The sequence below is a fragment of the Amblyomma maculatum genome, chromosome 7, assembly GCF_055883805.1.
Source record: "Amblyomma maculatum isolate TAMU_Amacu chromosome 7, ASM5588380v1, whole genome shotgun sequence".
In the NCBI taxonomy this organism is placed as follows: Eukaryota; Metazoa; Arthropoda; class Arachnida; order Ixodida; family Ixodidae; genus Amblyomma; species Amblyomma maculatum.
Genome location: NC_139350.1, coordinates 32,657,278 through 32,729,366, shown reverse-complemented (window position 1 = coordinate 32,729,366; position 72,089 = coordinate 32,657,278). Strand labels below are relative to the sequence as shown.

Below are 72,089 nucleotides of genomic sequence, written 5' to 3'. Positions count from 1 at the left end.
GCGTCCCCGCCCGTCCACCACCGCAATTGCAAATGCGTCCTTGTCCCTATACTCGGCGACATCTACATAGACTGCCCCGTTGTACTTCCCGTACTTAACATGTAAAGCTTTGGCTCTTGCCTTCCTGCGGTCCTCGTGATGTATTGGATGCATGTTCTTGGGCAAAGGTTTTATGTACAAGCCCTTGTGCATTTCCCGCCTAATCTGAATTTTAGTGTCACAAGCTGGAGCATCAACTCCAATGCCGATCCTTTCCAATATGTCCCTTCCTGCTTTTGTTTTTGAAAGCCTACCGAGCTGCATCACCAAATGCGCCTCCCGTAGTTCTTCTAGGGTGTTGTGCACCCCTAATCCCAGCAGCCTTTCGGTAGACGCATTGTGAGGCAACCCAAGGGCCGCTTTATATGCCTGCCTAATCATAGCCTCCACCTTGCCTTTTTCCGTCGCGTCCAACTTCAAATAAGGCGTCGCATACACTATTCTACTGAGCACAAACGCCTGCACCAGCTTACACAAGTCCTTTTCCTTAACACCTCTCTTACGATTAGCGATTCTCCTGATTAACCTCACGGTAGCATTGACCGTATTTTTAAGCCTTTTCAAGGACTCGCTATTTTTCCTGTTAGTCTGCAGATACATACCCAGGATCCTGATCGTTTGAACCTCAGCGACCGGTACGCCCCCCACTTTGACCTCTAAAGGCGGTGGCGGCACATAGTGTCTCGCATGTATCCCTCTTGGCTTGTCCCTCAGCACAAAAAGCTCGGACTTGGGCTGAGAGCACGAGAGTCCTGCTTCCCCTGCTAGCTCCTCAACAATATCCACCGCGTGCTGTAGAGTTTCTTGCAAATGTGCGTCACTGCCTCTTGTTACCCAAAGAGTAATGTCATCCGCATAAAATGTATGTTTAAGTCCCGATATCCCTTGCAGCCTGGGTGGTATCTTGATCAATGCGAGATTAAATAGGAACGGCGATAATACCGACCCTTGCGGTGTCCCTCTGCCCCCCAGTGGGAAGGGATCCGATTTCATTTCTCCGACTATAATCTCCGCAGTCCTACCCTCCAGAAACGATCTGATGTACCGGAAGGTTCTACCCCCCGGTCTTATGTCCGATAGGTTCCTCAATATTGCCTCATGGGTAACATTGTCAAAGGCCTTAGTTAGGTCGAGCCCCAAGATAGCCTTGGTGCCCGTGCCGTACCCAGGATCAACAACGTCTTTTTTTAGTTGTATCATGACGTCCTGCGTTGATAAATTAGCCCTGAAACCAATCATTGTTTCAGGTATCAACTCCTTGTCCTCTACATAACCCTGAAGCCTGTTCAGGACCACATGCTCCATCAATTTGGCTAAACACGACGTTAGTGAGATGGGACGCAGATTCTCAATGCAGAGCTTCTTCCCTGCTTTAGGAATAAATGTAATCCTAGCATGCTTCCACTCTGGCGGAATCTCCCCGGCCACCCAAAATTTATTCATCAAATTCGTGAGTGCCCCTACTGACTTAAAATCCAGGTTCCTCAGCATCTTATTAGTAACCCCGTCCGGACCCGCTGCGGACGTGGTACGAAGCTGACCCATTGCAAACTCCACCTCCGCCACCGTAAAGTCTGCATCTAATTCAAGGTTTTCCTCTCCCGAGTAATCCGGCAAGCAACCGCCCGCCTCTGTGTTTATGTAACGTCTTCGGAGTTCATGTATAAACTCCCCAGTCGTGCCTTGATACCGATGCACTAACCTAGCCATTTGCCCCTTCTGCGCAGATTTGGTTGCCGTCGGGTCTAAAAGGTGCCTCAACAACTGCCATGTTTTTTTGCATCCGAATTGCCCATTCATCCGGTCACAAATCTGCCCCCACTGTTTGCACTGCAACTCCAATGTGTACGTTTCGATTTCTCGTTCTAACTTGGCCATCTTTCTACGGAGCACACCATTATGCCTTTGTTTCTTCCACCTCCGAAGGAGACTCGCATGTGCTTCCCACATGTGTAGCAATCTGGAATCAGCCGTAGAGCCCTCCTCCTCCGCTGGAACCTCTTTTGTGGTACTCTTCACGGCCTGCTTGAGTGCCTCAACCCAGGCTCCTAAGTCCTCGATTTCCCCGGTCACTGTATCATTCCTGACTTCCCGAAATCGGTCCCAGTCCGTCACTCGAGTTCCTTTCACCTTGTCTTTGTGCTTAGCAGCACTAAATATCGTTGAAAGGATATAGTGATCACTTCCCAGTGGCTGTCCCGTGTTTACCCACTTTGCATCCCTGATACCATTCACAAATGTGAGGTCTGGAGAGGTGTCTATGCTCACGCTGTTGCCTATCCTTGTATGATCTAGCGGGTTGTTCAAGATCGTCCATCGCAGGTCCTGGGCAACCTGCCAAAGTTTATTTCCCTTCGGGCTGGCTCGGATGTAGCCCCACTCCGGATGAGGCGCATTGAAATCCCCCACCACGATGAGTTGAGACCTAGCCGCTAGCCGTTGCGTCTTTCTCAGGAGGTCTGGCAAGCCCACCCCCTTATCTTTTGGAGAAGAGTATACATTAAGAGCAAAGAGACTCTTATCGCCTTTTCTTTTGGGTAAAATCTCCAGCAGGACGTAGTCCTCCCTGCTGCTATCTATGGTATGCTGAATCACTGTGGTGTTACGATGGACTAGCATGGCCGTAAAGACGCTCGATACGCCCCCTCGATCAATTTCTGGTGGTGTAAATGTCTTAAATCCCGGTAATTTAACCGAGCCGCTAGCCTCCTGCAAAGCTATAATGTCCGGCTTACTATCTAGATTTTGTATGTGCAACTGCAGGTTCCCCCGCTTGCGACGGAAGCCCCTGCAGTTCCACTGCCAAACCTCAATTTGCTGGCGAGGGGCCATGGTGAGGCACTAGGTTCACTAACATCGGCTCCTGGCCGACTACGGGAGGCAATCTAGCCTCTAGCATAGCATTTAGGTGTTTAAACATACCCATTACTTGGGTCTGGAAACCCCTTAAGTCATTGGTGAAGGCGTCAAGACGCTCCTCAATCTTGCCTAGTCTGGCTTCGATCTTGTCGACCCGACCTTCCAACCTATCCTGTCTTTCTTCCAGTTTTCCTACTCTCTCTGCAAGGGTAAGCATGTCCCTCCTAAGACTAGTGACTTTAACTACTGGCTGCGGCGTGTCCGCCGCCGAAGTTTCTGCTATTCTCTTCGCATGAGCTCCCTCATCTGCCGGCGGCGGCCTTTTGACCGTCCCCCGATTCTCCACTTCCATAGCTGTACAGTTATCGTCCACGCTAGAAGCGTTCGCCTGCGCCGCTTTCTGTGGGGCGTCCACGCTAGAAGCGTTCGCCTGCGCCGCTTTTTGTGGGGCCTGGGCCAGCGGCGTCTGTACCCTTTCTACTCTGCCGGTTTTAAGCGCGCGTTCCATCTCTGCCATCCTAGCTTCCATCTTTTTGATAGTTTCGGCTTGCTGCAACACCTGCCTTTGTAGCTCCTTCTCTCGAGCAGTCTCATTTTGGGAGCCCGCGTTTGGCCAGCTCACCTTTTTCCTTGTGGCACTGGGACTTCTTCCATGACCGGAACCTTGCCCTCCTCCTTTGCCAGGCTCGGGTCCGGGCAGTGACGGGAAGGAAGCTGACCGGTCCCTTCTCTTGCTATCGCCTCTCGCACCGCTAGATGACCGCTTCCTGGGCCTCGAACGCCGCTCTTCCTTGCCAGTTTGGCTCTTGTCCTTGTTGCTGTGCTGCGAACGCCGCTCTTCCTTGCCAGTTTGGCTCTTGTCCTCGTTGCTGTGCTGCAGACCCGTCGGCTGCTGACGGGCTAGACGAAACTTGCAGTTGCGGCTTCCCGTGCTGTGCGCCCCATGGCACACGATGCAGTCCGGCGTGCAGGTCAGCGACTCTCCGTCCGGTGGTGCAGGATGTTCCTTCCCGCAACGGCGACACAAATTAGTCTTCGGACGATAGCAAACGTCCGCCCGATGTCCCACTCGTCTGCAGTTATAGCAGGTCTCGACTAACTCTCTATACGGGATCACAGCGTACAGACAGTTCCAATAAATAACTTGCCGGGGAACGCGCTTCCCGCCGAAAGTGATCTGAATCGCCTTTGACTTGCCCAAAGGTCTGGCATCCAAAATGTCCATGTCTTCGTTCTTCTTCAAGAATCCTGCGCGAACTTCTGCCAATGGGCATCCGTTGTACGCATTGTAAATTACTCCGCGCACAGAGTTCTCCGGCGCCGCCACGTACGCCGAAACCTCAAGGTCACGACCGCCCAGCTTGAGCGTCTTTACATTCGCATATGCCCCACTACGATTCATACACGGCGTGCTCACCGTCATCGTGTTGTTTGTCTCATTGACCCGCACCAGGTCTTCTTCCACCGCAGTCGCGTTCGTCAGCTCTGCTGCCGCTCTCAAGGCACATCCGAGCTCCCTCGGCGTCACTATACTCAAGTCCCAATTCTTGGGCCGGCACACAACCTTGAAATCCTTGGCTGGCATCTTCAGAAACGGTCCCCGTTTCTTCCACACCGGAGCTTTCCCCCGCTTGACTTGGGCTGCTCCGTGCGTCTGGCGCCCGTCGCTGCCCGCCTGTTTCTCGGTAGGCCTACTCTCGGAGTGATCCCCGTACACAGACTTCTTGAATCGATCTTGCGCCTTCAAAACCCAGGTCCATTCTCCCGCCTCGAACTCTTCGGGCGATATAGATTCTCCCTCAACGGAGTATTCCATTGTATTCAGCCTCGCAAAGGCCCACAACCACAAGTCACAGCCCCGGAGCCCGGTGCCGCAGGCGTCGGCTCGGCCTAATGATTAGGCCTGATTTGCCGCGCCGTGGTCGAGTACAAATCGTGAAAAAACCCCTAAAAGGGGGGAACACTTGCCAAAATATGGTGTCCACAGGTACAGGGCAACTGCCTGCAGACGAGTCCACAAAAAGCAAGTCCAAGGCACAGCGCGTTCCGCCGAAAATCGGTCTCAAGGCGGGAGCTCATGCGGAACACGTCCGCACAGCGTCCGCTCTACAACCCTCGTTCGGCACGGGAGGCGCATAGTGGGTGGCGGATTTCTCCAGCGCTCTGATTGGCGCGCCCGGCGCGCGCTGCTTCGAACGTCAAAACGCTGCATATGACGGCTGCGGCGCTGGTTTGTGGAAACGTTTCCTCTTCACGATGGCTCTCGATCGTCGGCTATCAAATTAATTTGCACCCTAGCTGTAAAGTTATTGAGCCCCCGCATATACAGCACAAACAGTATGAACTGACCATTAGTAGAGCGATTAAGTCGCCGGCGATGCAATCATCCAGCAACAGCGTAGACGCACGCATGCCCCAGCGGCACCTGCTTTCGCCGTCTACTTGGTGTGTTTATGTTAGTATGAGGAGAAGACGGCACGAATTTTTTAAGTACTCCCGAACGTATACATTGAAAGGTAAAGTGTATATATTCATATCTCCCCTGCCTGTGTTCGCGCGTTCACTTCGGTATAGCACTCGCGGCAAAGATGCAGAAGCTGGTCATTAATGTTTTCATCCGAAATTACAGCCTAAACACATTTTACAACACGCCTGTTTTACTGTGAGAAAATAGGCTGCAAAGCATAAACAAACATCCCAAGCATCCTTGGCCGACCATTTACGTGTGGCCGACGTTCGGAAAATGGTCGGCAGCCTACTTAGTCGGCTAGTAAACCACGGCAAGCGGTCGGCCCGGAGGTAGCCGCCAGCCATTTCGGCAAGTAGTTCGCAGCGGCCTTTGGCCCGACTTTTTTGGCGGACTAAATGCCGGGCACGGCGCCAGGTTAATGGCAAGAGTGCGGCAATGCGCTGGCCCGACTGTTGAGGCGGTACATTGAAAAAAAGTTATGAAGAGCACGACTGCTACTTTTTTTTTAAATTTGCCTGTTACTTGGCTTTGGTTTTTCGCGATGTTATGTAATTTGCGCTTAGTATGGAACAAAATGATACATGTTATTCAGTGTAAATGTTTTGTTACATTAATTAATGCTATTGTTTGTTTAACTTGTCGCTCACATTTTTAGTGAACCTTATAGCTGTTAGTAAAATTATTTACCGAGTTCTGATAAACAGCAAGCCACAAGGTGACCGCGATTTCATGTGTAGATCATGTCATTATACTGTTTACTTATTACGAAGCGCAGCTGTAGGTGCTGTAACATCAGTTATATTTTGGCGCACAAGCTCCGTACACCCCATTTAGCCCGTATCACTCACTGAAATGCGTCCGCTATATGGCAAGGCATTTGAGTAGACGCAACTTCTCGTTGTAAGGGAGGAGAAGGCTATTGTGTAAAATAAAAGAAGCGGGCAGAAGAGAAAAAGCACACGGGGGCAGAAATTATGCCACTGGCAAGCCTTGGCCGCGGCGAACGCTCCGGCAGGCAAGCGAAGAGACAAATTCTAAAAACACTACTTCGCAGCAAGAGAAGAGAAATGCGTACACGGAGGGAGACCCGGACGAAACAAAACCGACCTCGCGCTCGGACGTTTTGAAGGAAGGGCGGAAAAGTGGGGGGAAATGGTGGGAAGGGCGGTGCAACTGTGTCACCCCCGCAGCTCGAAAGTTGGTGGCGAGCGTTCCTGACTGGGCGAGAGAAGAGATGTATACACGCCGACTTTGAAGAGAGCATGCAGTTTTGTGGTATTTGATACTATTTTTGAAGGAGCTCTTTTCGAACAAAGTTGTCTTACGATCAAATACATGAAGAAAAAAAAAAACGAAGGAAAATGATTATTGTCCAGGTTATTAATCGCATACTTTTTTTCTCAAAACAGTCTGGTAAAGCTAAGAGCCGCGAGAAAACGGGCCAGCGTCCTTGTCATTTGGTTTTGTTTCTTTGCGTGTGGCCCATTCATCCTCTTTTACGACCTGCCGGGGTGGGACGGGCAGCTCTTTTCATTTCTTTTTTTTTTCGGAAGTCGGAGGGGCGCATTTTCGCAGCTAGCGGTCCGATTCTACACCGGAAACTACCCCCCTCTCCTCCCCCGCTTCTTGTCAACAGTTCTTGGAAGACTCGGCAGCTTGTGCTCGTGGGTGCGTGCGTGCTTTCAAGTTCATTGCAGAAGTGTAGAGCGCGACCAAGAGACGATCTCGAGCGCGCGAGGACGCTGTACGTGCGAACGAAATGTTGGAAATGTAAACGCGTTTTCCAAAGTTGCGCGTTATTAGTTAAAATTACAAGACAGTCAACTTTGTTACCTTCAATAACTAGGCGCTGGACAACCAGACCTCTTTTTCATTCGCATTTATATACTGTCAGGACAAGTGACTGTAGTAGTTTTCAACCGCTGTAACCTTTCAGTAACTCCGCCAAGCCATCCTGAAGTAACGCGCTCCTCCGGCGCGTTTGGACACAAAAAATCGAAGATGCTCCGCTTTTTCTGTTTTTTTTTTGTTCCTTTTTTCTTTTTGCTCAAAGAATGGGAGTGTGGTTTAATAGGAACGAAACAGTTGATTTTTATTTATTTTATTAGTATTTTGCTTTTGTTTTACAGATTGTTTTGAATTATGGCTTCTATATTTTCTTGCTTGTTACTGTCCACTCCTGGTCCGCGAGAGACATATTTTCTCAACGCATCCTGCATATAAATATGAGTTTGAGACCCCTATGTTAGACAGAGTGATTGAAAATTAAGAATATTTATTGAGAGCTACACGAGGTACGCGCAATAAAAGAAGCTAATTGAAAAGAATTCTTTCCCGAAGCAGCTGCCGCAATTTCGGGTTTTTGTTGTGGCTTGCAGACTAATAATATGGAGAACTTTTAGTTTTAAGGCGTGAACATGTATCGGAAGTGATTAAAGCGAATTATCTGTCGTACGTACTAAGCCGAGAGATCGCTTGTAGAATAGCCCTGCATATGGAAGGAATGCTGCATAGGTCCAGAAACTTAAGACTTCTGCTTGAAAAGTACCGGGATAAGAGAGTAGAAACGATCATGACGTCATAGGCGTGAACTTCAACCATTTACATAGCAGGGAACCAAAGAAATCTTATTGATAAACATGGAAATAGCTAAGCACACTGGGACAATAAATAATGTTTCAGTAAAACAGCAAACAGTACCGAACATATAAGGTAGCGGCAAGAAATATATAATGCAGTGAGTTTCTGGTCACACGTTGTATATCAATAATGCGCAGCTGCAACAGGACTCCATCGGGAGCTCTGACCCCCTAACAAATTTCCAGACAGTCGATTGCTCGATCCTTTGTGCTCACACATATACGCGTGAGCCGCAGGCTTGCGTCTTTCAAGACAAGAACCCAGTTCAAATCACTTCGATGTACAAGTGACCTTCCTGAGGTGGATGTGCCGCGTCAACAACCTCCGGATAAAGCTTTGCTCTCCAAGAACTAACAGCTGGCTATATCTAGGTGAGACGCACTAGCATGGGGAACAGTAGACAACGGGGTCACCGAAAGAATACGATCGACCGCGTTCCTATTCTGCCAAATGATCAATCCCACGGACTTCACTACACGTTGTTCGAACGCTTCGCGCGGCCTTCCACTGTGCGACGAAAAAGCTCACGGCGCTAGGCAGCGGAATGTCCGAGGAGCCTTAGAATGTCCAAGCTGCGACGCAGTCCTTAAGGACACGTGTGTGAGACTCGACCTGACCAAAGTTGATACAGTGCGGATCAATATGCCAACTGTAAAGCCTGTTTAATTTGGTGGGGATCGAATACGCCACACTCAGTGCGCCACCGAAAGTCTCTTACAGCATGCGGGAGATTGGGTGCAACAGGCGTCTCCCACTTCGCATACCTTTGGCACATATGCATAGGGGCGCAGAATAGCAGAGCGCTTTGCAGAGATTAGATACTGCTATGGCTATCCATGCTCCGTCTACGAACATCTCCTCTAACTATGCGAACACGTGCGCCTGTTTCCCCTGACCATGCACTACAAACATCTGCCTTCTACTTCCAAGCCAGTATAAAAGTAAGGCAGCCCAACGTAATCTATGTGATCCACTAACTCGGATACCCGATAGCGCACAACAAAGGGCATAATGAAGACAAGGCGGAACCCAAATAGGCGCCACCACCTAGCTATAGTGAAAATATAATCAAAGTAGATTGACTTTGCAAGAGGAATCCACAAGAAAACACGTGCTAAGTCATGCAGGGTCGTATCATTGGGAGGCTGGATCAATAAACAATCAAGGAACACAGATGTGGGAAAGTTGGCACCTGTGTGCACTAGGCTTTATCGGAAGTTTCGCGCATACGTTAATTAGCTATAACTTTAGGATGAACAAGATGTCCGAGATTATTGAGTTAATAGTCTATCCCGACATCGGCACGAAGCCGTGTGTGACGCATGCACGTACGCACGCACGCACTTACGCACGTCTGCAGTCGCACAGAGTAAATTGTTCCACGACCTTACACAGTGGTACGATGGAATAGTTAATAATATTTGAAAGAAGGAAATAAAAATTTGGGGGACGCTCAAGCTTCCCCTTAACATTCGACGGGATACAACGCCTTCTCATTCTTCTCTCTATCTCTTTATTTCGGTGGACAACCGCAGTTAATTGTAAATTGGTTATAGGAAAGTAAAGGCGCAGCATCTGTCACAGATCCCGGTGGGAACCTGGACCGCATCTCCATATTTACTACCACATTCCGAATATTTCAGACAAAACCCGACGGTACTCAAGCGAAAACCGGGTTAGCGAGGTGGCTTTTGGACCAAATGAGCTGTAACGCTTCGCATATATACATATATGCTGCACTCTCGATAGACGAAACTCGAGTATATTGCCGACATGAGGATAAATGGAACAGCTTGGGACAAATATTTGCCCGCCTCAGTTAAAACACGGGGATTAGGAAAGCTTTATTCCTTATATATCAATATGCCGAGGCCGACTGTCTTTATCTAGAACACAAATGTGGTCCTAATAGTTTTCAAATAAAAATGAAAAGCACGCAAAGAGCCGATCGCCCGGACGATTCGCCTGTCGAACGTATACTTCCTGCGAACACAAGCATTGTGCAAGAAGTAACCTTTGGTTCTTTTGAGAAAATTCAAAGGGATTGCGTTTTGAGAATCCCGCGCAACATGACGAGGATCGATCGGCTCCTGCACCAGTGGCGGTCTACATTGTTAAATTCTTCAACGTCAGCCTCACACGCAGAAATATGGTATGAAATGCCAGAATATATATAAAGTTCCTCGAATCCCCTTTTCCCCAGCCGCGTATTCACTGCTGCTATAATATATCATTAAATAACATTGTGCATATCAAAGTAAAGTCTCCTGCAATACAGCAGGTTTCCCCTCTACGTTCCATGAGGCAGTCGGCTTAGCAGGAGAAAATTGGAAAATTCGTATCATTGAAACAGCTATTTTTATGCAACATTGAGTTATACCGCGTGCATGATATATATTGACACTATATCATTTGAGCCTGCTGATAGAATTATACATTGCGCAACAGAAGGTGAAATTAACTGTTATTTATACATATTTTGAAATAAAGCTTTAACCGCGCGCTAATTGAGCCGCGGCGGGTACGGTACACTCTGTAGTTGATTGCGAGTTGTCATGAACTTATGCTTGAATTTGTGAACTGGTAGGCGCTGATTGTCTGTTTGAAGCATACTTAATACTAAGTGCCTAAGATTTGCGCGGTAACTGCTATGAACCTACGATTGTAATTGTCCATTTTTTTTTATGGTTAAATGGTAACCTCTGAATTTAAACAACCTCATCATAAAGTTAACCTATAACGTAACCTTAAGCAAACCCACGGTAAACCGAAGAGATCACGTGCCTTTAAGGTTTATATGTTAACCGTCAATTACTTTTGCCAGTGCCCTCGAAACCTATAAATCCTAAACGCCCTTAAATTCGTTTCGCAGCCTCCGTGAGTTTACATTTCGTACGGGGTCAAGAAAAGAGGCGGTGAGCTTTTATGAGCTTTCATCCGGATCCGGTGCACTTTGCCCTGCGACCTTCTACTGATTTTCATGCATCCCTAAAACAAATGGACAAAATATATTTTTGTCAGAAACTTGCAGCAGTTACTATGTGGTTCAGTCGGTATTTACCAGCTTGAGCTCGAGGTCACGGGCTTTAGTCGAGCTGCAGAAGCCGCATTATGATGGAAACCAAACGCGAAAACGGAAATGTGGTTTGCGATTAATATGACAGCCCGAGGGGTTCTAAATAACCCACGTACTGCTTTGGGAAGTATAAATCCGCATGGACTATGTAATCTCTGCAAAAGCACTCATAATATACAGTGTTCTGCAACTTAACCGTCTTGGAAAAGTTTCCAAGACGGTTCCGATAAAATTGCTGAACACTATATACGTAGCCAGGTCTTGCTATTTTGGCTAAATGAAGCTGCAGGTGTTCTACTGCCCCACACTTCGTTTATGTGGAAGATATTCGGTTAAAAGAACATTACATACATTCACTCCAAGCCATATTTTTTTCATGCAAAGAACTACAGCCGCTGGTATCAAGACGGGGGCTCTACAGAAGCCGTAGAAAAAGGAAAAGAAAAGAAAAGAAACTACCTCGACGCTTCTTGAACGACGAGGGAGGGGGGGGGGGGGCGTGAAAAAGAAAGAAAACTGCTTCTCGCTGCGCGGGACCCGCTGCCCGCTATCGGTCCATCTCTTCTCCCTGCGGCAAAGCGGAAAGAACCACAGGGAGGCGAAAGGCATCGAGGCGCCCAACCGCGGGGGGCGACAGGAATGCCGAAGCAGAGAGAAATAGCGGCGAAAAAAAAAAAAAAGAATTGCATGCACCGCACACAGGAGACTCTCCCTGCTTTTGTAGCTTCTCTCCCCCCCCCCTCCTCCCTTCTTGAGGTCACGTGGCCAAAAGGCGGGAAAACACATCCCGCGCGAGCTAAGATGCGCGGCACCACTCAGTCGACGGCCAGCCTCCGTGAGTCCGTGTGGGCGCGCGCGATGCCTACTGCCTAATTTTATCGTCCGCTTTTATTTAGCGCAAATTCAATCTGTCTCAACCTCCTGCAGCAGTCAGCGTTTGAAAAGAACAGCCCACATATGCAGCTGATGATTGCAGCCGCTCTGTACAGATTCTTCGTGCCGAAGTTCACCAAAACATGCGTAAGTACATGATCTTTCGGTCTTGATCAGAGGAGCTTTTTGCTAGATTCGATATTATACTGAACATAATAATGTATTGTTTTGGAGCATATGTTCGTCTTGTTATATACTCCTTGCATCTTTCTTCATATATATATATATATATATATATATATATATATAATTGGTGTGGGCGCTGAACGCGCAGGAAGACTTGCTGAGCCGTTTGGAAACAAGGCTGCGGCTGGCTGCGGTGGCAGAATTGGCTCATTTTGCTGCAGTCTGGGTCCTTGGGTATCTCCTGTCCCAAAATGCTCGCCTTTTAATATGGAGGGACACTCACTATACCGATCAGGTAAGTCCAATTAGCACATATTTTGTTCAATACGACAATATACTGCAACTGTTTCTGGATCGCGTATATATGTGCGCATCTTATTACTACGTATTTTTTTTTTATTTTTATAATCGATGTGTGCGCATTTCGCTCTGATTGCGCAGGAAGACGTGCTGAGCCGACTTGGAAACGATGCTGCGGCGGTGGAATTAGCTCTTTTCGCTGCAGTCCGAGGTCCGATCTCCTCTGCCCCAAAACGCCCGTCTTTCACTTCTTCACATCGAAGTGCATGCACTGACATGTATACCGACCAGGTAAGTCAAATTATCACTGATTTTCTTCTATACGATAATGTACTGCAACTAATTATGTATTGTTTTGACATTTATGTGCATCTTGTTACTGTAAATGCATATTTTGTAATTGGTGTGCGCGCCTTGCGCTGATCGTGCAGGGAGGCGATATCAGCTGATCTGGAAACTGGCTTCGACAGTGGAAGCTCGTTTCGCCGAAGCCCGAAGTCCTTGGTCTCCTCTACACTAAAACGCTGGTCTTTCGCTGCTTCATGGCGGTGCACTTGCCGGACAGGTATTAGCGCTGATTTTGTTCTATCCGACTCACATCGATGGGACGCATGCAACCCAGTTAAATGTCAAATGCTATCACTGATATAAATATTGCAGCACCCCTCGCCATAGGAGCGATCAGAAGCTGTACTAGCATCATCGCTACTGCCAAGCAAGCTCGTGCCAGGACTGAGTACAAGATTTATGCCGTGTTTATTATTATTATTATTTTTTCTGCTGTAATGATGTATATACGTGAAAATTGATGATTGAGTGATGCGGTATGCTGGCAAGGTAAGTGAGCCAGTGCGTTCATTTTGTGGATTTTGGAATTATATATGTGATGCACACAGATCTGAGCCGTTTCACATTGATTTTGCTCTGTGCGCTTGCTTTCTGGGCAAGCAGTTGTATTTTCATCGTGCGGATTATTTCCTGGTGCTTACATGCTCATGAGGTGTTCAGCTAACTTGTTTCAAGCTTTAAAAATTTAGAACGGGTTCTATAAGCTTCTAAGAGTTGGGCTGTCTAAATAGCCGTCTTGGCTGATGAGACAATTTTTAAAATAATGCTCGGTTGTTAAATAACGAAAATAAATCAGATGACTTATCGTTAAATATCCGGTCGCTTTTGCTGTAAAAGTTCCATCTAGTTTGAGAAAATTAAGCTATATTCTACGGAATAAACTTATTGTAGGTTTCATGTAAATATCGCGGAAACTGTTTGTTCAGCCGCGTTGGAATCCCTCATACGCGCTCTATGACAAGCGCGGACACTTGGTTTTGCTAGAACTATTAAATTGCAGCATTAGCATGCAAGAACGCGCTTCGGGAGGATAAGGTTTGAGTGCGCTACGGTTGCAAATTGCAACATCATGACTCCAGCAAAACAAAGTGATCGCGCCTTTCTCGCGGATTCACGGATCCTGATTACCTATTGCGGCTTTGCGCTAATGCGTTTTCAGTAGGGTCGCATGAAGTCAAGCGCATAAAATATATTGGTGTGATAGTGCAGTTGGTGGCAGTGAGCAGACATTATTTTTTCTACCTTTTCACCCTATATTTGCCTGCAATGTAAAAGTAGGCGAAAAGGAAATGTTTAATTAAAACACTTTTCTTCATACAGCTGACCAAGATGGAACCTGCCGCAGATCCGACCAGTCGCAGACATCAAGTGATCGACAGGCTGCCAAAAGAAGGAGACCAAGCCTCAAGCCCATCTTCCATATGTGGCACACGCGCAGTCATATATCCACGCTTATTAAAAAGCAAATCGCGAGCTTTTTCTGAACGCTGTTGACAAATACATTTTTCACCAAATATTGCAGCTTTTGTTTCTTCATGGCATCAGAAAAGCTACTGCTTTTCTTGATGCATTTGTATGTGCTACCCCGTTATATATGCATGGGCCACGATATATTAAATGCATGGCATGATACCTGCACGAGGGGCGATGCCGGCCACTAACCGGCGTCGGGAAGCAACCGGCCGACGTACGGTCTTTCGTCAGCAAAATGCTAGGGCAGACGAGCGGCCGACCATTCAGTAACGCTGGCAGACGGCAGGCCCACGTGCGGCAGGTGGTCGATCACGTCGGGCCAAAAGGTCGGGCCGTAGTCGATTGCCGAAAATCGGCCGACGTTAGGTCAGTGTCAATCCCCGACGCCGGCCCTCATTCGGGTGCCGAAGGTCGGCCGGCCACTTTTCGGTCGGCGAGAAAGGTCGGCCCTACCTTTTGCCACACACTTTTTTTTGCTTGGGATGCACATCATTTGTAACATGTACAGAAGCACTGTTTTCCGTGCGGTTCTCCCCGGTGGTAGCAATTTCTTAGTGGCGTACATTTCGCCACGTAATCCTCATTTCTGGCTGCAACATACAGCTGTGGTGTTGCATATGAGATGCATTTGCACGCAGATATAGTGTCGAGGTTCATGACAGTAACAAATGTTTAAAAGAGCATGGAATTATTTGTTATGGTATCCATGTCATAGCAAATGATTCAAACAGTGCATGTTCAAATTATCTCTAAAATTCAATGTGTTTACTTCTTCAAAGACATTTAAAATAGCTGCTCAACTAGTTTATTTGTATTCAGTTTGCTTTTCAGCACTATTCATATTTGATTCAGCAGCAAGACTATGCTATTCATAATCAGTTTGGTTGGCAAAACTACAATTCGCATGCCCCCCAGTACGTAATACTAGTTTCTCCATCTCTGTGCTCAGTGCTGCCTATATTAATAAGTGCCTTCATGTCAAGTGCAGCATACACTTCCTTTTCTTGACCTATGCCATTTGGTCTTCCTAGGTTTCATGTGTGTGCACTGCTTTTGTCATTTCAGACACAGAAAGTAGCAAATGAAATCTGGCGATTGAGTGTTAACATGCAACACAGCTCAAGCTACTCAGCTGCGGCATGTACTGAAAATAATTGTTACCAATTGAGACAGCCTCTACCAGTCAAATTTCAAGTGAAATATTTGTACAGTTAGTGCTGAGCACAAATAAACAAGAATTATGGTACAATTGTGCTGCTGCTGAGGAAGAGTCCATAAAGTTTTCGAAACATTGCATGATATGAAATGACTATTCTAAGTACAAATATGTATATATTGGATGTTTTGTGTGGAATGAGTGTTTTATTCTTCTGTTGTAGTTTTATTTCACTGTTTCTCATACTTAAAAACAATACAGCTAAGAGTAAGCACTGAAAAGTCGCGTCACTGCACGACAGAGTAATAGGGCATGGCCGGAGCAATCAGTTGGGATCAAGAAATACTTAGCGCCCACTGCCTTGCATCAGCTAAGGGTCCCCACTTGTAGAGAAAAACTGTCTAAGGGCTAAATGTAAAACAGTGACCAAGTGTAATGGCATGTCACTTAGTTGCCAGGACAGCATGCAGACTTGATAGAATTTTGACTTGTCTGTGAACATGAAATACTATACTTCTATGACTAGTGTACTTACCTACCCGAGTCCTTTGCTTTGTTTACATAACTATACTGCAAGCCCATACATCAAGTTCATCGTGGAGTGAATACACAGATCCTCAATACAATTCAAAGAACAGAAACCAATTGTAGTGGCATGTAAACACAGTGCAGTTCTCCAAAAGAGTCACGACAGAACTGTACCTTGTGATATCGAATAAAATATCCCCTCTGAGAATTTCAAGAACTAGATCTAGAAGACAGAGAGCCTGAAGAGATATGGACTGATGTTTGTGATATAATACAAGAAGTTGCTACTAAGGTAGTTCCAAAGCAAATGAAATGCAAGAAAGCAAACTGGTTATCTGAAGAGGCTTTGCAAATAGCTGAGGAAAGGAGGATGGCAAAGTCATGAGGGAAAGAGAAAGATACAAGGTTCTCAGTGCGGATTTTCCGAAAATAGCAAGGAGAGATAAGAATGCCTTCCTGAACATACAGTGCCAGGCTGTTGAGGACAACCACCAATTAAGGAACACAAGAGCTCTGTATAAGACAATCAAAGATATCAAAGGAAGCTTTTGTGCTAAGCTGGGCGTGATAAAGGACAAACGAGGCAAGGACCTCACTGAAGCCTCAGAGATAAAGAAGAGGTGGCAGGAATACACAGAAGAACTGTACAAGAAGGACCCGAATGTGCAAACCCAACATAAGACGGTTGTGATTACTGATCTCGAGCCAGGCATCCTGAAGAGTGAAGTAGCCTTGCTAAGAACAAAGCTAGCGGAATTGATGGCATTCCAGCTGAGTTGCTTCAGAACTTCAACCATGACGCTGTTAACATTCTGCACACATTATGTCAGAAGATTTGGACAACCCTGCAGTGGCCACAGGATTGGAGGAGGTCAGTTTACATCCCCATTCCAAAGAAAGGCAGTGCCAAAGATTGTTCCAACTACCGCACGATCGCGCTTATTTCGCATGCTAGCAAGGTGATGTTGAAAATTCTCCAAGGAAGGCTGCAGCAGTATGTGGATCGGGAGCTTCCGGACGTGCAAGCTGGGTTTCACAAGGGCAGAGGAACTAGAGACCAAATTGCCAACCTTCGCTAGATCATGGAAAAAGCAAGAGAGTTCCGGAAACCCATCTACTTCTGCTTTATTGATTATGCGAAAGCGTTTGACTGCGTAGATCACAGCAGATTGTGGCAAGCTCTCCAAGAGATGGGAGTTCCAATTCACCTCATCTGTCTCCTCAGGAACCTGTATGAAGGGCAAGAGGCCACAGTCAGAACTGGGCATGGTCTTACTGATTAGTTTCCGATTGAGAAAGGAGTGAGGCAAGGCTGCATACTGTCGCCCTGCCTATTTACCCTATATGCAGAGTGCATCATGAGGAAGGCCGGTCTGGACGAGTCTTCAGCTGGAGTGAAGATTGCTGGAAAACGTATCAACAACCTTAGATATGCGGATGATACCACTTTATTGGCAGAAAGTGAAGTGGAACTCAAGAGACTTCTGATGCTCGTACAAGAAGAGAGTGAGAAGTTTGGGCTTAAACTGAACATTAAAAAGACAAAGATCATGGCGTCTTGCCCTATCAAGTCCTGGAGCATCAATGGACAAGAAGTGGAAGCTGTGACAGATTTTATCTTTTTGGGCTCCAAGATTACCTCGGAAGGAGACACAGCCATGAAACTAGGAGACGCCTGCTTCTGGGAAAGAGAGCAATGGTTAGCCTTGACCGCCTAGTAAAGAGCAGAGACATTAGTCTGCCAACCAAGATCCGTATAACTCGTGCTATGGTCTTTCCAGTTGTGATGTATGGATGCGAGAGTTTGACTGTGAAAAAGGCTCACCGCCGAAGAATTGACGCGTTTGAATTGTGGTGCTGGCGAAGACTCTTGAGAGTTCCTTGGACTGCCAGAAGATCAAATCAGTCGATATTGTCGACCATAAACCCTGACTGCTCATTGGAGGGTCAAATTCTAAAGTTAAAGCTCAGCTACTTTGGTCATCTGATGAGAAGAGAGGAGTCGCTGGAGAAAGATTGATGTTGGGAAAGGTTGAGGGTCGCCGGAGAAGGGGTAGGCAGCAAACGCGATGGTTAGATGGCATCCTCGAGGCACTGCAGATGAAGTTATGTGATGTTAGGAAGATAGTGAGAGACCGGAAAGCGTGGCGTGACATGGTCCATAGGGTCACGAAGAGTCAGACACGATTGAACGACTAAACTGAACTGAAAAAAATGCTGGCTATGCCCACTATCGAACCATATGAAATTATGGTTGCATTTTGTATACTTACTTATTTCATTAATCAACTGAAACTGGCAGTGTTTTTTTCCTCAATGCTACCTATGCTTAAAAACCCATCTAATGTAGCTATGTGTTTTGGATTGCTCATCTCACTGAATTTTGTGTATTTACAAGCACATATGGAGGCTTCTGGGTCATTTTACAATATCACCAAGCAGCAGGTGTACCGTAAAAAGCACATTTCATGCTTTGGTCAACCGCTGCAGGATCCTTCGTCAGGGAGTCTGTCTCTACAAAAGCATTGAATGTAAATGTATGGACCAGTGAGGCTTTACATACCTACCAGAGGATGCATGCATATGTAATAGTCATTCGCAACTCATCCATATGTGCCATTTAGTAACTCAAACAGCATCTGCCTTGCAATGGAAACATGCCACTAGGATGCTACATGTGCTGACCATTTTATGCTTGTAGTACTTGCTGTAATGCTAGTTGGTTCACACTGACCATTTGAGCGGCGCAAGGACACGATCACAGGAAAAGAAGATGGAAAGAAAGAGCGCCTTTCAATCCCTCTTCTTTTCCTGTGATCGTGTTGTTGTGCCGTTTTATTGATCATGTTATGCTGGGTTACTATTTCTTGAATGAGTAACGGCGCCCTCGCTTCACTGCCACTGGAAGGTTCTAGTCTGTGCCTGGTTCAATAGCCCTTAGTTTAGATCACCCCACCAGATTCTGCTCGCCTGAAGAGCTCATGCTGCACGATACGTCATCCTGTCCCGTGTTAGATGCGTGTAGGTTTCTATATGCATTCCTGAATTTATTTTTTTTTGTCTGTGTTTCATTGTTACTTTTTAGATGTTTCCAGGATCATGCACAAATTCCTGTGAAGTTTGCGGAAGCGTTCCTACCTGCGCTGTAGTGTGTTCATTTCCTTCTCTGCCATTGTCATTTCCCTTCATTCACTCTCCAGGCCTTTGGGCTGCGTCGAATAACATTGGCCACCACTACTGCTTCTTGTGCGCCTTGTTTTTGTGCTTTTCGTTTCCACTTGGTTCCCCTTAAAGCTGGATAGAAACTAGTCCATGCAGTTTCACACTTGGGAGATCCTGTCTGCTTTAATGCGTAGTCCCCAAGAGACGAGAGGGGGGGGGGGGGTACTGTTGTAATGCAGCAGTGATACACAGTGGTATGCACAAAATATAATAGTGATGATCGCACCTTGTAGACTAGCAGACAATGCTGTTTTGCCTTTGAGCAGTGTGGATGACTATATTGCTGGGTTCTTTTCTATCACAAATAGGTTGGTTGGTTTGTGGGGTTTAACGTCTCAAAGCAACTTAGGCTATGAGAGACGCCGTAGTGGAGGACTCTGGAAATTTTGACCACCTGGGGTTCTTTAACGTGCACTGACATCGCACAGCACACGGGCGCCTTGCTTTTCGCCTCCATCGAAAAGCTGCCGCCGAGGCCGGGATTTGATCCCGCGTCTTTGGGAACAGTAGTCGAGCGCCGTAACCACTGCGCCACCCCAACAAATTGAATAAATAGATAAGTTGGCAAAGCACTACTCTTGCTCATTCATTACAATTGTGTTTTCTTCAAGCATGCAGCCTTGTACTGTAATCTCACTTCTTCACACTTGTGCAGCGTTGCATGTGGAGACAGGCTCTGTGGAATTTTCTATACAAAGGGGTCCTTGCAATGGGTGTATACAGTGACAGCTTCATTTAGGGGGACATTATAAAAATAGCCACTGAGCTCAACAGGGAAAGAGAAGTACATTGCCTTGAGAGGACACATAACATGCTGTAAGGTGCTGTGTTCCAGAGCCTTGAAGCGCACTAAGCTTTCGGTCAGTCCGAGATTGCTAATTAGGTACATGCCGACGCAACTGCACGAATTTTCACTTGACAACCATATCTGTGGAGTACTTAGAAGCACTCCAGTGATTTTAGGTGTGTGTAACATGGCTTTTTTGAGATTTCAAGCTGTTCGTGTTGCCGGATAGTAATGCTGCATTACTCTGGTTGAAGCCAGGAAATTCAACAAAGCAAAGGATATTTTATCCAGATTTCGGCATGCTATACCATGAACAAAAAATGAATGTTGCCTGTCTGTAGCAGCAAACTTAAGCTGTTATATGCATATCCCCAGTTGTAGCATCTCGCATCTGTTACAATTATAGTGGTCTTTGAAGCCAGAAAATAAATGTTTATCCTCCCCATTCTGGTTCTCCTCAACATTTGGTTCTTGACAAGTAATTTCCATTTTCTTTCTACACTAAGCAGCAGCATTTAACATTCTCAAGAAGCATCACTTTATGCAGCTCAAGGCAATGCAAGGTAATGTGGTTGTGCGACGGGATTCTATCCGAATTATCATGCTGTAGAGGGTTGACACTATCGAACCTTCACGGTTTAGTCTCAAGGAAACTTGTGTTTGAAAATTCATCTTGCTCAGTTGCAACTCGTTATTTGAATTCGTCTTCCCCTCAGTGTGATCAAGGGCCTTGCCCTGGTAAAAGTGTGCAAGTACCTGTATATTGTTGTATCATTGCAACTGGAAGAATGTTTAGCCAAGTTGAAAAATCCTTTCAGATTGTACATTTTTTTTTTCATTCTGCACCATAATATTGCCCAATTCATTACAGTCTTATATTAGGCCTTACCATTTTTCTTAGCCATTCATTTGGTGGCATCTTGCTCTGTTGAGCTAAGGCTAGAACGACAGAAGTTGATTACACGGCATGTGCTCTATTGGGACATGAATCTCTCCTCTTGTTTTTGGCTCAGCACCAAACCCTCGGTACCCATCATAGATATGTACGCTTTTCAGAGAGACAAGAAAATTAACAGTTTTGTCGGCACACCATCATGATGCCCAGCACCCACAACATAACGATTAATCAGAACAAGACGTGGCACAGACAAGACAGGCTTGCTATAATCTAGCTATAATTGCAAGAATTATACTTCATGAAGAATCAAGCCACCGAGTGGTGCCGATGCTTCTGTAGTCACATCAGAAAGCAGACAGCGGAGATCATTTCATTAATACAAAATAGTTTCCAGAAAGGTCACATCGCACCCAAGGCTGTTTTCAGGCACAATGCACACGAGCCACAATCAATATTTATGATGGACATGTTGCAGGGAAAAAGCCGTGCATGCATGATCGCTACAGGGGGAAGAACAAACGTGACTACCTGCACAGATCGAACTTTATTTCAGCATTCAGAATGCAAGATATGTGTAGTGAGCTTTTCAAACGAATCAAATACTTGTAGGCAATTTCAACCACGAAATAATTAAGAAGTAAAAATTAAAAAAAAAAAGAAATGAATCAATGAGAGCAGGAAATCTGCAGTAAATAATAGGTGCATGTTATTGCCATTATGAAAAGCATTTTTTTTTTGCTGTTCATAAGACAATGAGGGAAATGTATATTGCAGAACAATGCCGCTGGTCAGCTGTTCACAGGATTTCATGTGACGTCTGAAGTGCTTACATGTGCAAACTGCCTGTCTTGAGAGTACAAAAGCTTATGAGATGCTATTTTCTGCATATACCTTTGGTTTTTCATTGTAATGCACTTGAAAGAACTGTGGTAGCAGCCCATTTCTTAGCAAATTCAGTCTGAAATTACCTGCTCCTTCTTATACCTCTGCGACGCGAACACTTGTGATCCTCATTAAGGTTTTCAGGAAGCATTGAAGCATCCGGTGCTGCACGGCCGTTTTGAATGACCACTGAGAAGCTTCCTTCGTGTGCGTTAGGTGACATCGAGGGTGGCGACGCCCGCTCTTTGATGTGCTTCAAAACTCAAGAGCGCTCAGAAACAGCTTCGATCCAAGCAGGCTCGGGCACGATTGCATGAGTTGAATGCAGATCGAGTTCAATGAGGATAGAAAGTGTTTGTGTGACCGTGTTACATACCTTCTACTCATTAATTCCTGCTATAAATATCCCTAAAATCTTTGCTCCTTGAGTCATACTTGAGAGTACCAGCATTCATCGCTCTCATGAAGTGTTACTGCATGCAGCTTAAGGCATGCCAGATGTAAACAAATGCCTTGTGCCATGTATTTGCACCCCAAGGTTCACACTATGCTCTGTGAGCCGCATGATAAAGCTAAAGATAAAGTCCAGGTGGTTTTCTACTGAGATCTCGGTTGCAGGTACTCTTACTCTTTATTATTATGGCTTACTGTGCGTTTTTTTTTTATGAGAATATCATAAGGACTGTCCTGCACAATGTGCAGAAAACTTCCATCCTTCTAACCTTATACTGCTCCAATGGGGAAACTGAATAACACATAAGATTGCATTTCATTTCAGATTGTGTCTGTACTTTTCTTCCTGTACCATATAACACTGCCCAATCTATTACACTTGTCCTAAAAAATCTTACACACATTCTTAGCTTTCTCAGCCATTTCTACGGTAATCGTTCCATTCACAGAACAAGAATGCGTTGTGTTTTTTTTTTCTCGGTACTAAAACTTGGTTACAAGCCCGCCGTGGTTGTGTGCCCACAACTCATACCTATATATAAAGAGGCCAAGAACACTAACAACAATGCCGTCCGCGCACGGTTGTAATGAGAGCATACGGAGTACAACGATTAATCCCAATAAACACATCTGTCAAGACATCACACGAAGCAATGATAACAAGCAACCATCGCAAACATACTTCACGAAGCATCAAGCAGCAGATTGGTGCCAGCTTCCCGACGCTTCTCCGTGCCGCCAAAATCGTTTCGCGCACGTAAAACACAGTTTTCAGAAAGGGCACTTCACACCCACGGCAGTTCTGAAGCACAGCACATACACGAAACACGATTGATATCAGTGATTGATCGCGATCACTGCACGCAGACGAATGAATGCGACTAGCACAGCTCAAAATTCATGTCAACATTCGGAAAACAAAGCGGGCGCAGTGAGCTTTTCACTCGTAACAGATATACTTGCAGGAGATTTCACCAACTTGGCAAAACAGCAGTTGTTCCGAACGCTCTCATTACAACTAATTGTCGCTGCTATGAAACTGTATACGCGCACAGGGAATTAATTCACTGCAGGGAGCTGCTTCTTGATGCTGTCCGTGAAAATCCTGCAGCAATCACAAACGGCTCCAAATAAATACGTCTAGGCACCGCAACCATGGTAGAAGAACAAATGGTAGCGTAACTCCCATAGAAGCCTGCGTGTCGAAGTGAACTAGAATATTGGGTAGTGTGCTCACAAGCGCCGCTCGAGGTGTCCCCGCCGGTGTCGACGGGGAGCGGCGGTGGGCGGTGGCGCTGCGCGCGTCTCCACGGTAGGTGCTTCGAAGCGCGCGCGCTCCACGGGTAAAAGCCAGTGCCGCGCTCGGCCGGCGTCACAGTAGCCGCGCCGACAAATTGAAATATTACCGCGACATTTGCGTGGGTTTTGCTGAAATTGTTAAGCGGACCTTGAATTGAACTTTGTATCTGCGCTGTGCACATGTTCAAACAATGTTAATGCGCTTGGCTCGTTGGGACGTTCACTTAGTGTATGTCACTCGAGCCTGCATTGTTTCACTGGAAAGAAATTATAATGCACTGCATATTCGGGGGTTATACAGTTCTTTCCATTAATGCTTAAAGTCAATAGTTATAGCTTGGGATTCATGCCAGGGATAAATGCGGAGTGAAGGAGTGTCGGCCGCAATAACTGCTTATTCACAAACACCCATGCTGCAGCACACAAAAACAAAAAGGACATGGAGATGACAGGTAGAATGAATGCATGTAATTCTGACAAAGTAAAAGGAAAGATGCATTATTTACAATTCGTGTTTTTCGCAGCACGGGAGCCGCACCACAAGGTTTTTAAACCAGCTACTGCATACATAGACATAAAGTCACTGCTTTATGAAACATGAACAGATTTGTCACCGCTGCGTATATTTATGTTCACGTATTTTGCCGCTTATTTCCTTCACTTGCTCCAGCACTTCGCAACAACGTTAGCAATGGCTTAGTTTGAGGTGTTTCGCCCGTTCTCGTTTTTCTGCCTTTTTTTGAATTAACCCCTTTCACATAGAAGTGCAGTCTGGTGACTAAATAAAACCTTATTACTTCTTCAGATCGGCCTTCTGCGTGAACGGGGCGACCAACTTCTTTATGCAGTCTATTTCTAACCATTTCCAAAACATCAAGAATACGTTCAGAATCTGTTCGTTTGGGGCCGATTCCTACTCTTCTGTTGTTACGGGTATATCGGGCAGACTAGAAAATTTTGTTTTCGAGGGCCCGTATGAGTTACAACACCAGTGGGTTTCCTCTTCCTTTGTTGTCTTTCTTTCGGTATATTTTTTGAAAGATAGGCCGGCAGATTCGGCAATAGCGTCGGTGTGGCATCGGGGGATAATGCTGGCTTCCAACGAGGGATGCGGACTTTTTCCCCCGTTCACAATATGAACATAGCCCCGTAGAACGAAACGAAGCTCGAAATGAAGCTCACAAACAGCACAGCTCCACAGCTCTCATCCAGCCGCTTGTCCGAGTGACGGAGGTTGATCTCCCACTGCTTCCTTAAAAGTCATCTTTGGGAACGCCTAGCAGGGCTATTTTTGGGCCACCTTTAGTATGCACATAGCCAGTCTTGCATTCAGGCGCGTAGCAATGGTTTTGACGACGGGCCGGCATATTTTGGTTTGGGCCTATCTGCAGTGACGCGGTAAGTTTGTTGTGCGGGTATATGTGAATGATATATGTGACCACGTGAAAGCATCCACTATATTCCTTTACGCCGATGACCCTTTACTAGTATCAGGCAAACCTAAGTTTTCATGTGCCTTGGCTAACCTTCAGGAGGCGCTATTAAATTTAATCATTGGTTTGTCTCAAACTTAATACAAATAAATGGGACCAAATCCCGACTTGTCTGTTTTCGTAGCCCGCACAAAGATGTACCAAATGTAGGTTCTATATATTTAAACCCCTCATATTGCTATTTGTGTTCTTGTCAACCTATATCTAGCGTCCCGTCGGTTACGTATCTTGGTGTACCCATATACAGTGATCTGACATGGAGTACTCAGTTGACCCACATTTGTAAGAAACTTAGAAGTGTTTCATCTTTGTTGTTTAATTTGAAAACCATGATGCCTTTTTCTATCAGAAAACTAATCGCCCATGCTCTGGGGTAGTGTTTTTAACTGCTCATTCACATGGAGTTAATAGGAGTTTGAAAAACATCGCTACAAGCGTCCTCTACATGCCACAGGAGAATTTGCCCAGCAGTGTCTTTAGAACAGCCGGTTTGCCTGCTTTTGACAATCTTTTGAACAAATTGTAGTACTAAAATATTTTTGGAGCAGTCCATACAGGCACAAAAACACGAAACCGGTACCGTTGAGACATGTTCCTCGTTATCTTAAACCGAGAGTCCGCATTCATTACGGTAAAGCAACAAGACGCTATTATATTCCAGCCATCCTCAACGATCGCTGGACGACGTATTTTCTTTGACCACCCGCAAAACATTGAGAGTTAATATGTACTGATGTTGTCAATTCATTTTTGATAGTGTGTTGTGCCAAATGTTTTTTTTTGCCTCTGATGGAGCTCTGATGGAGTTCTGATGTGGCGCGAAGATTGCAGCGGCTGCCGGTTGTCGCCGCACAAGCCCGCTTGTGGCTTCGGCGCTTCCGTATGTGTATGTTGTTCTAACTATACTAAATAAATATTGTTATTATTATTATTATTATTAGCAGTCTGCCCCAGTGAATTAACCGGTTAGTACAGGCCACATGTCCGCTTACCCCCTCATGTGCGAAAGAAAAGCACAAAGAGTTCTGATCTCCAGGCAGAACACGCATACACCGACGCACGTGGTGTAGTCAACACTCACTTTCGATGGGAGCTTAAACAAGAGCCTGAACTGGCCTTTACTGAACAAACGCTTGAAGTTACCTCCGATAAGCGCCAAAAGAACATGCGCACAGCAAAGTAACAACGAAGCCACAAATGCGCACAACGCAGTGACAAATTGAACCGGCTGACAGCGACGGGCGGAGCAAAATTCTACCGTGAAGTCTACCGTGGCGCCACCTGGTGCCGGCGCCGCGAAGCAGTCGCCTGTCGACACACGCGGGGCCTCCGCTCCCCGTAGAGCCGCCGCGGAGTGAGCACACTACCCAATATTCTAGTTCACTGTAGTGTCGACTCTGAGCGAGGATGGATGGATGGAATGGATGGATGGAATATAGGAGCGTCCCCTTTGAAACGGGGTGGTAGCAGTAGCTATCATGCTCATTGTGAACGAGGCTTTAGTTTCCCAGCGCCCCCTGCGAACTGTGAGGCACAACAAACATGTGACGTTGCTTGTGACGTCACAGTGACGTACTTTTGGCGGGGAATTTGATTGTATTTTTACTTATGAACGAAAAACAAGGCCAACAACGACGGAGGCAGAACGATGCTCGGTTAAGGCAGAAAAATGGACACCGTAACTGTTCAGCCAACTTTACTTGACATGGATTTCTACTGTCAAGTTTTAGGTTAACTGAAATGTTACGGCATCTTTAACCACCTTATCATAGCATCGTTCTGCCTCCGTCGTCGTTAGCCTAGTCTTTCGTCGCGCGTCATGTAAACGCATTCTGGGGCTTATTTCTTCGGGCACGTTTGTGAACAAGGGCCTTCAAGTGAATTCGGCAAGCACATGGATAGAACCACATGACTTGAGGCATTTCACTAAGGGCATAAATGAGTGAAGCTGTGCTGCATAGAAAGCCAGGCTTTATTAATTCACGATTACTTACATAGACGCTTCACGGCAATGAAATCTTTAAGTGTAGGAGAGCGACCACCGCTCATTCGTCACGGTCTTCATGAAATCCTCGTGATAACAAAATGACCTGAGCGTAGGTCTCCAAACGAGATGCGGTGAGATTATAAAAGGGTAAAAGATCTTGCTAACAAACAAAGTATACATATCGGCGTCAAAGAACAACAAAAACAAACGAACGGAATAACTAACGCTAGCGCTAGAACGCCAACCTGTAAGAGCTTAGGTAAGCAATTCAAATTGGGATTGCTAGTATTTAGAAGTTAATGCGTCTGAGAAGTGAAAATATCTACGATATAGCTTCGCTCCAATAAATCTCGCCCTGTTCATGATTCCGATATTTTACTCGCGTTTCATTTGCCACTGAAAGGAGTCAATGTGAGGTTACAAATTTACAACTTAAGCATTTAACATGTTCATGAGAAAGATCCCATTGACAATAGGAACATCACTGTAAAAAAAAAAATGCACGTTCAGCGAACGTTGGTGCGGTAATACGACGCAGTAAGCAAAACACGCAGCAAGGGGAGCGGAACGGAAGGCTTTGAGCAATGCGACACGCTTCTTGGGGGCAATAAAATCTCACCTTGACCGCTCAATTAAAACATGCAGCGATACGCCGCTCATGCAGACGTGTATCCGTAAAACAAGCCACCACTTTTGCGACGTGCCTGGGAGGCCGAGCCGAGCCGCCGAGCTGTGACGCAGCATTGTCCCATCGTCCGGAAATGCGCACATGCAGCGGCAATCAGTTTCTCATCGAGCACAGACAGTCTTCGCCTTGCAGTAAAGCTCTACCAAAACCAGCAGAATGAAATACTGACTGTTTGTTACAGATAACCCACTCTGTACGCAGCACGCAACGATGAACGTTGAACCGGGGCCGACGACGCACCCATTCCGCGGATGAAAAAAGCTTCGGTCTGTACAGTCTGAACCATATCTGAGCTGTCTGAGCTTTGGGCAACTACGCAGCGGATAATAAGTGGCCGAGAGAGGCCGTTAGAAACAAGTTAAAATATTATTGAAAACGTGACACGTTTTTTCTTACGCAAGAAACAAAAACTGCATTCATTCTTGAGCGCGAATATTATGTTTACTTTCTAGTTCTTTGGAGTTCTGGCAGATCTTATTTTCTGTGCGTTAGTAATTTGCCTCACAGTTCGCAGGAGCCCTCATCATCGAGTTGATGCCGCTGGCAGTAGGCAGCTGCACGCGTTTTCTTCCAAGTTGCGCGACCAGTTGTACATTGACCTTGCCGCAACTGTGTAGCAGTAGTACATCTTCCGTAGGTTTGTCGGCCACTCGTCAACTCGGTGCAGGCCAACTCAGCTGAGGGAACTGTCACTCGATGCTTGTGCACATGGCAAGCCAAACTTCCAAGTCGCTTTGAACAATCGTAATAAACGAGCAATAGCGACATGAAGTCTATCTTTCATCGACAGGCACCGTCCGCCTAGGCCTTGTTTCGCCTACGCTCGGTCGGCGGCCATCTTTGAAAAAGTAGGAGGAGCTTGCGATGCGCCTCCAGAACGCATGCGACAAAAGTTGAAGTTGACGAACTCTGTGCGGCAGCCGGGCGGAGGACGCATGCCTCCGTCCGCCCCATTGTTTCTAGGCACTATAGTTAGGACCTGGCGGATGCGTCCTCGAGCGGACGGGCGCAGCGCCCAAATAGTGACCGTACAGCGGCCTTTACTCAGATAAAGACCCCATTCTTTTGGAAACGCTCTGCCTGCCGACGGGCTTTTTGAGCATTGGCTCTGTGTCTCACTTGCGCGAGTGGCGCGTTTTTCTAAGAATCGTAAACAGTGCCATCACCATAGCAACATCGCCGTATTCATTGTGCCCGGGCAAACTAGACCGAACGCTCCACGCCCCCGGCCACAGCGGCAAAGCGCGGTAGCGGGCGATGCTAGGCAGTTATAGCATTATAGCAAAATGAACGCCGAACCAGCTTCCCTGTCGAATGCATCAACGGTTTGCCGTAGACGCCGTCGGACAATCCGCGGTATAATATCCCCCTTCACGAAGCGGAATTAGCTGGGAAGAGGACGGGACATCATGCACGTGTAAAATAAATAAAATAAGCGCAAATAAAAGAATCAAACGGGAAACCAATTCAGTGTTTTCTCTCATATATATATATATATATATATATATATATATATATATATATATATATATATATATATATATATATATATATATATAGGGCCACTGATCAGGTCAAAGTATTTGAAGAAGATATAATTAGCGAATGCTTTTTGTCTGGTTTCTCCATTGTGAACAGCGAAGCTGTAGGGCTTTCGAAACAATAGTACGTTTTCATGAAACTTTGACTTGGTCAGTGACCCTGTATATTTTTTTATGCCAACACCTGATCAGACTGCATTTCGTCGAACTCTTGATTACAGTGGTTAATCTCATTTTAGCTAAAGCTCGACATTCGGTTCAGCAGCGTTCAGCCTCATCATTTTTTTTTTAATTTTTAGTGAGGGGAGTGACGGAAATGCTGTGGCAAAACCCGATTCAACATCACATTTTTGTATTGGAGAAGCTTCACATGGCTGTTTCCTACTTGCCCATTCATCGAAAACATCCCCGGCAGCTACCGCGGTACGTTACCTTTACTATCATCACCGGAACACAACATTCGGAAAAAAAAAAGAAACGTGACTGAAACGCTGGTGATTGATTATCTTCGTCCGCCCACTATATCATTTTTTCTCCTTTTCTTTGGAGCCTGCCCTGCTTGCCCTATATAGGAACATCAGTGGGAAGGTTGAAGAGGCATGCTTGTGCATGTTCAGGTTTTCAAGTTGTACTTGGCAGACTGTCGAAACATTTCATCTGTACCAGTGGCAGGGTACAAGTATTCGTGCAATTTCTCCTAGGGAGACGCTCTTTGAAATTATATTATATTAATTTATGCAGTGTTATAGTTCCCTGCCCTACTATTCATTTTATCGTAGAAAGGGGAAGATATTTTTTCTTCTTGCCACTGAAAAAAAAAGTCTAAATTCCACACTCTCATAATATATGCTAACACCGCGAACATCTGAAGATAGCTTTGTGGCGGAGCTAAGACGAGGAATAACCAGCTCCGACAGCATTCGGGTTCGAACTGTTTTTTTTTTCGCTGCTTGCACTGAGACGCTTAGTGCCAAATTCTTCTTTGTCCAGCGCCGTGCCGTTGTTTGTGATAAAAGCGCGGCGCGAGGGGCGCTACAAGACTACAAAAAAATTTTTTTTTTCATGTCTCCGGCACGATTATATCTTGCTGAGTAAGTAGAGTAAGTAAGTAGCGCGAGAGCCTTAGCTGGCAACGTTTCGGCACACAAACAGTATGACACACTTAATTCGAGGCGATAAATAAATCTTAAAGCAAGCAAGTGTACATTTGGCAAGGGACCATTTTCAAGTAGCGCTACTGCGCATGCGCGAAGCACCTGCACCTCAGTTCGACCCGACCACTCGACCCGACTCGCCAGTGTTTACCTCTCTCGCTCGATGGAAAGGAAAGGGCAGAGGGAAAACGTTGTAGAAGCACAATACCCTCTCGTAAATACCCCTCGATTCAGGGTGTTTGTGGCGCCATCCTCGTAATTTTTCTGAACTGCGACATTTTAGTGCACATGAAATTTCATAGACGGCGCTTTTTTTATTATTAGCTGGGACACCAATCTGGTGTCCACCCGTTACAAAGGGACTAGCTAACACTATCATCATCATCATCACCATCATCATCTTGTAAAGAACTATAGTGAACTAGAAGTATTCTAGTTCACTATATAAATAACATATCTGGGTTTCAGGAACAATTGCCAGCATAAGGACATGGCTAGGGGTAGTTTATTTAGGAGCAGGACATCAATGCAGGCAAGAAAACAAGGATCTTGTTGAATGTCTCAGTGACGATATAAGCCAGTTTGGAAACGGGGCCAATATTATTCTACTGAGGGACATGAACGGCTACATCGACGGTCTGGATGGATACACGGATTGTAACGGGAAGCTAATGCTAGATTTCTGTGAACGACACGATCTAGTTATAGTAAATAGAGAAACAAAATGGTGAAGGCCAAATCACGGGGGAATTCCGCAACAGGCAGACGACCATTGACTATTGTCTAATGTCGCAGGAAATTTATAGCAAGGTCACAAAAATGGAAATAGACGAAGAAGGGGAGTGTAGTCTGGGAAGTGATCATAAACGTATTAGTCTGGAGATGGGGCCCTTGATGAAAAGAGAAATGGAACTTAGACAAAACGTAAACGCAAAATTAAACGACGATCAAATAGCGCAGATAGCAGCAGACATAGAGGAAGCAATAGAGAATAGCCCCATGGAAGACTGGGATTATGAACAGGTAGAACTACTCATAAGGAGGAAAATTCAGGAGGTTAAAGTAGCAAACCGCTGGAATGAAAAGAGGAAGCCACGGAGCTGGTGGAATAAGGAAATCAGGGTAGCTATTGATCAACGACGGGCTGCTTCAAGGGAACACCGAATGGCAAAGAAAGCACAGGTATCTCAGGAGGAAATCGACCGAAAATGGGAATCATATCGACAAAAGAAACTTCAGGTGCAGGCCCTCGTGTAAAGTAAAATAAGGCAGTTCACCGATCGCTGGATGGCTGACATACAAGATGCCTCTAGAGGCGGAGCAAAAAAATTCTGGAACCATATAAGCTGGCTAGGGAAGAAGAATCAAAGAAAGCAGGATCGGATTCAAGATAACGAGAGAAATTGTTTAAAGGGAGACAGCGCAGTGAACTGCATTACATCAGTTATAGCTGAGTCATTTAAGAGAGACGATAGGGTGATCTCCGCAAATCAGGAAGCAACACAAGGTAGCAGAATACAAAGCAGCTTACAACTGACCAATCTAAACTGGAAAAAGGCAGAAAAAAATATTCCTAAAAACACATCTACAGGAATAGATGGAATTCCGATCAAGCTGATTAATGAACTCGGTCCAAAAAGTAAGGAAACATCGTTAAAAGCTCTGGAAACAGTCATAACAAATAAGCAAATTCCGCACAGCTGGCGGCAGTGTAAAATAAATTTGATTTATAAAGGGAAAGGAGACAGGATGCACATAAGATCCTACAGGCCGATTACCATAACATCTGGTATGTACAGGTTAGCCATGCAGGCGGTGAAATTAAAGGTGCAAGCATGGGTAGAAAGTAACGAAATACTCGGAGAACTTCAGAACGGCTTTAGAAATGGTAGGCGCTTAGATGATAGCCTGTTCGTGCTTACCCAATGCATCGAAATATCTAGAGTGGAAAATAAACCTTTGTATTTGACCTTCCTGGACATAAACGGGGCGTACGACAACGTAAGCAGGGAACTCCTGTGGAACATATAAAAGAAGGTATCGGTTATGAGATAATAGAGTTCCTACAGGAAATATACCGGGATAACAAAGTAGAAATTACGTGGGAAGGGATAAGAAGTACGGAGGATGTCAAAGTATGCAAAGGATTAAGACAAGGCTGTCCTCTATCACCGGTGTTCATGCTTTATATGATAAACCTGGAACGGAGGATACAAGACAGTAGCCTAGGTTTTAACCTGTCATATAGATTAGGTGGAAAGGCGGTAGAGCAGCGCCTCCCCGGTTTGATGTATGCAGACGATATTGTGCTGCTCGCTGAGAGTCTGGAAGAATTGCAAACTCTAGTTAAGTATTGCGGAGACGAAGGGGACGCTCTATGCTTCAGTTTCAGCGCAGTTAAGTCGGGTCTGATGATTTTCAATGGCTCAACTGATCAGGGTCTTAAAATACAAGGCCATGAAATACCTAGAGTAGCAGAATATAAATATCTGGGGGTATGGGTAAACGAAGGATTGGCATACATTGGAAAGCATGAGCAATCACTTAAGGCCAAAGAGCGAAGGAATGCCGGGATAATAAAGCATAAGACATTGTGGGGATACAATAGGTATGAGGTTTTGAGGGGTATTTGGAAAGGAATTATGGTGCCCGGACTTACTTTCGGAAATGCGGTTTCATGCCTAAAATCAGAGGTACAGTCGACATTAGAAATAAATCAGAGATCCGTTGGACGATTAGCACTAGGTGCGCCCACGGCAAAACTACAAATGAGGCGGTACAGGGAGATATGGGCTGGGCATCTTTCGAAGAACGGGAAGCTCACAGTAAAATATTATATGAGGAACGCCTGAAGAAATTGAACAGTAACAGATGGGCAGCTAAAGTGTTTAAATACCTCTACTTAAAACGCGTTGGCTCACAATAGAGGAAAAGAACTAGGAAACTAACTAGTAAGTATGCTAGTCACAAGGACGGAGAAATAAAGAGCATTAAGCAACAGGTGAAAAACGCAGAAGGTAAAAATTGGATAAATTCGATGGAAAAGAAACAGTGTGGAATTATACCGAAAGTGGAAAATGCAGATCAGAAAGGAAGATTTCTTTGATAACTCAAGAGGCAGTGCCCTACTTTTTGAAGCTAGATCAGGGTGCCTTAGAACACGCAGCTACAAAAAGAAATTTAACCATTTAACCAATTGACCATGTTATACTCGAATGTAATGGTATCCATCCGGAAGTTGATACAGGCGCAATCACTGTTCCTGAAGCTCTGGGGTTTAGAGATAACAGTGGCCGGGTGAATAAACCGTTGGTGGAAACTAGCAAAAAACGACTGGAAGATTGGTGGCTTAAAAGCAGAGAAGTGACATGAAGTTAGTAATGTAGGAACCAAAATTTAATAAATAGAACGATGGTTAAGTTAACCTTTCTAAATCACTAATTAAGATATAGGGTGAAAAAATAGCATGATAGCTACTGCTACCACCCCGTTTCAAAGGGGACGCTCCTATATTCCATCCCATCCATCCCATCATACGTGGCTCTGTTATTCCACTATTATTTGCTTTTTGTACACTTTGTAGTTTATAATTGTTACCGGTTGAATAAAGGAACGAAAGCCCGAATCTTTAAGTTATATTCGCCAAAAAAAAAAAAAAAAACAAGCCATGGAGCATTTCAATCATGCTTAAAATTTTTCATGAAGAGCTCGCGCGCTTCAAGTGAACCACGAAAAAATTAGCTGAAATCAACCTGACCGTGCACATTCCACGACAGTCGTAGAACAAAACCGATGCTTATCCTCTGATAGCGAGGTGTAAAGTTTTTCCACGCGAAATTTCAGCACAGATAAAAGCTTATTACTTGAACAGTTTAGCATTTACTTTTAGCCGTTTTACAAAAAACGCTACGTTTGATCACAGATGACTTTTACACGAAATGAAGCAGACAGATGATATTTTCAGGAAAAAGCGAACTATGTACGACCTCCAACTCCGCAAAAAATCTCATCATCAGAATGCATATCTTGAAAGTTATTGTATGTATAATTACCTGTTTTATACACTTTTCACAGGCGCGTGGCTAATAAACTATGCTATACACAGTAATAAAAATGCTTAACTTTGTTCATTAACATGTAATCTCAAAAGATCTCGAACGGTGTTTTTCTAGGTGCAAAAGATTTTGCACAATTTTGCTTTTCCTGAGACAAGTAGAGCTGAAAAGCCGCTTCTTACCTTTGTGTTTTCCTTTACAGCTTAAATATCGTTGCAGCTATTTATAAACCAGATGCACCATTAGAAAGGAGAGGAAATAAACTTTACAAATATATTAAAGTCACATTTATAAACTAAACGAGTGAGGCGCAGTAGGCGTATGAATATCACCAAAAAGGTCGTCTCTTCACCGCTAGAGTGGGACCGCCACCTTAAGCTTTCACTGTGTCAAGAACAGTGAACAAATAACAGCAAAAAACAGTTGACGATCGACTTCCGTCTTGTTTATGTATACACGTTAGGCCATGGCAGGATCGCGCGGCGGCGGTGCTTGTCACTTCCGCCGCTCGAGTTCGGCCTTGGTTAGGTAAGCTATACTTCGTCTCAGAAACTGTTCGCAGCGCTGCGAAAGGCAGAGGCGACATGGTCCAATCAGGATCATACTCATTACAATAGGTAATTGTGCTCCTATGCGCGTCTGGCCCATCGAATTGGTGGGAATACAGTAAAACCACAATTATCTATTATAGTGCCCAGAGGCGGGATGCATGCGAAAAGGGCGCAGCGATGACCGCTATTTGTGAATTAGGTTTCCCTCTATTGCGAAAATAAAGCTCACACAACGGTGACAACAGCCGCTCCGTGAATCCGGAAAGCCGCATGTAGTTCTGCAGCGGGTCTATGGGGCTCTTGCATTACTCTAGACAACGTATCTGCGACCCTTAATTTCGATCTGTTCTGCATATGTGACCAAGAAATAGCGCTTCAGAGTTTACCCTCTGGGTTACCTGCGAACGTTTAGGACGAGGAACATCCCGGCTAAGCGCAGGATGGACATGAATTAAATTTTCCCAAAAGCTGTACGTATAAAATATGTGACTTCGCCCTGTTTCGGACCTTGAAATGATCGATTCCTGGGGATGTGTGCTGCTTTCCCGGGGTGTCGTGGCCAGCCTGGCGCTTACTTTTTTTTTTCTCTTACACATGCTGGGAATGAGAGTGAGTGAGTGAAAAACTTTATTTAGCTCTAGATTGGCTTGTCTTCTGCGGTTTTCAGATGGCTTCGTCCATCTTCTAAGACAAAGGTCGGTTGCCCTTAGTCCAGGGCTCCGCTGGATGCTGCTGCCAGTTGTGCTCGCCGAATCAGACCTTCTTGGTCGACTCGGCGATCGCTGGAGAGCACTCCCTCCCATTGCTCCGCACTCGGGTTTCTTATAACGGGTACCACGCTTATCCTCTGGCATGCCCACGTTATGTGGTACAGCGTGGGTGGTTCTTGGCACCAAGGGCATTTGTCAGTGTACTGTGTGGGATACATTTTGTTGAGTACGTGTAGGTTCGGGTACGAGCCCGTTTGTATCTGCCTCCACGCGACTGAGTCCTCTCTGCTAAGGGAGTTGTGTGGTGGTGGGTACCGCTTTCTGCAACCCTTGTAATGGTTTAGTATCACCGAATAATCTTGGGGTACAGGTTCGTTCCCCTCGAGGTCGCCTACGTTGGATGCTCGGTAATAAGTGTACCCTCGAGTTATCCTGTCCGCCTCTTGGTTCCCTGTTACTCCCGCGTGTGCCGGCGTCCATACTATCGTATGCTTAATTGGTTTTTTGTTTGGTTGTCGTGTTATGTGGCCCCCAGAGCGGAGTATGCGGAGCGTTCTGTGCCCGATTCTGCCGCGAAGATAGTTGCGGCATGCTGTTTGTGAGTCTGTAAGGATTGTAGAGACCGTTTAGATCGATAGCCCTCCGCTGCCGCTAGAGCAACGACCGCTTCCTCAGCCTCGACTATCGTACAGTCTTGTAGTGATGCGCTGGTGATCTCGTGTAGCGTCGATTCAATCACTGTTGTTACCACATTGCTGTTGTGCTGCCCCGCTGTTCTGGTGTATGTGGCTGCGTCCACGTATACCGTCGTTTCTCTGGGTGCTAATGTCTTTTGTAGGCATTCAGCCCTTGTCTCTCTGCGTGCTTTGTGTAGGTTGGGATCCATGTTCCTGGGTATGGGCGTTACTTTTAGTGTGTGGCGATATTCGTCCGGGATTGTTTGTGTCCTCTGTATCTCTTGAATTTGATCGGCGCGGCCCAGTTTCTTAAGCAGCTCCCTGCCAGGTGGGGTCTGCTGTAGTCTGCGCACTTGGGAGACTAGTTGTGTCTCTCTCAATTCATCGAAAGTGTTGTGTAGTCCTAGGGCTAGGAGCTTTTCGGTTGAAGTGCTGTGAGGAAGGTGGAGTGCAGTTTTGTAGGCTTTGCGTAGAATCACGTCCGCCTGTTGTACCTCACTCTTGATGCGGTTGTAGTAGGGGAGGCTGTATGTCACTCGGCTGACTACCAGGCTTCTAACCAGCTTGAGTGTATCCTCCTCTCGCATGCCATGAGGTCTGCGTGAGATGCGCGTGATCATGCGGTTCACTTGTAGAGTGGATGCCTTGAGTAGGGCGAGGGTGTGGGTACAGCGTTGGTTTGAATGTATCCACATCCCCAAAACTCTGATGAGTGTTTTTTCTGGTATCGACTTCCCCTCGAGGTAAACGTTTAGCTTTAAGTCGTCGCTAGTGGGGACTGTGCGGTTGTGTCTTCCTCTCCAAACTCTTAAGAGCTCGGATTTCTCGGTGGAGCATTCTAGCCCTCTTGTTCTGACGTAGTTCTCTACGCAGGTGGCTGCCTTTTGTAATTTCTCTTCTTTCTCTTCGAGCGAGCCTGCGTTGACCCAGATGGTGATGTCGTCGGCATACATGGCATGGTGTTTGCCGTCGATTTCTTTCAACTGTTTTGCCAAGCCAATCATGGCTATGTTGAAGAGCGCAGGAGAGATAACCGATCCTTGAGGTGTTCCTTTGTTTGGCGTAAAGAATTTGTCTGATCTGAGGTCCCCCAGGCCAATTGTTGCCGTTCTGTTTGACAGGACGGCTTTGACGTAGCCGTAGACTCTCCTCCCGCAGTTCAGGTCATGCATGCCCGTAAGGATAGCCTCGTGACTGACATTGTCAAAAAGCCCCCTTGATGTCCAATGCCATTATTATGTTCTCTCCGCTCTTGGGGACGTTCCCTAGTACTTCTTCTTTGATTTGAAGTAGTACATCCTGTGTCGATAGTTTTGCTCTGAAACCGAACATGCTGTGGGGATTCGTTGTCCTCCATGTACTGTTGTAGTCTCAGCGTCACTACTCGTTCGTACAGTTTCCCAAGGCACGATGTGAGCGAGATCGGTCTGAGGTTCTCAATTTGTAGTTTCTTGCCCGGTTTAGGAATCATGACTACTTCCGCATGCTTCCACTCCTCGGGGACGGTCTCCGCTTCCCAGTGTTTTACCCCGGTCAGATGAGCAAGTTTAGTGTCACTTTCAACGAGTGCACAGTGCACTCGCCTTTAGTGTCATTCGCATCGTGTTACACGATGAACTTTAATGACACTCGCTGCCGAACACACTCGGCGGGAAGTGAGTTTGGCGAACTCACTACACTTTAACTACACTTTGTCCGGCAGGCGAGTGTGTAGTCTCTACAACAGGGCACTTCATATTACTCATACATTTTTTGAGAATTACAATGTTTTGAAATTTTTATCGTAATTTTATGAGCGTTTCTATTAATAGGCAATGAATTTAAGCTGTCACCAACTAAAAACAATGCGTATACTTGAATAGCTACCCTCGCTCTCAGTGCTTGCGCTAAGGCGAAGGCGTTCGTCTGCTGCTGCACCTCGATAGTATGCGGTATCTCAAGCTGCATCAACGAAGTTGGAGTTATCTGTAACCCAATCTCTAGAAAGTCGTCACTTGACACGGCAGCATTTCGCTCAAGCGCCGGCCGAAGACAGCACCTTTTTTGTTCCTGCAAGCCGCCAGCTCCAAGCCAGCACCTTTACGGCGCATCCGGTCCCGCTGTCACCGGCGTCAGAAAAGTGTGCGAGAATTCGTTTTTCTCGTAAATAATAATCCCTGGAGTAAAGCAATGTCATAAATTAATCCTTCTTGGGGATCGTTGACCCGTACCGAGTCGCTAGCAGGAGTAATTGCTGCCATACAAGCAAATTTCTGCTCTCTACTTCATAGCCATCGTCGCCGGCGGCGCGGCGCAGCTCACCATTGTAGTACACGTATACGCTAGCTACGCTCCTAAGGAGTCGTCGATTTGAATTGCACATTTCTCTCATTGTTCTCATTTCTCTCAAGACAGTGCCACAAGTGAGCCATATATCCTATTAAGCTGGCCATACGAAAGCGCCGCCCACTGATACTCCGATGCGAAACAAACCATAGGCCTAGTGACGACCACGGAGGAGCGCACGGCCAAGCGCTACTTGCCCCGCGCGCTCTGCTGTTCACGGGCGCTCACGGGCGGCATTACAGCGGAAAGTTAGTAGCACCCGGTGCTGTGAACGCTGCGGACTTCTCGCCTACTTTTGTGATGCTGCGGAAACTGGGCATTTTTCGACGCTGGGTCAAGCAAACGCTGTTAAGACGTGACGATGCTGCCGTGCGTGGGTGCTGCGCAGCTGGACATTTTAGGCTGCATAGAAGCGCCGTCGAACTTGATTTCGTGTGAAAAATGCACGCTGCTCTGAATCATACAACTCGTGCACTTTTCGCGCTCGAACACTGGTGAACTCCGCTCCCTACGTAGGCGCGCTACCGGCATTTTCTCGGTTAACGATGCAAATCGAAGTCGCAAAGCTACGTTCACAATAACCGCAGCTATATATCATAAGCGAGGTTGGGTTTGCATGTAAACAGCAGTAAACATGCATGTTAGCGAAAAGCGCGTGCGACATCGCGATGCTTTTTTAGGGAAAACCGTGTACTCAAATGCACAAATAAACTAAATATTAGCTTGTGGTAATTCTGCTTGCAGTAAAATTGAATTTTAAGGTATTTTCGTTAAAACTAATTACTTTCCACATAGGGCTGCAGCATCCGCATCGGCACTGCCGTCATTTCAAAATGACACTTGATTTTGCCGTGTGACAGCGGGCACCGAAAGTGTCATTCTTCCTATGTAAGTGCACTTCGTGAAAGTGTCACTAAACTTGCCCGTGTGACTGGGGTATTTGTTGAGACAGTCGGTTAATTCAGCGACTCGGTCATCACTGAGGTTGCGGATGAGTGCGTTATTGATCTTGGCCGCACCTGCGGCCGTGTTTCTGGTTGTGTTTCGAATCGCTGCGTAGACCTCTTCTCGCGTGATGGGCCTGTCCAGGGTCTCGTTTTCTCTTCCCCGGTAGTGCTCTGCGTAAGCCGCTGGGTTTGTATCGCCGAAGCACTTAACGCGTACTTTCTCCGGGAGTTCTGAGTCTGGTCCCTCGAACTGGTGGATTAACCGGTAGATGGCCTTGTTGTTTTCTGCCTTGGTCTTGGTTGGATCTATGAGAGATTTGAGGATATGCCATGTCCTCGCTGTGCTCAATGTTCCGTTGAGGGAGTCGCTGAATTGTTGCCAATTTCGCCTTGCCAATTGCGCCGCGTACTCCTCTGCTTTCGCTGTGACTTCTGCGATCTTAAGTTTTAGTTTTCTGTTGTACTTTTGTTTCTTCCATCTCTTAGTGAGCCCGCGTGCGGCTTCCCACAGCATGAGCAGCCTGGCGTCTACCTCGGGTGTCTGCGTCGTTCGCGCGATTTCTTTGGTGTACTTGCGCTGGTTTTCCTTGAGCAGGCTTCCCCACTCTTCTATCGATTGGATCCCGTTCCCGGCGAGATTCCCGTCGCATGCCTCTCGAAAAGCGCTCCAGTCCGTGATTTTTGCCGATTCCAGCTGGCGCTTTAGTCTGTCTGAGGTTACTTGCGTTTTGAGTATGTAGTGGTCACTGCCCAGATTCTCTAACAGGTTCTCCGACACTGCCTGTTCCGCTCCCCGTATGAATGTGAGGTCGGGGCAGGTGTCGGTACTGACGCTGTTTCCGATTCTGGTTGGAGTGTCTGAGTCTGTGAGGAGGTTGTAGTCAGTGTTTTTGCTGCCTCTGCTAGTGCTTTACCTTTTGGGTTAGCTGTTTGGTATCCCCAGCTTTTGTCCATGGCATTGAAGTCTCCTAGTATGATTAGCGTGTTGTTTTTTGCGAGTTTGCGTGCGCCATGGAAAAGTTCGTGGAATTTTGCTTTCCTCTGTTTTGGAGGGCTGTATGCATTCACAATGAAGATGCTGTCCCTCTTTCTTTTCTTCTTTGGTATAATTTCTACAATCACGTGTTCTACGTCGGTGTCGGTTATCCTTGCGTGGTTTATGGCGATGAGCGCCTTACTGACTAGGGTTGCCGTTCTTCCTTTCTCTTGAGTCTCGTAACACGTATATCCTATGAGTGTTGGCGTAGTACCCGTCTCTTGAAGCGCTATGATGTCGGGTGGTGTTTGTTGTGTACGGATGTGTTGTTGGAGTAGGCACTGCTTCTTGCGGTAGCCTCTGCAGTTCCATTGCCATATGTCTAAGGTTTCTTGCTTGCCTAAGGTTTTGTTGGCCATATTTAAGCTTCCGTGTTGTCTGTGGGCGGGTTGCCGAGGGCTGCCAGCGCAGGACGGTGGTAGGCCTTTTCTCTAAAGTTCTCGGTGAACTTCTGCTTGCGGATGCTACTCCGGAGTTCTGTGACTTATAGTTGCAGTTGCTGCGTCATATGCTGCATCATTTGCTGCATTTCTGCCTTAAATTTAGTGAGATCCTCGTTGCCTGTTTTCGACGGGGCTTGGGTTTGTAATGTTTGTGGCTGCGGAGGGCTGTTTGACTTAAGGTCTCATATTGCCTTCGTGAGCTCTGCTATTTGGCGCTCTAGCTCGCTCTGCCTAGCGCGCGATAGTTGTAATCCGCGTATCAGCGCTGTTTTCTCCGCGTCCTCCTGTCTAGGTTGTTCGCGGTTGCTGTTTGTGTTTGTGGACTGTTTGTTAGTTATCCCTCCCGAGTGCGGAGCAAACCAGGGGTTTTCGGCTCCCCAGCTCACCTTGACGCCGCCGCTATTTCGGGATTGCTTCTGCTTCTTCTTGTTCTGCTATTGCTGCTGCTGGCTTCCTCCCTTGATGGCCGGGGGTGGCAGGGGCGGGAAGGACCGTGACCGGCTCCGTGACGCCCGGGATGTCGAGCGGCTCTGCGAGGTCTCCCCCTCCGAGCTGAACCACCTTGGTTTCTCGCTGCGGTCGTTCCGGCTGCGGCGTTTGCTCTCGCGTCCGCCGCCGTTGTTGCCTTGCCTCGCAGCTCCCTGGCTTTCTTCAGTCGGTCTCGACACTCCCTCGATCCGGTACCGTGGTCGCCTCCGCAGATCAGGCATCTCGGGGTACACTAATGGTCTTTTGGCGGGTTTTGCAGCCCGCAATGTTTGCAAGCCTTGGCGTCCGGTGTGGGGCACACGTCGGAGCGGTGACCTGGTTGGCAGCAAATGTAGCAGATTTGTCTTGTGGGCCGATACGGGTAGCACTTGTGCTCGGCTCCGCTGTAGATGACGTGTTTCGGTGTGATGGGTCCGTCAAAAGTGATGACGGCTGTCTTGGTCTTGCCTAGTCCTCGGGCGCTGTGGATGGTAACACCCTGTGTGCGCGTCCACAAGTCGGCTTTCAGTTCCTCCGGTGTTGTTCCTGGGTCCACTCTGTGTATCACGCCCCGCCAGGTGTCTTCCGGAACGGCCACGTAAGCGTTCACGTCGTATGAGCGTCCCTCGATCTTGAGGCTAGTGATGCGTCTCGCGAGCTGGGCGGCTTCTTCATTCGGCGTGCTCACGATTATAATATTGGATCCTGTACGGAGCCTGGTGATCAGGTCTCTTCCCTCGAACTTGTTGTTGCATGCCGTGGCTACGGCCCGGGCCACTTGGAATTGCTGGAGCGACTTGACTACAAGTCCCTTCGGTCGCAAAATAATCTTTAAATCGTTCCTGGGGAGCGGGGGCAGCCTTCGCCTGGGCTGCTGTTGCGTTCCTTTCCCGCCTTTTTTCAGCGTGCCGGCAGCTGGCGCGCCAGCTGTCGACGTAGACGCCGGGGATTCCCCTCCGAGGTCACCTTGAGCGGCGGAGGAAATTCCGGTGTTTGCGGCGGCGGCGTTCCGTCCGTTTCTTCTTTGTCGCTTCTTTTGGCGTTTGGTCAGGGCCAATTCCCAATTTACGTCATCTTTTTGGATGTCTTGCTTCTCCTGCATGGCGGAGTCCTCGATTCCCCCTACTGCCGATATCTCGGAATCGGAGATGTCGAAGTGGGCGTCGTCCATCTCTTGTGCGTCTAGCAGATTCTGGGCTATTCTGCTCGTTGATGGTTCAACATTCGGGTATTCTGCGCTGCGGGAGGCGGTTGCAGGCTGCATTGCTGTCGTTGAGTGGGCCTGGCTGTCTGCGAACGCCCGTAGTCGTGCTAAACCTACGTAGGCTTAGCGACGAACGTTTCCCGCAACAAAGTCGCCCGAACCACGTGGGACTTCAAAGTCCGGTAAAATTGCCAAAAATGGCCCTACCGTCTTGAAACCGGTGTCCGGGTAATCCAGCTTGTGAGTTCTTTCAGATCCAACCAAAAGCTGGTGGCCCACTGGGTCGAGATAGTCCGTGAGGGTTGAAATCTGCGGAGCCCATGCGACGTGTGCTGTCCTCTAGCTAAGCGTTTCACTCCATGCTGGGAATCTACGCTTCCGCCCAGGTTGATAATGCAAGCTCGCCGCCTAGCTCGGCAATCGTCCAGTTTAACTCGATCACTTCATTATAGGTGCACTGTATTTAAGCAAGTGTCAATAAGACAGACACAGCAGGTATGAAGCGTGGACTACCGTGTATCGGCTACACACTCGAGTGTCGACTTTTGTTAACACGCACTGCCCACAGCCCAAAAATGAACCACCACCATGAACTGAGCCCATTTTGGTGCATTAATGAGCAGCGAATAACTGCGACAGTGGACAGCAACATTTTATAAAAAAAAATTCCCCAGTGAATTAACAAATAACGCTTTCAAATTTCGACTCTCCAATTTCACGGAAGCGCCGCTGCCCCTGACTATTACCTGCGTTTCAAGTCAGCCCACGGCGTCGGTGGACATGTTTCTCGACCTCGGCTCGAGCAGTTCAGGTTATCTGCAACGGCATCTGGCTTCCTTGTGTGTGCCGAACCCATTTGCGACCCCAAACTCGGACATATTTGTCGAGTTTTTAAAGCTGGACAACCCTGGCACCTGCACGTTTTTCAGCATTGACGTGGTGGACCTTTATTATTCGTTGTCGCATCCTGAACTGATGAAAGGTGTCAAGTTGTGCATAACAGAGGACAATGATGAACGTTCTTTTATTGACAAATGCGGTGTGTCAGTGGGCAGTTTTCTAGAACTCTTGGCATTTTATTTATCGGCAACAGTGGTTGAATGGGAGGGAAAGTCCTTTGTTCAAGCATCCGGAGTGTCCATAGGTTCCAAGGTGGCATTGGCCAAATTTTTTTTGAGCAGCGTCTATAGAACCATTGCAAATGCAACAAATAGGTTAGGTCGAATTTTCGGTACCTCGACGATTATTTGGTGCTGAGCCGACCTCACTGCTTTCCTAGAAGCCTGGTTAATGTTCTGAAAATTTTTAATGAATGTGGACCTGAACTGAAATTGACAACCGAGGTGCCAAGCAACAATAAACTGTAGTTTTTGGATTTGACCTTGTTTAGTGAGTATAAACACGTGTGCTGGTGCTATCGTCCACGATGTGCAAAACCATTGCAAAACTTCCTGTCTGGTCATACAAAACTCATAAAGGAGGCCATTGTTGTCTCGTGCTTACAATCTGCGCTCAAGAAGTCTTGCCATGAAAGGATAAGGGACAGCATTGTAGCTCAAGCAGGGCGGTTGCGCGCCAACGGCTACCCTGCTATATTCATTGTGGGGCCCTGCACCACGTATCCGTAAGGCCCGTGCGCGCCGCGCATTAAAAGGCCGCGCCACTATCCCAATGCCCCCTGCGCGGTGCCTGTTTCCCTCTCCCCGCTCGTTCGGGGATAACCGGTCCCGCGCGAGGGGGCTATAAAGGAAGCCTCGCGCCGCCGTCGCTCTCTTCTTGGTCCCTGGCTCTTCTTGGTCCCTGGCTCGTCGCTCCTGCTTCGCTCCCGGCTCTATCCACGGAAACGACCCGCAGCCACCCGGACGACGACCCCGGACAGCCTCGACGACGCCCGCGCTTAACGTGAGATAAAAGATGTTTGTTATCCGGCCCACTGTATGTTTGTCGTACGCATCCCTCGGGCAGAGGAATCGCCCACAACTGGCACCCAACTGGGGCTGAATATGCACCCATGTGGACGATTTTTCTGCCAACGTGGCAGCGCACGGCAACACGACGGGCCGGTCCTTTGTATGTTAGGCGCGACGCCATTTTGAGTTTAGGGCTATCGTGTGTGCAGATGACACGGAGTGTAGTATAGTAGTGTTTGTACAGTGTTTTATTTTGTTTTGGGTTATGTGTGTGTTTGTTAGTGTCGGGCGGTTTGTGTTTTAATTTTTTTTGTGCATATGTTAGTTTTATGAAGTGTTTAGCCTTTGTGACTAGCCTCTTGATGCGGGCTAGGTGGTAGTCGTGCGCGTTTAGGCTCCCGGCCGGCCTTAGTTGTTGAGTGCAATGCCTCCGAGAAAAGACGTGCCAGATAGGGCCGCCGCTTCGGACGCCAGTGCGTCCGGTAGTGAGGTAAAGGACGCAGTAGAGTCTGCGCAGGTTACCGATGCGGCCGCCCTGATGAGGCAGATGAACTAAGTGTTGTCGGTGTTCACCCTTCAGCTCGGTTCGGTGGCTAGCGCCAACCAAGCCACAGCTGCAGCGGCAGTCTCGCGTCCGCGGATAAATGTAGAGGTTCCCTCCTTTTCCGGTTACACGGACGTGAAGTCAGTCCACGAGTTCTTCAAGAACTCGAGGATTATCAGACGGCACTGGGTTCCGCAGACGACGTGGTGCTAGCGCAGGTAATCCCCGTGGCACTTGTTGAGAGCGCGGCGCGGTGGAGACGCTGCCAGCCGGCCTTCCAGTCGATGGCAGACTTCACAGATCGCTTCCGCGCCGAGTTCTTGCCGCCCGATTACGAACGCCGGATGCTTGAGGAGCTAGCGTTGCGCACACAGCACCCAGAGGAGAGCCTCCTCGAGTATGTACGCGCAATGCAGGAGCTCTACAAGAGGGCAGATCCCACGGCAACCGATCTAGAACAGGTCACGCGCGTGATGAGGCAATGCCATCCGCGCTTCAAGCCGTATTTGCGGGGACGTGGTTTTGCAAACCTCTAGGCCCTAGCACAGGAAGCGAAGGTAGTACAGGCGGATTTACTCGCTGAATTGCGCTACCAGCCACCCCCCAGGCCAGCCGAATCGCTAGAGCCGCGATGCGCCTGGGCCGGAGGCCAAGACTCCGTGCCGCGCGCCAGAGGTGCAGACGTAATGACGGTAGGGCAGGAAAGGCCAGCGGAAGGCTCCGCGATTCCTCGCGCTCTTGACCCGTACGCGTTCGAGCAGCGGCGTCGAGCTGGGCTCGCCAGCGACGTCCGCACAGGCGCGGAGAGAGGGGAAAGACGTCCCCAGCCGCTTTGTGGAACGCGGCATCCCCCGACCGCGCGGCAGGTGAACGATCGGCTTTGCTGGAATTGCAACCAGCCGGGCCACGTGGCACGAGAGTGTCAAGCAAGGCGTATGCAGGGAAACGCGGACCGCCGGCGGCCATAATTGGTAACACCAGCCTCTCGCCGTCGGCGGGAGAATTTCGTGGTAGCCACGGCGGAAAATGGGAAATGTACTCCCACGCCGCGTCACCGGGCGACCGCCCCGGGGGCACAGAGGCTTTTGTCCCCATCGCCTGTAGAGCGCAAGGAATGTTGTCGCGCTCGAGCCCTTTTATGCTAGTGCGGTTAGTTGGTCAAAGCTACTCGGCACTCGTTGACACGGGCTCAACTCTGTCATTGGTCGGTGATGATGTTTTCGAGGCCTGCCGTAGATGTAACATCCGTGTCAGGCCAGCAGAAACCCCTTTGAGCTTAGCAGCAGGGACGACAAAAGCAGAAGGAGCGGTGCGTCTGGTCCTGCGTTTTGACGGCAGGAAGCGGAGGCATCGCTTCGTCTATCTGCCCGGCTTAGCCATACCAGTTATTCTGGGAAGAGATTTTCTTTCGAGCGAAGGCATTGTGCTTGACATGGGGGAGAACGGCTATCACTACAGCCCCTTCACCCCCCTCATTCCCTTTGTTAGCGCACCCAAACAGGAATGCGTCGCTGAGCGAGCGAGCGTTCACGCTTTTGTGGCAGAGGGCTCCCCCGCGACACTGAATGGTAGCCCATTAGAAGCAATTATCGCATCCTTCTCGGGAACCGGTAGTCAGCGCCGAAGGCTCGTAGAAACTTTACTCCCGTTTTCGGATTGTTTCACAGAGAAACCAGGCAGGACCGACTTGCTTCAGCACGAGATCGAAACGGGTGATGCGCGCCCTTTCAGATGTAACCCGCGGCCGTTAAGCGCACATAAGAGACAGCTTCTCGACAGCGCCCTTGACGAGATGATTGATACCGGCGTGGTGAGACCCTCACAAAGTCCCTGGGCGTCCCCAGTGGTTCTAGCGCCAAAGAAAGATGGTTCGGTCAGGCTGTGTGTTGATTATCGAAAGCTCAACTCACTGACGCCTACGGTTGCGTACCCTTTCCAGTCGATCGAGGCTGTAATGTACGCGTTAGGGAACGCAAGGTTCTTCACAGTCCTGGATGCAAGCAGAGGGTACCTGCAGATTGAGGTGGCGGAAGGTGACATTCAGAAAACCGCATTCACCTGTCACCGTGGGCTCTTCGAATTTACTCGACTCCCGTTTGGTTTGTCTAATGCACCGAGCACGTTCATGCGATTGATGGACATCGTGCTGGGCGATGCAAGGTTCAACTACGCGATGGCGTACCTCGACGACGTCGTGATATTCTCACAGTCGTTCGAAGAGCATCTCATTCACCTGAATTCCGTTCTTGAAAGAATGAGACGTGCGGGTATAACGATCAACCCAAAGAAAGTGCAGTTGGCATCAAAGAGAGTGAACCTCTTGGGATTTGTGGTTGATGATGGCACTTTGAGACCGAACGATGACAAACTGCAGGCAATTCTGAACTACCCCTGCCCGACGGACGTGAAAAGCTTGCAAAGGTTTTTGGGAATGGTTGCCTTCTACAGACAATTCATCCCTAGTTGTTCAGAGCTCGCTAGGCCATTGAACCAGCTGTTGCGGAAAGGCTCGAAGTGGGTCTGGGGCAAGGAACAGAACGACGCTTTTGTTGCCTTGGCTCTCGCGATAGCGAACACCGCTAGTTTGCTCCTCCCCGACCTGAACAAGCCGTTTGTTTTGCAGACAGATGCTAGTGATGCCTGTGTAGGAGCTGTTTTGTTGCAGGAACACGAGGGCAAGCTGCGCCCTGTCGCGTTCGCTAGCCGCACGCTCACATCGGCGGAGCGGAATTACTCCGTGACCGAAAAGGAATGCCTGGCGATAATGTTCGCATTGTCAAAGTTCGACATGTACCTAGACGGAACGGTTTTCACCGTGCAGACAGATCACCAGGCACTTTCGTGGTTAAAGAGGCTGAAAAACCCCGCAGGCAGACTCGCGAGATGGGCGCTGACGTTGCAACGTTACGCGTACGCCATTGAGTACCGCCGGGGCAGCATGAATAAGGTGGCCGATGCGTTATCGCGCGCACCGTTGAAGGCTGGCAGAAGCGCAGAAGAGGCGCAGACCAGCTTTGCTGAAAGCGGCGTCGCCGCTAGTGGAGAGGAGGAGAGGGCGGACGCGAGTGTAGCGCCCTGCGTAGTTAAAGAGAGAAAGGAGGCGGACAGAGGTGCCGCGCGGTGCTGCGACAGAGAGAAGGCGCAGCAGCTGGTGGCGGTGACTACTCGCCTGCCAAAAAGCGAGGCAGAGAGAAATCTGTCATGGGGAGTAGCGGTCAGTAGGGAAGAGCTAATTGAGGACCAGAAAGCAGACGGTCTATGCCAGCGGGTGCTGACAGAGCTTGCGAGTAGTGCAGCTTGCACCGGGAACGCTGAGGGCAAGTACGACGCGTATCTGCTGGGCGATGATGGCCTACTGTTCCGCTACATCCCCCAACTTGACGAGGAAGAGGCGATTGCATCCCCCTTCCGAGTCGTGGTCCCGAGGAAGTTGCGGAAACGATTCCTCCAGTACTTCCATGACTCAGCGCTGGCAGGCCATGGCAGCGGCAGTAAGACTTATGACAAGTTATGCCGTGTCGCGACCTGGCCAGGTATGAGAAAGGATGTGCTGGGCTACGCCCGTACATGTCCTGTTTGCCAGGTAGCCAAGCCTCGGGCGGGGAAACCTGCTGGCATGATGAAGCCGGTAGTTAGCAACTATCCGTGGCAAGTGGTCGCGTGCGATATCATGGGACCCCTCCCTCGCTCCGCGCGCGGACACCAATATATCCTGGTAATAACGGACCACTATTCCAAGTGGGTTGAGGTTTTCCCCCTTAGGAAGCTTGTGTCAGAACGGATTTGGGAGAAACTGTTGGAGACATTCACTCGTTTCGGTTTCCCTTCCGACCTGATTACAGACAATGCCTCGTATTTCACAAGCAAAGTCTTTGTTGATTCCTGTCGGGCGCTTCAAATCCGCCACAGGAAAACGAGTCCCTACCACGCTTAGAGCAACATAACCTAGAGAGTGAATCGGAATGTTAAGAGTATGCTGGTCGCGACGACCGAGCAGCACAGAGATTGGGACGCACGGCTGTCCGAACTGGCTTTCGCCACTAGAACAACCGTGAACAGGTCGGTAGGTATGACACCTGCTTACTTGAATTTTGGGAAAGATATCGCTTTTCCGCTAGAGAACGCCCTACTTGACGCGGCGGGGCCCGCGCCCCCTCCGCTTACACAGTACGGGGCAAAGCTCCGCGAGCGCCTTGAGGCAGCGCAGCGCGCGGCTCGTGAGAACCTCGATATCGCGCGCATGGAGCAAGCGGATCAGTACAACAAAGGTCGTCGTCACGTCGTTTTCAACACGGGCGACTTGGTACTGAAAAGAACGCACCCGCTTAGTAACGCAGCGCGTGGTTTCGCCGCGTCGCTAGCGCACAAGTGGGTTGGACCGTTCGAAGTTACGGCACGGACTACGCCACTCACCTACCAGCTGCGGTTGCTGGCGAGCGGTGAAACCGCTGGTCCGGTGCACGTCGCAGACTTGAAAGCTTACCACCTTCGCAAGGACGATAACTGCGAAGCGGGGGAAGCTCAAAGCGATGCAGCGATCTCCCCCAAAGTAAGGCGTACAGGTAGCAACCCGGTTCGCAACCGACGCTATAACCTAAGGCCAAGGTAGTGCACTACTTTGTCTAACGTCTTTGCTTCTTTCAGAATGCATTCTGATAAGATTTTGCAGCAGCCAGATGAACCACCGTCGCTGGGGCGGGAAACCGCACCCAGCGCATGGTTCCAGGAGGGGCCACATAAACAGGGGGTACCCCCCTAGTTTGTAGTGGTTTGTGGCCCATCATTGTGACCAGCGCGGCCATGCTGGCCGTCTTCAACGAGTCTGGATTGGAGCCCGCTGCCCAGGCCTGGAGTACGGGCCTCAGGAAGCCAGGTGTGCCCGGGGCGGAAACGCCTGCTGCAATGTGCATCCAGCACGGCGCCACGTGCAAAGGATTCAACGATGTAGAGCAGCAGCTCAGGGCCGCTGCCAGGCGTATCCGTGGCCGAGCCCAGCTGCGCTGTGACCCCGAGGATGTGGCCGCTGCTGGAGAGGGACCAGTCGGAACAGTCCCGCCATGCCTGCTGCTTCTCCCGTCACACGAACCAGCTGAGAGGGCATCTCGCCAGAGCCAGGCGACAAGCCTCCCTATTTTACGCCGACCCGGGCTCGGACATAGACATGGCCCGGCTGTTGGCGTAGCCCGGGTCGGACGCTGAGGGGGGGGGGAAGATGTGGGGCCCTGCACCACGTATCCGTAAGGCCCGTGCGCGCCGCACATTAAAAGGCCGCGCCACTATCCCAATGCCCCTGCGCGGTGCCTGTTTCCCTCTCCCCGCTCGTTCGGGGATAACCGGTCCCGCGCGAGGGGGCTATAAAGGAAGCCTCGCGCCGCCGTCGCTCTCTTCTTGGTCCCTGGCTCTTCTTGGTCCCTGGCTCGTCGCTCCTGCTTCGCTCCCGGCTCTATCCACGGAAACGACCCGCAGCCACCCGGACGACGACCCCGGACAGCCTCGACGACGCCCGCGCTTAACGTGAGATAAAAGATGTTTGTTATCCGGCCCACTGTATGTTTGTCGTACGCATCCCTCGGGCAGAGGAATCGCCCACATCATTCAGCCAAAAGCAGAAAGGAAGAAAATGGTTTGCAGTTGTTTCAAACGCACATTGCATGTCCCATGGGCTTAAAGGGCAGCTGCATCACTTTAAAAAAAAAGAGTTCGGAATACACATATATAGTTTACGACCCCCTGAACACGAATACGACGTTAAATGTAGTCATAAGTGACCGCAAACTACTTTTTAATTAGAAAAACGTGCACCAACGCCGTGGAGCGTTTTGAAAGTGGCGCTCTTGCCTCTGATTGGTGAAGCGTGCCATGACGTCAATGACGGCATGCCATTCAGTGGTAGCGGCGGTCCAAGCGATTGTACATGCACGCATGTGCTTTTCTGTGGATGTATGCCGCTGAACATGCAACGATCACGCTGCTCAGGGGAATATGATATTGAGCCGTACTTGTTCGAGCGGCTTCGGAACAAGGTGACACTGGCTGCAGCGGCGACATGACGAGCGAGGAGGCAGCGCTAACCTTTTCCCGCATGGGAAATTCACACCGGTACGTACCGCTGCGCTGCACTGCTGTATGCGCCTGTGATCCGCTCTCAATTGAACATATCTGCGTTACTCGTGCCCTAAATCTCCTGCCTGACTCGAACGAAGCAGTGTCACGTCAATGCGCTTGATGTGCCGATTGTAAACAAATGAATTCATCCAGACGAGCCGTCGCCCCAGTTTTGTTGCGTGAATTTAGTCATTTATATGCCAGCAAGAGCAGCAACAGTCATGCTCTCAGCTCCTGCAACCTCGAGTACGCATACATTTTATTCTGGCGGGATTTAGCAAATTAACGCGGGAGCGCGGTATCGACGAGAAGCCAGGCCGCTGCCTTGCTGCGCGCGCGTAATCCCATTTAGAACATCGGTAAAAATACCGAAACGCTAGGACAGCTATCGGCAGTCACGCGCTGCCATGTCGCGAGTTTAGCGCACTTCATTTAGCTGCGCCTAACATCGCGACTTCGACCACAGACATCAAGCTGCCCCGATTTCTTTTCTTAATTGGGATAGTTGTTGAAATGAGTCTAACAGTGGGTAGCTCAAAAGAAAGATGACCACAGAAGACAGGGGGACAAGACACACACTAGACTTGCGACTGAATTTTGCTCCGGAAAGAACGAGTTTATACGCATTTTTTTATATTTATCCAGGTGCAACCAAGGAAGATAAAAAAATGCATAAACGCATCCTCTTCGGAGTAAAATTCAGTTGCAAGTCTAGCGTGTGTCCTTGTTCCACTGACAGAGATATATAACGCGCCCCAGTCCGACGCGCGCGGCTAGCGCGGTCGTTCGCGTTCTCCCGGTTCAAGTTACGAAGCACGGCGCGCACTTCGTGCACTGGGTGCGGCGTTGGGGTTCCTGGCTATGCATGAGCGCGTGGAGAAGGTATGGCACTCCTCACATTCCACTAATTACCCACTCCCTCCTCTTAAAAAAAAAAAGTTCTACTCTCTGACATTACTTCTCACAGTTTTCCAGCCGCGTCAGCGGGCGCCAATGCTGAATAGTTTTACTTTCACCTGTGCCTTCATCTGCACGGCCACCCATCTGCTCCACAGAACAAAAACGCAAACAGAACATAAGAGCAATATGATGTGTTGGGCCTCTTACTTCGAGTTTTCTTCTTTTTGCGAAAGCAGCTCTTGGCGGCGGAGAGGTGCTCTTGTGTGCGAAGACAGAAGGCACAGCACCGGTTTTCAATCGCGCAGATTTGATCGGTATCCCAAAAGATCGCATCAACGACAAGCTTTGGTGATAGTCACTGTCGCGAAAATGATCTGAGCAGATCACCGACGATTTTGTAGGCTTGAAATCCTTCCTCTTGACCGCGGCAACCCACTGTGCCGATAGCTTGCGCTCCTTTGGGAATTTATGAAACGCGACATCCTCTCGGCCGCCAGTGTTCGTGCAGCCATAGGCTGCGCAGAACCACGGCATGGTCGTTCTTTTCGTGAAGAACGGTGCAAGATGCACTGAAAAAGCTTGCGGTAACGTTCGCAAGAAGAAAACAAGCGCGAGACAAGAAAAAGGTTGCACTGCGTGGCCTGCAAGCGACAGGTGGTGCACAGCCTGCTCGGGCAATAGAAGCGGAAGAGAGGTAGACGCCGTCCTTGACGTCACTACCGCCTGCCGTACTCCTGTCGTCTGCTACTGACATCCCCCCTCCAGCGCTGTGCACTGCGGAGAAGCCTGAACGCGGTAGCAACTTTAATTGATGATTACGTCACTATTTCAAAAGCTAAAGCCAAAATATTTCGTATACTTAACATACAAACCCTGCAGATTCGACCCTCAGAAGCGCATCAAATTCTAAAACCGGTGCAGCTTCCCTTTAAGAAGGTCGCCGGGAGATATTACATTGATGTGGTGTTTTCTGCCCCTAGGAAATTAAGCACAAAGTGCAAACAGGTCATGCAGAGGCAAGATGGCAAGAGGGAAGCATGTCATGCGCGTCACGTATCACCAGCGGTTACCTGCGAGGTATTCGCCGCGGGATCGACCTAGAGGTGGCGCCACCGTCGCTCCGGTAGTGTGGATCGGCAGCCGGCGGCGCTCGCGGAAACGCACGCTGCGTAGGTCCGCTTCCGAGTTTACGGAGGGTTTTTTGGCGACGAAAATGTGTCTTCTGCAGTATTTCTGCAATATTGCAGAAAAAAAAATCCAAGGATTTCGCCAATGCAGCAGAAGAAGCGCGGATTTTAGGAAAACAAAGCACGCAACCACCAGTATTCTAGATTTACTTTGCACGTTTCTTGCGCTGTACCGCGCTCACGCGCCTAATACTTAAGCCTGCCTAGACAGCTTTATTTTTTTTATCGACTTTTAAGCAGTTTGCGCGTGTCACATGCGAGTGAAACAGGCGAATTTAGTGTCAAGCTCACGCAGATACAAGGTTCGTGCTCTGACCTGCAGTACTTTAGATTGAATCGAGAAAGCCTGGTTCATTATATCGTACTTGACTCGATGATTAAGCAGGTTATAAACTGAGCATGGGCACTGTCATGTTCTGGGAAGCAATATTTCAGGCTGAAAATTTCTTTAACACTAATTATTTAGCAGGGACTAAATCTTATGCGAAGTAAAATATTAAGGTTGCTTCCAAAACAGGTGCTGGATATAAAACTATTCCGAAAGAAATGGAGGGCATCTTATCATGCGACTATAAAAATGTATTTATTCCCGAACTAAACACTGATATTTAAGCCCGCATGAAGCTGTGTTACTCCCCTTGTCAGAAACGACGAGTTTGCTCGGAAGGCAGCACTTGGGCGAAAAGGGATTATAATGATTATAATTGGCTACGAGTAAAGTATATTAATCTAGGTGTATTATGTAATATTTAGTGTAACAATTAGGGGCAGGGAAGATGTTTCCCAAACATTCGAGCATTTCTCTAAAGCAAAATTTGCTCACTACCACTTTTACGGATGCAAAGAAGCCTTCAACAGCAAAAAAAAGAAAAGAAAAGAAATGCATATTGGCCCGGGTTTAACGTATGAAAGCGGCATCGGCTATGACGGATGATTGCAGTGGCTGGTTTTGGTGTCGTTTTTTTTCATTATTAACACCACATTTGCCACATGGGATTGTTTATTGTGCAGTCAAATCCCACAGCAGAGGAGCGCCTTTTGAAACGGTTGTGATTGAATCCCCCGTTCTCGAAATCAGCAGTCGAGCGCCCTTACCATTGAGACACCGCGACAGAGGTTTAAAAGCAAAAAAAAAGAAGAAAAGTACTGACAACTCTATCGTGCATACAGAAGGCATAGCAGGCATAGAGTGGTCTGTTCAAACTGCATTCTGCTATATGAAGCAGTCTGCGGTGGCATATGTTTTAGTAGCTGTGGTATTCAAAACAGAAACGGGAATATGCGATTTCTGAGCGTTTGCATTAACTTTTATTGACGGCAGCGACCTGTTTTGCTTTGACACGGCGCTAACGACAGTACCACTTCGTATGAGACATTGCGTGTCAAAGGATCTCAAGCGCCGAAGACCGCGACTGATGATATGTCCTTTCCAAGCATGACATACTCGATGCGGACAAGTATATATATATTTTTTAAAGAAGCGTGCGGTTATAGACTGTTCATATTTATTTTGCAAGAGGCCTATAGGTAAGCAAAAGCTCACAGGAACTGCGAAACAAACAAAAACACTCCTGTACACGCCGCATGCGCGCGCGTAAATCACTGCGGGCTGGCACGCGACGCGAAAACGCATCCACACTGAGTAGGTTTCGCCGCTGAGCCGCAAGGTGGCGACTCTGCTCGATCTCGAGGCCAATAGGGGGGGTGTATCGGATTCTCTTTTCATTCGGCGCCACGTACAGCCTCGTCCACTTCTAGCTGTAACACGCTCACTGCTTTCAAAGCGTCATTGCGTCCTGCCAGGCCAAGCAATACAGATGCGTGGCAGGCCGTGTAAAGCAGCACGCCCGGGTCCCTGTGTGCTTGCATCGATTTGCATCAATATGTGCCTGCATCGGATGCGGAGTTGCTTTTAAAGCAGTGACAGTGTTATAGCTAGAAGTGGATGACCCTATACATTGGGCAGACTGGGAGGTGTGTGAATAATGAAAACACCAGAAAAAGGATGCCTTATCACACACTGTCGTTCACTGCAGAAATTGAAAATGCAAACACGAGAAATAATATGAAGAATGGAAAGCAAAAGGCCATCCTCTAGCCCAGTCCACTTTTATTGCAAAAAGTGCAAATGTACCCAGACTAGAAAAACGCGCATTTTTTTCCACAGTGATAAGGCGACACGTGAGGCAATGGAGGCCTTTCACAATCATAATCATGGCACGACTAGTATCAGCAGGCCTTCCGTTGCACTATCAGAAAAGGAAATAACATATCTTTCCGACCGCATAGCGTTTAGATAACTTCCTTGTAATGACAAGTTATTTCAAGGAATATTTATGTTTTTTGTTCTTCAATAATCTCAGATGACAGTCAGCGCTTGTTTGTGTTTCCTTCTTCGTCTTTAGTCTCGTATTGGTGCGCTGTGGGTGAAATGATTATGCAGAATAATTTAGTAGCGTTTCTGCAAGGCTTGTTTTTCAACTGCATGGCCTTGTTCTGAGACGTCTCGCATTTTTTGTGGAAACGAAAGAGCCAATTTTCCCCTTCTCTGTAAACTCGGGAATGTTGCTAGTTGACAAAGATGGCTTGGAGAGCTATCGAAAGAGTACAGTGGTTTAATACACCCCTATGAATGAAGGGGTGGAGGATTCTCCGGTGTCTCGAACCCTGCTTTGTCAGTTTGTTCAACCAAATCAACAGGTATCCAGTGTGGAACGTCCGCGATCGACTCACATGTGCGAATGTGCCCTAAATGAACAAGCCTTTTTCGTTCTAAAACAATCGAGAAATTTATATCGAGGAATTACGTTTTTGTTGGAAAACATGCTTTGGTGAGCTTTTACAGATTTCTGCAAATTAGCCAATAACCAAAATATACCTCAATACAAAAAAGCGCAATACAAAAGCGCATCTATGGCTCGATCGACGCGACTCGCACGGAGCACTCCTTTCGCCTCGCGGGCTTCATAAGTGCAAACCAACTATTATCATAAATGAAGCTCAATCATTAAAAAAAAAACAGAAATAAAAGACGAACGTATAGTACACCTATCTCCCTAGCCAGCGAGCCGGTTATGTCGCCTGCAGTGCAAGGCGAACTAGTCGACTAGCGTTTGTGCCTCTGAAGAAAAACGTCTTTCAGATTGTATACTTATTCTTTGACTGGAATATTTGCTCTGGTAACGTATCAATATAAAAACAAAACCGTATATCATGCTGCAGCCCTAAACGATGCATCAATGAGCGAACCGCTTTATTTCACTATGGTAATATTATTTTTGGATATTTAAAACATATTATAGACAATATACATAGCGGACTTACCTCGAGATGCACTTCCTACACTGTTTTCGTTCACGTGGGAAGCGCATTTCATTATAAATAGTTACTCATCGCTGACTGTCGTTTGGTCTACAGTGCAGACGTGAATAAGAAGTCTCTCGCCTTTAAGTTTCCTTCATATAAATCCGCAGCAGGTTGCCCAATCATCAAAACTGAATTCAGGCGGTATGTCGCGATGCGCCCAGGGTTACCAGATGGATTCGAGCACTCACCGCCAAAGGTGTTCAAAAAGTAGCCCAAATGTAGCCAAATGTAAAAATGTCATGTAGCCCAAAAATAGCCCAAAATAAATGTTTAAACATAAGCACAAAAATTATTACGGACAACATCACTTCCTTTCCGCTTCCTTCTGAATCGCTCATTCCGCTATTCTCTTCCTTGGATTCTACCAGCAGTTCAGTGTCTGCTCCTTTTTTTTTTTTTTGCAACATGCGAAATGTGCTTCAGTATTAGAAAGAATAATCAGAACGATGTGAAGGAAACCGAATGCTGTTAATTACATGGGTGAAAAGACTGTCGTTTCGTTTTTTTCTTTAAAGACGTGACGTCACGGGTGACACCTTTGGTCGCACAGGTTAACCTGCCTGATTCCGCAGTGTACACGCAGAAACCGGTTGTCGATAAGCGAATTTCACTGCTCTTATTGAACACGGTGAAAACGTTGGTGAAAATTCTGCATCTATTAGAAGGTTGCACCCTGCGAAAGGGTAAGGAGAGGAATTTTTATAAAATCAGCCCTTTCAAAAGGGCAGGACACGAGATATCAGAATCTACTCATTTCCTCCATCAGGTGCAGCTGTGAACGAGTTGGTTGCCTCTTGAATCCCTCGTTTAGTCATCCGCCGGGTCACCGACCCTACATCCTAGATGTAATGGGAAGGAAGAGTGCAATGATTCCGACAAAGTTAACCTTGTGCAGACATGTCTCCCATGCATGAACGCGTCAGAATGCGGGTCGAGTTGATTATTTAAGGGAAAAACCGAGTTTTGAAAAAGAAACATGTGACAGGCCCTCTACTCTCTTCCTTTGCGTGTTTTTCCTTCCCTCTTGTCGAGCTTATGTAAACCTTGCTACCCTTGTTCGCTCTTTGATCCCTGTTCATTTGTTTGGCATCCGCTTTGAGCTGCTCTCTCTGGTGTAAACAGTGGGATGTCAAAGCCCAGAGAGGAGGCGTTTTGACATCTTCCTCGCCCGATGCAAAGTTCTGTACACGCTTCCGCCTGTATTACAATTTACAATTACAATTTACAATTTACAGTCTTTCTTATCCTGTTTAGGTCCCCCTTCGTACAGTACGTTTTGACCATTGGTCCAAAAACACCTGCTCTGATGACGTAAGCCAGCAGGGGTCTATTTTTTGGGGGAAGTTCGTAGCCTCGCCATTGTACGACGCCGAGGGCTCGGACGAGGGGAGCTTTTTCTTTCAGGTGGGGGAGAAGGCGTCCGATGGTGGAAGTCGTTTTGTGTGTCGTTTGTATTCCTTCCTTTTCGAGAACACGGGTAGGGGCCAAGGTGTCAGACACACTTTCACATACGAAATGCAAATGTGTTTTTGCCGATCACACGTGCTTGGGCCAGAGGTAGAAGTTTTGTTGTTTTTGTTGAGTCTCTTCTGTTCTTTTCTGAACTCCTAAGTAGCACTACTAGCGAAAGAGATTATCTATTTTCCTTGTCCACGCTTATCTGCGAATGCCCTGTTTTCGAGTTGGTGGCGTTTGAAAGAGAGTGTGCTTGGTTGCAGCACTTCGTTTTTCTTCTTCCTTCTGCATTGTTCCGCAAGGAATAGACAGTGAGTTTATTTATTTTATTTACTTATTTATTTACAATATACTGCCGGCCCTTTGGTGGGCCCTAGCAGGAGTGGCAATAATAATATTATGCACAGCAAGAACACAATAATCATGGCAGCCAGGGGTAGAAAAATCGAAAATTTTGCACAATAATCAAATGAAATACGTCAGTGAAATCAGCAGTATAAGGGGAAAACATTTTTATTGCGAAAGCAATACTACTCGCACTTTCAAGTCGTCAGCGTAGTCCCAGCGGTAACCACGTTTGACCTTTGAACTTTAGAGAACCCCCGTAGACGACCCCAAGCTGGCAGGAGCTGCCAACTTGGGTCTCTCGTTTCACATGGGACAATTATGTCAAAATCAACCTGCTAGGACTCTAGCATTCACATTAGCCCTATAGACCACTAAGGCACGCTCATACGGCTTGGCTAAAGCAGGGCTTTATATGTGGGCTGGCAGGAGCAGCCAACTTGGGTCTCTCATTTCACATGGGACAGTTATGTTAAAATGAGCCTGCCAGGACCCTGGCATTCACGTTACCCCTATAAGATACTAAGGCACGCTCATACGGCTTGGCTAAAGCAGGGCTTTATATGTGGGCTGGCAGGAGCAGCCAACTTGGGTCTCTCATTTCGCATGGGACAGTTATGTTAAAATCAGCCTGCCAGGACCCTGGCATTCACGTTACCCCTATGGGACACTAAGGCACATTCAAACGGCTTGGTTGAAGCGGCGTTTTATATGTATGTGGGCTGGAGAAGAAGACGAAGAAGAACGCTCGGTGCACCCGCAGCTAATGCTTTCGCTCCATATTCGGTTCAGCAGCGTTGAACCCTTCTAATTTTTTTTTGTTATTTCAAACAAAAAATATTTAAAGCAGCAACCCAATAACAGCTTAGGCAAGGTAGTCAAGGCTCTATTAGAGTTGATGCTATTTGTCAGGTGAGGTGGCAGTCGGTTCCAGGCTTATATAGTACGAGGAAAAAAGCTAGCAGCGTCATGTTCTGTTCTCTTGTCCTGTTGTGCGCGCGAAATTATTCGAGGAGATGAAGGCACCATAGCTGTTTCTATTGTTTGCTAGAAACATTGACCTGAAAAAAAGTGAAATAGGTACTGAGGAGACAACATTGCAGGAATTACAAGTCGGCATGTAAGCAGAAGGAGATGTGTCACACTAGCAGAGAAGGCTGCACTCCTCATTCACATTTTCTTTCTTCCGCGAAACCCTTAGCCAGAGCTCTTCAGTGCGGATTGGCCAAAACGCTTATCTATGCCAGCAGTGTGTCCTTTTTGTAGCTTCATCCTGGGAGACAGAAAATGGCCAAACAGTGTGCACGAGCAAGTCGCAGCAGCAGGTGGAAGTATACTTCGTCTCACAAGATATCTGCAGCACTGGGAAAGGCAGAGGAGCCCTTGCAATTGTGCTCCTAAGTGCCTCTCGCCCCTGCGCACTGTAATAGAGAATTGTGCTCCTACTGTCACCCCCACCAATTTGGGGGCGAGGGGCGGGTAGGAGCACAATTGCCTGTTGTAGTGCACCTAATCCTGATTGGACCGGGTGCCTTTGCCTCTCCCAGTGCTGCAAACATCTTGTGAGAGGAAATATAGTTCTAGTGCTTACCCTTTCTTAACGCTGTAAACGCCCCCCCCCTCCCCCATCCCTCCGTGGGAAATTATGATTACGCAGATTATGAATAGCAGCTTACTGGTATCGTTCAAGAGGAAAGTATATAACAGTTGCATATTACCTATACATACCTATGGGGCTGAAACGTGGAGGCTAACAAAGAGGGTTCCACTTAAGTTAACGACAACACAGACGGCTATGGAAAGAAAAATGGCAGTGGTAACATTAAGAGATAGGAAACGCCCCCCCCCCCCCCCCCCCCCCCCCCCCCCCCAGAGTGGGTAAGATAAATAACTCAAGTCATTGACATTCTAGTGGAAATCAAGAAGTAGAAATGGGCATGGGCAGGACATGTAGTGCGAAGAGAGGATAACCGATGGTCGCTTAGGGTAAAAAATTGGGTTCTTAGGAAAGGAAAGAGTAGCAGGGGGTGGCAGAAAGTTAGGTGAGCGTATGAGATTAGACGTTCGCAGGGGTCAAGTGGATGCAGCTAGCGCAGGACCGGGTTAATTGGAGAAATATGGGAGAGGCCTTCTCTCTGCAGTGGATATAGTCAGGCTGATGATGATGATGATGCTAATAATGATAATTCAAGCAATAAATAATGCCGCGAAACCTTCAAAACTGTATTTGTTTTTTTTTAGCCGCCACTTGCGTTCGGCCTTTTCGCTCTGATTCCGGCACACATATCAATTCTGTATGCTTTGTTTGTTAATACTTGATGTCACGAGACGCGCTTTTATCAGCTTCTTTGTCGCGCAAGATGCGCCGAATTGGTCTCGAAGATTTCGGCCACTCACTAATGTTTCTACAATGTTCCAGGTTGTGCTAGTAATAAACGGCCTTTAAATTCAGCGTTGACGTGCGCGACAGGCATTCTTTGTTCGTCGACCGCTGAGCACGATTGTTGCTATCGCCGCCGCCGAATCGTTTAGTACTTTGCGGGCGCAAGTCAGCCCAATAGAGTTTCCTCCGTGCGCTCACCGACTCTTCATTTGTGTCATCGACCTTGTCACCCCCCCCCCCCCCCCCTTCGTGACAAAATGTCAAACCCTTAATGGTGAATTGGTCAACCTTCTTTTTTAATATTTCTTTTTCTGTAAAGAAGTTCAGCAACTTCCTTCAAAGTGCAGCTGGTAATGTGAAAGGCTTTTGAATGAACTGTTCAAAATTTATAAGTAATTGACCGAATTGCCTGCTATATCTGCGAAACCACAATGTTAAGTTACGTTTTTCCACAGTAGTAAAAATAGGCACTCGCCTAAGATTTGTTTGGTCTAAATATGACAATTAATTAGCTTCCTTAACTCAAATGTATTTGTGACAAACAGCGAGCTCGTTTCACTATATTTCTCTGGTGCCATATTGTCATGCTATTTTGTGATAGCCTGTAAGATATTGTTTATCTGCTCAATAAACACATTTCTAGATACCGGCTTTCCAGGCTCTCAATTAACAGACTACAATGGAAAACAGTTAATTTCAGGGGGAATAGTTTTTCCAATTTGGCACTCCAAATTGGTCAAAATGAACATGTCAATTGGTTTGAAAGAGGCTAAAAGTGTATACATGGAGTAGGCATATCAAATTATCTGGGTGATGCATCTTTCATAGGACTATATATGAAAGATGCATCAGCCAGATAATATAAATATATTTATATATAATTTATAATGATAATAACACACATATATAATATATATATATATATATATATATATATATATATATATATATATATATATATATATATATATATGTTGGACCTCACAACCTACAAGGACGCTTCCGTATAAGCTACAAAATCTTCAAGATAAATAGATATACAAAAGGATATGCCACGGTCAGCCACCACACTGGCTTCTGCAGATTTCTTTGCGATAAGGCTGTTTCGTAGAATGTCAACCTTGGATCTAAATTTTCTGTGTAAGTTCCACGGCAATTAAAAATGCCACCACTATTTTTAATAAGAACATGGAATTAATATGGCAAGAGAATGACGTGAAATAAGTGCTAATATTCAGGTAGTTATTGACCGTATTACTGCATGCAGTGCAATTAATTTCCCTTAATTCATACCAATATTGTATACATTACAGAAAATAAACTGATTAAAATTATACACTATATCTGCAATGTATTACTCACACAGTGATCAAATCCGCCAGATGGAAAGACCAAACGACAACAAGAAAATTAGTTTTAAGCTCCTTCCAATTATTGTAATAACACAAATATGCTTGGACTGCAATGAATCAGTGCGGCTTTATTTATATATATTTTTCTACATATACCTCTAATCTTCAAAACGTTCCTGTTTGAATTGGACAATTTGCTCACGATTATTCTCATGAGGTTAGCAGCTACTAAACATATACTCCATGTATTCACCGATCCTATAATTCACAGATAATTCACAGGAGGGAAGGGCAGTACTTTAAAAGCCTCGATGTAATAAACGTCGATATATATCGAAATCCTCGGTGTAATGAAACATTTTTAATTTGGTTATCACAAATTAACTTCGTGTTCATAGAATACCATATACATTTAGCTTCACTATAAGGAAGCAAATTTTGCCGCCATCTTGGAAGTAGTTCAGATTCTGCCACCAGGCTACGCCACTAATCCATGACTGAGGAACTGTACCCAGCCACTCAGCCCTCTCGACTTGCACTGCCTGAAGGCTTTTCTTGTGTTGCTGCGCGGACTTTGAAAAGTTTTTGCGGCTCCACATCAGTGTCCAGGCAGAGAAGGGGAGGACTTTTGTCCCCATCCTGCGCAGCATGGGCTGCCCCATTGAACTCCCCTCTTCACCCCACGCACCACTACTTCGAACAATACGCGCCCCGAAAATGGGACAAGAGCCTTCCCTCTTTTGTCTATACTTTGTCTCACAAGATTTTTGCAGCACAGCGAAAGGCAGAGGCACCCCAGCTGGTCCAACCAGGATCACGCGTACAATAGGCAATTGTGCTCCTAAGCGCCTCTCGCCCCCCCCCCCCCCCCCCCCCCCCCCCCAAATTGGCGGGGGTGACAGTAGGAGCACAATTCTCTATTATAGTGCGCACAGGCGAGAGGCACTTAGGAGCACAATTGAAAGGGCTCCTCTGCCTTTCGCAGTGCTGCAGATATCTTGTGAGACGAAGTATAGTTTCCGCTGTAGAGCCAGGAACCCGAATGCTCCTACCCGCCGAGCGTGGGGGGGTTGGACTGGACTGCAGCAGGCTAGCTTGACTGAACACAAATAAAACAGGGTTTCAACATGATTGCACAGTGCAGTCTTAGTACCAGTGAAAAGGAAAAGCGAATGGCATTATTTCTGCAGACTTCGTCAATGAACCTTAGTTGAAGTCGGCGCCTGTCTTGTGTTCTTTTGATCCTCGTCTTTAGGGCTGTGCAATCGAGTGATCATTAGCGAACTTTAGAATACGGCGACCCATTCCGTAAGTGGGATAGAGTAATAGCGGAACGTGCGCACTATAATAGAGAATTGTGCTCCTACTGTCACCCGCGCTATTACCCTGTCCCCCTAAGCGGTAGGGGTACCATATTCTAAACCTCCCTATTGTTGATGCCATAGATATAGTAGGGATCGGAACACTCCTTGACTGGAGTGGAAGCTGCCAGCTCTTGTGGTCAACAGAAATTTGTTTTATCAAACGTGATTACAAATGTGATAATGTAGCTATAATTAGCTGAACTTCACTCAACAGTCGCCCTCGTTTATTTTTTGTTCGTGCTTGTCCAATCTTGGAAACTAGAGCTGATAAGTTAAAATGTGCAAATAAATGAATGATTGCCAATTTTTTCCTTTTGAGATGAATCGATATTTGGAAATAGATGTGAAATCCACCAAGAGGCTATGTATCGCGCAGGAAGCCGGCATGTATTCATGTTCTCTTCGGCACTGAGGAGGCGCATTCACACTAAACTATGTGGGAAAGGGGGGAAGGGGAAAGGGGGTTGTAAAGGAAGGTTGCCAGAAGAAAGGACCTAACGGGGACAGTTTTGTAGGCGCTTATGGCGGCCACTTCCCCACTCCCAATTGGATGCTCCACAGAGTCCTCATTTTATTTATTCGCTCGCGCGTATGTACGCGCGCACGCGCGCGCGCGCGTGTGTGTGTGTGTGCGCCCGCAATTAAAGGAACACAGTATTTTCAGGCAATTAGAATAAAATTTTAACAATCAATCTCCTTGAAATATTTTTCTCCTGCAGAATTTCCCTCGACACTGAAATCTGATGTGAAAAGTAGCATGCTATGGAAGACGCTGACCTGTCCTGCTGCAGCTTCCCGTGATGACGCATGCGCTTTCTGAACCAATATATTGGGTGGACTACTGTTCATTATTAGCTTGGAGCCTGACTTTATTGTACTCATTTCACAGGGCACACACGTATGCAACAAGTATACTTTAGTATTGAGCCCGCCTTTCGGCTTCATGTGTTGGTAGTAAATAATTTCGTGATGTAGCACTTACTTGTACATTCACACATTTGGAACATGATAATCAGAGCCCAAGTTTTACTCCATGCAAGAGCGCCCATGCTTACCAAATGTTTTCCTGCAAATGCCAAACGATTAGACGCATCGATCAAATCGCGTTCTGTCAGATTTGGCATGTGCTATAATTTGTGAATTTTTCCATACCAATGCAGTACAGTGGTTTTGCTTCATGTGGTCAAACGGAAGCACGTTCTTTGTATGCTTTGAAATTCTCACATGCTTCTATGTCACGTTTGCTAACATGATCGGGCACCTTTCAGAGCACAGGAAGTCGAGTTGCTTCAAAACAAGGTTCAAATATAAAGTCAACAAATTGGGCGTTGAGACGGCGGGTGAGTGGACGCCTGGGTGACACGGTATCTACCTTACTCGAGATAATTAAGGGCCCCATTCTTTTGGAAACGCTCTGCCTGCCGACGGGCTTTTAGAGCGTTAGCTCTGTTGCTCACTTGCGCGAGTGGCGCGTTTTTCTAAGAATCGTAAACAGTACCATCACCATAGCAACATCGCCGTCTTCGTTGTGCCCGGGCAAACTAGACCGAACGCTCCACGCCCCCGGCCACAGCGGCAAAGCGCAGTAGCGGGCGATGCTATGCAGGTATAGCATTATAGCAAAAATGAACGCCGAACCAGCTTCCCTGCCGAATGCATCAACGGTTTACCGTAGACGCCGTAATGCTTCGGACAATCCGCAGTATATCCCCCTTCACGAAGCGGAATTAGCTGGGAAGAGGACGGGACATCATGCACGTATAAAATAAATAAAATAAGCGCAAATAAAAGCATCAAACGGGAAACCAATTCAGTGTTTTCTCTCATAAAAAAGATATAGTTATAGGGCCACTGATCAAGTCAAAGTATTTGAACAAGATATAAACGAATGCTTTTTGTGTGATTTATCCATTGTGAACAACGAAGCTGTAGGGCTTCCGAAACGTTAGTACGTTTTCATGAAACTTTGACTTGGTCAGTGACCCTGTATATTTTTTTATGCCATCACCTGATCAGACTGCATTTCGTCGAACTCTTGATTACAGTGGTTTCTCTCATTTGAGCTAAAGCTCGACATTCGGTTCAGCAGCGTTGAGCCTCGTCGTGTTTTTTTTTTTCCTTTTCGATTTTAGTGAAGGGAATGACGGAAACGCAGTGGCAAAACCCGATTCAACATCACATTTTTGTATTGAAGAAGCTTCACATGGCTGTTTCCTACTTGCCCATTCACCGAAAAAGTCCCCGGCAGCTACTGCGGCACGTTACCTTTACTATCATCACCGAAACACAACATTCGGAAAAAAAAAAAAAAGAAACATGACTGAAACGCTGGTGATTGATTATCTTCGGCCGCCCACTACATCATTTTTTCTCCTTTTCTTTGGAGCCTGCACTGCTTGGGCTATATAGGAACTTCAGTAGGAAGGTTGAAGAGGCATGCTTGTGCATGTTCAGGTTTTCAAGTTGCACTTGGCAGACTTTCGAAACATTTTATCTGTACCAGTAAAGTGGCAGAGAGTACAAGTACAGTGCTCTAGAATCTTGGGCAGTGTGTCGTCCGCGCCGGGGAACAATAGGAGAGCGAGGTCGCCGCCGCGATGAAAGCGCGCGTGACACCCAGGGGGCGCTGCCAGTAACAGGTGTACCAAGGGGTGCCGAGCCGAGCTCCGTTCGCTTGCATGCAAAGACGAGCGCAGACCGTCTTTGCGCGTTGATTTGAGGAATCCGTGTTTCGCCGTTCTGCATGTTCTTAACCGTTTGTTGCGCTTTCTTGGTATGTTGTTGAAACCTCGTCTGTGCTCTCCACTTGGAACATCTAAGCAATGCGTGCACTGCGACGGAAAGACTACGCGACACAAGGGACAGTGCCGGGCTGCAACAGCGGTTACAGCTTGTGCAAGGGAGTTCCTCTCTCTTCCGTGTATCCATCAACGCCGATCGCTGTGAGATTTGGTCACAGAACGTCAAGAAAGCAGACAGAGTGCTGAACGAAGCGAGCGTTGTGTGCGAGCGCTATTTTGAACAAGTTTTCATTCAGCGCACGTATAAAGCAACGGTGAACTAAAGTAGAGGCCGGTCACATACTTACTGATGACGCCGTTCCGACCATCTCTGCCGGACGCGCTTCCCGCGCGCACCAAAGTATGTTTCAAAGTCGCTGCCAAAGAAAATGAAAGTCGGGAACATTTGTGAACAGACAATTCATGCAGCGAAGCGGAGACGGTGTTTACAAGCTAGCTCATGAACAGCAGCCGACATCTGACGGCGACAGTCCCGAGGAGCCCAACAGGGGGGATTTGGCCAAGAAAAACGAATGTGCCGTCTTTGCCAAAAGTAACCAGGCTCCGTGTTTTGCTTCTCACTTGTATTAAAAGCCAATGAGGATTTCCACTTTATCACAACTAGTTAAGAAGTGAGGGCAGGTAGGTGCTCGCCTTTACATTTGAGATTTAGAGCTTCAGAAGTTTAGTATGAATCCACTACTAGATGGCTGAAAAGCAGATCTTGCAGCCTGGTTACTAAAACACCCGAAATGTGGTCAAGGATCGCCTTGCCACGCTGAGAAAAAGCTTTCCACTACGGTGCATGTGAGCTGGATGCTGCCAGAGACAGTAGCAAATTGGCCCTGAAAAAGCTGTCAAAATTGATATGTCGGCTGCAAAATCGGGTGAGGAGGCTCTTATCCAACCGCGCGGGACTCCAGTTCCCAGTGGGCCGAGTTCACCGTCTCCTGCGCAAGGGTAACTACGCCGAGCGCGTCGGAGCGGGCGCTCCCGCCTACCTGGCAGCCGTCCTCGAGTATCTGGCCGCCGAGGTGCTCGAGCTGGCCGTGGCGGATGTTTCTATAAGAGGAAAAACGTTTTTCGCAAGACATTTCAAATCCACTAGAGGCGGAGGCATTAATTGAACATGTTAATGGGCTACAGTAGTGCATACGACCAGTTGCTGGTGAGTGCTCGTCGTTCAGCGGAAATTTCTTTTCCCAGAAGTGTACGCTTGTGGTCAAAGACGGTACGGCCTACCAAGGCTCTGATTTGCATGTTGTGCCATGTTTGGAACCTGAATAAATGACTGTCTGCAGGATAACGTTCTTTGCTTGTTTTTTTTTTTTTTTTTTTGCACAACGCAAGAGCTCACTAAAACACTTTGCTATTCAGACAGGATTATAAGATTCGCGAGTTTCGAAACACCGCAGGCTTCGAATGAATTTCTTTCTGTGCAACATATTTACCCAAGTGTGTGCAATAGACTCACATAGGTTCGGAAACACGAGATGCACTCATAACACACGGGAAGTGCGACCTAAGCTGTATTTAGCTCGTGGCTAATAGCGCGCACCGCACCAATATTACAGTGAAATATTCTAGTTGCATTACAGCGCCATACAGCCGCGCAGACCATGGAACAATGCATTATGGTTGAAATGTTTAAATTCTTAAGCAAATAGGCGATCACCAAGCATTAAATATCGAATTAAGCCCACCACGCAGTGCAGATACGATGAGCCGACGCTCCGGCAGCGCAGCCAGCGGACGGCTCGCTGCGCACACCTGTTACACGAAGCGCCCCATGGCCGATGACGCAGCAGTCATCGCAAAAAGAGCCCATGCTCCGCCCTCGCACGAGACACTGCCCAATATTCTAGAGCACTGTAGTACAAGTATGCGTGCAATTTCTCCTAGGGAGACGCTCTTTGAAATTATATTATATTAATTTATGCAGTGTTATAGTTCCGTGCCCTCTACTATTCATTTTATCGTAGAAAAGGGAAGATATTTTTTCTTCTTGCCACTGAAAAAAAAGAAAAAAGTCTACATTCCACACCCTCACAATATATGCTAACACCGCGAACATCTGAAGATAGCTTTGTGGGGGCTCCCGCCGTGGTGGCGCAGTGGTTACGGCCCTCGACCACTGTTCCCAAGGACGCGGGATCGAATCCCGGCCTCGGCGGCAGCCTTTCGATGGAGGCGAAAAGGAAGGCGTCCGTGTGCTGTGCGATGTCAGTGCACGTTAAAGAACCCCAGGTGGTCGAAATTTCCGGAGTCCTCCACTACGGCGTCTCTCATAGCCTGAGTTGCTTTGGGACGCTAAACCCCACAAACCGAACCAAACCGATAGCCTTGTGGCGGAGCTAAGACGAGGAATAACCAGCTCCGACAGCGTTCGGGTTCGAACTGCTTTCTTTTTTTCGCTGCTTACACTGAGACGTTTAGTGCCAAATTCTTCTTTGTCAAGCGCCGTGCCGTTGTTTGTGATAAAAGCGCGGTGCGAGGGGCGCTCCAAGAGGGGCTTTATCCAAGACTACAAGCAACTACGACCCTGCCAACCACTTTTTTTCGTCCCTCGGCTGCGGCGGCAAAGTCAAATTTATTCACACTTTTGTAACATTTGTTTTTCCTGTCCTGCCTAAGATATGGAAAAAAAAAAACAGCAATGCAGTTGGGCTGATACCAGTAAATAAACTACACTTTAGCAGCCAATGCATTCTTTATCATGTGTGCAGAGCGAAGCAGAATTTTAGTATTTCTTTTACCGTTTGTATCTTTGTTCTGAACTCGTTAAAATCTTCGTATCATGCAGTAAATTTATGCGGCACGTAACCTCTTATCCTCATTTGATAATTTCCATAGCATCAAGTTTTATTTTTTCTTTTAGGGTTTGCATGATACCGACCCTCTAACGAGTGTAAGACTGACTCGATAATAAGAATGCAGATATTTCGCGTTGTCTGGTTGTATCTCTAGCTACTCGGTTGAAATTATGACAGCACTGTTCTTTGAATTGCTCATTCCGCTTAGTCGTTTCTGAGGAAGGAAAGAGGCCTCCTTTGTTCGTCGGTTTCCGCATGTTAGCGGCTATTCGCTTCTCGAGCGAGGCAGCCCCATGAGCAGAAAGATGCCTGCTTTTGCCAAACACAAGCATATATCATGTGTGTTACTAAAAAAGCTAGAAACGATAACGAAAGCCACTACTTGTACTGGACAAGAAACACGTTTCTTTCGCCAGGGTACAGTGTTCATTGTAGCCGGGGTGCACCTCAGCTGCACGCGCGAGAGCCTTAGCTAGCAACGTTTCGGCACACAAACAGTATGACACACTTAATTCGAGGCGATAAATAAATCTCAAAGCAAGCATGTGTACATTTGTTAAGGGACCATTTTCAAGTAGTGCTACTGCGCATGCGCGAAGCACCTGCACCTCAGTTCGACCCGACCACTCGACCCGACTCGCCAGTGTTAACCTCTCTCGCCCGATGAAAAGAAAAGGGCAGAGGGAAAACGTAGATGCACAATACCCTCTCGTAAACACCCCTCGATTCAGGGTGTTTGTGGCGCCATCCTCGTAATTTTTCTGAACTGCGACGTTATAGTGCACATAAAATTTCATAGATGGTGCTACCTACTACATTTATCATACGTGGCTTTGTTATTCCACTATTATTTGCTTTTTGTACACTTTGTAGTTGATAATTGTTAGCGGTTGAATAAAGGAACGAAAGCCCGAACCTTCAAGCTATATTCGCCAGAAACAAACAAGCCATGGAGCATTTCAATCATGCTTAAAATACTTCATGAAGAGCTCGCGCGCTTCAAGTGAACCACGAAAAAATTAGCTGAAATCACCCTGCCTCTGCACATTCCTCGAGAGTCGTAGAACAAAACCGATGCTTATCCGCTGACAGCGAGGTGTAAAGCTTTTCCACGGGAAATTTGAGCACAGATAAAAGCTTATCACTTGAACAGTTTAGCACTTACTTTTAGCCATTTTACAAAAAACGCTAAGTTTGATCACAAATAACTTTTACACTAAATGAAGCAGACAGATGATATTTTCAGGAAAAAGCGACCTATGTACGACCTCCAACTCCGTAACAAAATCTCCGCAGCAGAATGCATATCTTGAAAGTTATTGTAAGTATAATTACCTGTTTTATACACTTTTCACAGGCACGTGGGTAATAAACTATGCGATACACAGTAATAAAAATGCATAACTTTGTTCATTAACATCTAATCTGAAAACGCCTCGAACGGTTTTTTTCTAGGTGCAAAAGATTTTGCACAATTTTGCTTTTCCCGAGACAAGTAGAGCTGAAAAGCCGTTTCTTACCTTTGTGTTTTCCTTTACAGCTTAAACATCGTTGCAGCTATTTATAAACCAAATGCACCACTAAAAAGGAGAGGAAATAAACTTTACAAATATTTAAAAGTTACATTTATAAACTAAACGAGTGAGGCGCAATAGGCGTATGAATATCACCAAAAATGTCGTCTTTTCCCCGCTAGAGTGGGACCGCCACCTTAAAGCGCCTGCGCCATCTGGGGTAGTACGGGTGAGGTTTGCGAACGTAGTGTTGGCTGAATCCACTAGGCGACGCGATCAACTCCGCAGCATTACGCAGCATTAGGGTGCTTCGATGTCAGGGCGGCGCTGACATCGAGGCACGCTACGCAGCATAGAGAAAGAGTTTGGTAAAGACACGGCCGGTCTCGAGGAAGAGCGCGCGCTCTTTCTTACGGCCTTCTTAATTGCTGCGTGAACAATGGGAACATTTCTCCTCGAGTCACGCTCTCCGCCACCGCAAGGGGCGCGATCTGCTGACTGTTCGCTCCGCATCTGCTTCAGCAAACGGCTTCAGCGGCGGCGGGTGGCTTTTGCATTTTTTCGCGCTGTCGCTCGCTTGTTTCGTGGTGAGTGCAGCCCCGGAATGAAAGAACATGGAAGGTAGATACTGCAGCGGCATGTCGTTAGCGTACTACAGACGTGAACCGAGCCTATATAAAAACACTGTCGCTCAGCAAACGTTCGACAAGCATATGACATGCAGTGCGGCATGGTAGCTACTTTTGTCCATTTTAATCCGAATTTTTCCCAAGCCTGCACAAGAATAGCAAAAAAAAAAAAAATCTGATCACATCGAAGCTTTTCAAGGCTAACATGACAGCAACTCGTCTGCAACAGCAAAACAGTCTTTCAGCGCTAGATGCGAAACCATCCATACATAGCACCGAAGATGAAAATAATTTCATAAAAATGTACTGTAAGTTGCATATAGCTTGCATGATATAAAGTATTAGTATAACAGTCAAAGTAAAGACTTTAAAGTTGAGTTTTAAATGTTATTATAATTTATATATTAGCAAATGTGTTGTATTTAAACATTAATTTATTTCGCAAACACTGTTTTAATGAAATTTTACATGATATTATGCTTATTATGAAAACAATAAAGAAATGGTTTGATATTCATGACACCACTTGTGCTCGAAGTGGTAAAAAAAGGCCAATAAATGATGAAGGTGATACTCGACTGCAGTGGCTGACAAACGAGTTCACTTGCTATATCGAAAGCATCCAAGAAACTTCTATAGCGTTAAAGAAGGAAACTTTCACTGAAGAAACGTTT

At 47.2% G+C, this 72,089-nt stretch overlaps 1 long non-coding RNA gene and 1 pseudogene across 1 annotated transcript; one reads left to right on the top strand and one right to left on the bottom strand.

Moving 5' to 3' along the window:
- The first annotated feature begins 6,968 nt into the window (after positions 1-6,968).
- LOC146182924 (uncharacterized) lies at positions 6,969-14,281 on the top strand. Its single transcript, XR_014708445.1, has 5 exons — positions 6,969-7,138; positions 12,292-12,438; positions 12,585-12,734; positions 12,875-13,008; positions 14,112-14,281. It is a non-coding gene; the product is annotated as an uncharacterized LOC146182924 (long non-coding RNA).
- A 20,621-nt stretch (positions 14,282-34,902) lies between these two features.
- Positions 34,903-42,828, bottom strand: LOC146182923 (uncharacterized; annotated as a pseudogene).
- Between the last annotated feature and the right edge of the window lie 29,261 nt (positions 42,829-72,089).